At 35.6% G+C, this 72,089-nt stretch overlaps 1 long non-coding RNA gene across 1 annotated transcript; it reads left to right on the top strand.

Moving 5' to 3' along the window:
• Positions 1–25,592: 25,592 nt before the first annotated feature.
• On the top strand, positions 25,593–50,941 carry LOC109246288 (uncharacterized). The gene is made up of 2 exons (XR_002071289.2): positions 25,593–25,723; positions 50,723–50,941. It is a non-coding gene; the product is annotated as an uncharacterized LOC109246288 (long non-coding RNA).
• The last annotated feature ends 21,148 nt before the right edge of the window (positions 50,942–72,089 follow it).

Below are 72,089 nucleotides of genomic sequence, written 5' to 3'. Positions count from 1 at the left end.
GGAAATATAGAAATAGGAATTCATCTTCTTTTCTGCCCAGAGCAGTTCCTCCTGATATCGAGGTTTTTGTTAATGACTATCGCTTGCAGGCCACTCTCCCAATTAGGAGGTTATAAGAAGTGAGAGAAGTATGGTGCAGTGATTAAGAGCAAGGTTTATGGGGGAAGGCTGCCCAGGTCCAACCCAGCTCTGTCATTGGAATAATAAAGTGTCTTAACACCTTAGCCTCATGTTGCTGCTGTACAGATGAAATTTTATAGTTAATAATACTGTGTCGTATATTTGAAAGTGGCTAAGAGAGTGGATCTTAAAAGTCTCATTGCATACAAAAAATTAAGACCGTTTATGGTGATGGGTGTTATTACGATGCGCATTTTGCAACACATACAAATATTTAATCATTATGCTCTACACCTGAAACTATACGACGGTAACTGTCAAGTATATCTCAATAAAAATAAGAACATTTTATAACATGCGTAAGGTTCTTAGGATAGTGCGTGGCATATAGCTAGCACTGTAAAGGTAGTTTATATTGCAGCAAACGTTTTTATTTGCTGCTGTATAAGTATACACTCAGGATTTGTGCCAGGATGGAATTAGGCTCCTTTCCCCTGTGTTTCTGCCTGTCTGATCACCTGATAATCATGAAACTCTAATCATCATTCTCCAAAATCTACCAATCTGCTGACAACTATTTCTAATAGATAAGATAGATAAGGCTTTTTCTTCTTTACCCTTAACATATTTAATAATTTCTGTGCTTTCTGCTTCATAGTAACACTGTTTGTATGCTAATCTTATCCATTTTAATTAGTAAGATATTAAGATCAATAAACTCTTCTTTACCCAGTTTTGAATCATCAAAATATATATTTTTTGAATCTTCAGAACAAAAGATCCTTCACTGCAGGGATTGGATTGTAAAATTACTTTGAACTGAATGAAAAATATTACTCTACAAAATGTTAGAATGGAATCACATGTCACTAAGTTGTATACTGGATGTCCTGCAACTTCTTTCAGTTGTAGCTGCATAATTTATATGAAAAAAAAGCTATTTGGGATTTTACTGTGTTATTGTGAGCAAATTCCACTTACCTGAGAACGTATTGTGAATGGACACAATGAATAATTGAGGTAAAGTCCCAGGGCACTCATGTGGAGGAGTTGATGAATTACTTAACCCATCAATTTTACAGCCCTTCACCCCCCTCTCCCCCCCCAGAATAAGACTACTAATAACAACTGGTGACTGGACTTTATTGATTAAGGAATTTAAGTGCATATTTAGGAGAGAGATCTTAAGATGACTGATGTTCTTTGCTTGGTATGACCTTTATAATGTGAAGTTTTTTCTTCTTAAAAGTTAATACAGGATTGTTAGGGCAGGGGACATTGCAGGATATGTTCTGCACTCAGTGTAACATTAGGAAGGATGAGAGAGTCGCCGATAGGAGACAGAGACATGAACCCAAATCTGGCAGAGAAACAACTTTTCTGGGGTTGGGACATAGGATATGAGCTCTAAGCTTTCACTAACACTTCCACTTGGGCTTGTATGTCATAAGAGATCTTAGTAGGCAAATTGGGAGGAAAAAGCTACTGATTTTGTAGTCTTCTGAACTTCCTTCTCAGTTTCCAACCGTTCCTTATCCTATGTTGGAAGCATGTGGTGTTTTCTGCCTGGGGCCACAGCTAAGTTCTCCATTTATTATTTCACTAATTCCTTTTCCCAATATATTTTAAGCACCCACATCGTTCATACATAACAGTAGGTACTAGGGGTAGAATGATTAATGAGAAAGGGTCCCTGCCCTCACAGACTCAGAGACAGGATTAATTTTAATTAATTAATTAAAGACAAGATTAATTTCAATACTCTGAGATAGTCTCCCTCCTATTTCCAAAGTAATTATACTTTTCATTCATCCAGAAATGTGAAAACTGACAAGTCTTGCTTTATGAGTGAGATTCATGGTTCTGCAGATGTTGTGCTGGCCTTTAGCTCTAGACTTCACGAATATTGTTTAGTTTTGTTGGATTTTGGAAAATGTCTTATATCGTCTCATTTTCCATTAACGGTTTTTAAACCCGATAGCTTCTGCAAACCAATAATATCATGTCAGCATTCAAATATTTACTCAAAAACTCTATTTAATCACAAGAGCACTGAATCGTTTATTTTTCTTCTACTTTGGGTATATCTCGGGATCTACCTGTGAAAATGAGATATTGGTGAAAGCACTGGCAAATTTTGAAAGCATATTTAGTCTCAACTTTTGTGGAGATGCCCCTCCTTTGATAAGAGGCAGCTGTTTGGGTACAGGAACTGATTATTCTTGAAGTGGTTCTTAATAGCTTCCTAGTTATTTTGCTGACATTTGTCAAAGGCTATACAAATTTAGCTTTCTTGGAACAGGTATGGAAGAAATGTTATAATAGTAGATTTCCTGAAAGCCCCATGGAATTTATCTTGATGCTATCATGGACACTTGGTAGCCACAGATGTGGTCACACAAATCTTTTGTACCAATGATTCAATCTGTATCTTTGTTTGAGCAATAATATCCAGAAATCCAGAAGATGAAGCAGAGAAGTTATACTTCAACAAAATGGAAGAAGAAGAAAAAATCAAAAGTATAGTTGCTGAGCTGTTTAGAGGGAAGTTGAAAAAAACGCCTAGCCTTATTTACCACACCTTCAAAACAAACAGTTGAAAAAGACCATAATTTAGCCAAAATAGTCATGTCTGATACAGTATCTGCACAGTGTAATGTAAATAGTATAAAAATTAAAGTGGAACAGAATCAGGTTTAAATTCCTGTTTTGCCATAGCGCTACTTTTGTGGGACATTACTTACCAACCTTCACTTTCCTCAGCTGTAAAGTTAGAATATATAATACTTACTTGTTACAAGACTTAAGTAAAACTAAGTATGTAATATATGGATCATAGCATCAGATGCACTCGATAAACAAATGTAGTCTTCCCTCTCCCAACAAAGGAAAAAGAAAAAAAATAGAAACCAATTATAAAGAAAATTTTCCAAAATATTTTTTTTCTATTGAGATAAGTACAATTGTTGTTTGTGAGGAAATAGTTTTTAAAAACTCTGCCAAATAATTGAGGAGAATGGTCTTTCTAATTCATTTCTAACTCTGTTCACAATTGGATTTCTGAGCAGCAACATGACATTTATTCTATTTTCCTCCACATTGGAATAAGCACACTTTAAAATGTATCTTATTGATCAGGAATTGTCTTGACTCCCATGAGCAATCTTTTCACAGCTGTGTCTATGTAAGTAAACAACACAGAGAATTATGAAATTCCTTCAGTTATTAGAGTACATGCAAGAGTTCCCTGGCTTCCATTTTGAACTAATATGCATCAATGGTGGATACAAGAAGAGCATCCAGGTTAAATATGGCTGTCTGTTAAACAGCTCTCCTGAAGAATTGAACACTTGTGGTTAATGGTGACCCTCCTTGCACTTTGCTATTGGGTGTGAATTTCAGTGAAACTTCATATCCAATAAGATCTCCCTGGGGAAATCAGTTCTGAACATTGGAACTCTGCCCTCAGCTAGATGGGGCCATGTTTACAGATACACTCTATCAAGGCTCTCCCAATGGTAACCCCTATTTGATAAAGTTGAAGAGATATGCCCTTAGATTGCTCAGTCTAGAGAGCAAAAGAAGAAAATTATAGTCTGTATTTGTTATATTGGGGAAAAGTACACATATGTGCCTCATGTCATGCAATCTTGGCAAGAAATCTTTTACAAAGTCTTCACTAGAGATATATAAATATATGTCAATTCACATTTGTCATGTTAGAATAGTTTTGAAATTGCATCATGTACCTCTGGGTTGAAGAATCATTATTGGAATCTTCATGACGGTAAGTGTTTATATAGCCCTTACTATATGACAGACACTGAATATACAAAGCTCTTTACAAATGTTAATTCATTTAATTCTCTCTCCAGCTTTATGATCAGTTTCATCAATTATGAAGGAAATGTCAGCTGGGACCCAGAGGAGGAGCCATCTCAAGGTCATTGAACAAGTGTGGTTCCGCCTTGTCCTTGTTTTTCTACATCAAACCATCTTTTCAAAAAGTGACTTGATTCTAAAGTTGAAAATAAAAATGATAAATAAAACCTTCTCCTAATGTAGCAGAAAAATGTTGTACCCAGAAAGTTCCTTTTGTATTTATTCCACTATTTTATCGGACATGTTGAAAGACCAGACAGCTGGGTTTTTTAGCGGGGGAGAATTAGAGAAAGGGCATATTTGTCACCTTCCTACTTACATACAGTTTGCAGATTGGTTGCCAACATTTTAAATCTTCCCCAAATTACTTAAAAGTAAAGAAGGAATTTTATCGAATATTAGGACATGGCAGCATCTGTAGACACAGTGTTGTTGTTGTTGTTGTTTTCTGTTCAGGACATAGTGATTCAGTTTGTTTTCCATATATACATGAAATAACGGATCACATAGGTGGGAACTTAACCCAGAAGTGCTATAAGAAAATACACTGTCAACTAATAGAAAATATGTCTGCAATCCTTGAAGGAAGTGATGACAAACTGGAAGCATCTGTGGACATAGCAGTATCTATTTATTCTATTTTAATAATAGAACAGGGTCTTTTGGCTTAGAGTACACTTTAAGAGGTAAGGAGAGAATATATTTTGGAAGGAGAATGGATGTAAATGTTTTCAGAGAACACGAAGAAAGAGAAAATGACTCGCAATGTGACAAAGCAGGTATGGGAGAATTTTAGACAGTATCAACCAAAGGTTAGCGTCTCTCAAAGTCTTTCTACCGGGGCACAGATCCAAATACATGTTTTATGTTGTGATTTTGAGTTTGATGAAGGTCAGAGCTATGTTGTAGCCATGGTCTACAATGCTAAAATGACATCTCTATTATTTTCCTCCTCATGTTACCTTTGAAAAATATTCTTGCAAATACCTAAAAGTCATACACGTCATCTACATTTTTTTCATTGTTAAATACTTATTTCTCCCTAACATTTTAGGCATTCTGGTCTCCTGCTCCATATGCCATTCTGAGACTCCCCACACCAGAACCAATTTTTGGTTTTACTTTATTTCCTCTGATGGGAATATTTTTATGCATTTTTTATGTTGGAAATTGTAATTCATTTTCACTTCCATTAACGATTTTCAGAGAATTAATTTAGGGTCTGTTCCTAGGTGGGACTTTCAACTGGTCTTTGCAGTTAATTTGAGTTATTTTTTTTTCTTGCAAAATTGGGATTTCCCTTTAAAAAGATAAAATGTAGTAACAGAACTGGGGGAAAAGCGAGTTTCACCGAAGACGTGTTCCTGTTTGTGCATACCCTTCAGGACAGTATTTCAAATATTGCATTTCTAAGCATATTTCATATTTTTAAGGAATTGCTCTTTCTAATAAATAAAAGATTAATTCATTTAATTTTACTGTTGTATGTACATGTTTCAGAACCAGTTTTTTTGTCATTCTAAATCTTTCTGCTTTCCAACAAATTACATGCCATGGAGTATAATTTCTGCTGCTGCCGTATACCACATCATGCCACACTGACATATCACTGCAATGAAAGGTAAACCTTACAAACGCATGCTAATTTAAAGATGCAATGAATGTTTTATAGACTCTTAAGTGTTTTCTCTCTGGTTTTCATATAAAAATTATATAAATGAAGGAAATAATTTTTGAATACTTGGCTTACAATTTTCATCTTTATGTGTATAAATGTTCCCTTTTTATTTTTTTTTCTTTCAGTGGTTGGAGAATAACTTCTCCAAATGCACAACCTTATTATTATTATTTACTATTATTTACTTATTATTTACTATTATTATTATTTACTATTATTATAGTAAAAAAGATATGCTTAAAATACAACATGATTATTATGTAGTTTGATCTCCATGATAAATATGCAGCAGGTAATTAAGTATAATAAAAATAATTTTGGAGAATTTTAAAAGGCAATTTCCATACAAATTTGATGGTCCATTTAATTTAAGGAGCTGTGGGTTATGAGAAGTTCCATCATGTATGACACAGGGCCATAGAATATTGACCAGTTTGAACAATAATAATGGTAAAAGGTGAAAGAATTTGATTCCGATGAGAGTGTGGCCATAATAATAGTATCAGGATGAGTAAATTCAAACCAAGTTATTTTCTTAAATCTTACCTACAATTCATTTTTTTTTAAAGTTTATTTATTTAAGTAATCTCTGTGCTCACCATGGTACTTGAACTCATGACCCTGAGGTCAAAAGCTGCACGTTGTACTAACTGAGGCAGTCACGAGCCCCTACAATTCATTTTTAAATTCATTTATTTAACAATCATTATTGAACCCCTGCTAGGTTTTAAACACTGTGCTAAGAGACAAAGTGCTAACTAGAACAAACACATTATCTGCCCTCATAGAACTTATAACCTGGACTACTATAATTTCTGAGCCATGATATTTCTGGACTTCCTAAATACCTATAAATTCCCTGTGCTAGAGTGCATCAGGGAAATAAAAATGTTCCTGGGACAATTTAATTAAAGCTGGGAAAGTAGAGAGCCAAGATTTATGAGCAGAAACCCAATGTGCCAATGCATATTCTGGAAGACTCCGTAAGTCTAAAATCAGCCATCTCTGGGACAAGCAAACTCAGAGTAATTTCCACAGGACCTATGTGTTAGGAGCTTCTGATATTATCTTAAAACAACAGTCATAATTTGAAGAGGCAGCTGAAAGAAAAGAGAGTAGTTGAATAATCTGACATAAAAAAAAGGAAAGAACAACAAGAATAAAGCTCTAAAACTTGTAGACAACCAGTTCATAACTATCCATTTCACTCCTTTATGCATGTGCATGAGAAAGAGTATAACACTACTAGGTATTTACCCAAGGGATACAGGTGTGCTGTTTCGAAGGGGTACATGCACCCCAATGTTTATAGCAATGCTACTGACAGTAGCCAAAGTATGGAAAGAGCCCAAATGTCCATCGACGGATGAATGGATAAAGAAGATGTGGTATGTATACATAATGGAGTAATACTCAGCAATCAAAAAGAATGAAATCTTGCCATTTGCAACTATGTGGATGTAATTAGAAAGTATGACGCTAAGCAAAATTAGAGAAAATTAGATATCATATGATTTCACTCATGTGAGGAATTTAAGATATAAAACAGATGAGCATAAGGGAAGGGAAGCAAAAATAATATAAAAACTGGGAGGGGGACAAAACATAACAGACACTTAAATACAGAGAACAGAGGGTTGCTGGAGGGGTTGTGGGAGGGGGGATGGGCTAAGTGGGTAAGAGGAATAAAAGAATCTACTCCTGAAACCATCGTTGCACTATATGTGAATTAACTTGGATGTAAATTAAAAAAAAAATTAAATAAAAAAAAAAGAAGATGAACTTGGGAAAAAAAAAGAAAGAGTGTAACAGTTCAGAGATGCTCTTTTACAATGATTTAACTTTGTTGTTGTAATCGTTTAGAATGATGCTTTGGCCATAGTAGCCAAAATCACACACAAGTAATGTGACTGACTCAGAGTAGTGGTTCTTAACTGGATGTACAATTCCTTAGAGGTCCTTTGAGAAGTGTGTTAGGACATTTTGATGTTACGGTAAGTGGACAGACACTGCTATCACTTGGTAGGTAATTGTCAGGGATGCCAGATGCTCTGGATATGTATGGAAAAGTCCTGTAAAATGACTGGTTGAATGTCCCTGTCTGACTTTCTTTAATGCCCTCTGAGTATCCATGTAAGTGAAAGACCTGTTTATAAATAACCAAGCCTGGTAAAATCAAGTGTTTTTATGAATAGTTTTTGTCCCAGATTTTTCCAGTATTGCCAGCGTTGTTTAAATTGAGGAAAGATTGTACTTTGTTTTGCTAAGAATTATGCCAAGAGTGGTTCTCTGTTTCTCAAAATCACATCACTGATGGCATTGTGTTTCTCTGGTTTTTGAGGCAACAATACAACAAAACGAATCGATTTGTATTTTCATCTGTAGCATTTGAAGTGATGATACCTATAGGAAGGAGCATTTACCTATTCTATTGTGGTTGCTTGCATAGTCATGTCTAAAATTTACATATTGAATGTATATTTTGTTATAAATTAATTTACTTTTCTTCACTGATATACTTAATGATTGATGTTTTTGAATTGTGTGCTGATAGATTATATTAACTGTGAATTTTTTATTGGGAGAATTAAAGTGACATTATAAAAATATTTGTTATATAAAAGAAGTATTGAATTGATCAGATAGAGAACCAATGGCCTGTAGTCTTGCTAGTTCTGGATAATAGAATTTTCTAAGAACAATTCTGTCTGTAAATATTTTTTTTCTGCAGCATCATATGTTCCAGACTTTTCTTGTCTCTAATTTTCAGTTGTGTGTTTGTGTGTGTGTGTGTGTTTCCAATGATAAAAGTCAGTGAGGCAATGACTTGAAGATTTCAATAATTTAATTTATTGTATTCACTAGTTGTTTTGACTTTGTTGTCTTTAAAAATAAATGGATAAAAATACCAAAGTACATTAGATAAAATATAGAACATTTTATTGATTGATATATTCTTAATCTTTTAGATAATTTAAGAACACCATTAGATACCTAGGTTTGTTGACTAGTTCCATCAGGAAATGATGATGCCGGGAAAATCAGAAACCTGATTATTAACCAGAAATATGATCACTCAGGTCATTCAGTAAGTAGCCATTTAAAGTTTGCTTTATAAAAACAATACTCCATCCGAAAATCACCATCCTTTAACTCTCTGATTATATTGTCATGTTGTTATAAACAGCTCTGCAAAAATTCTAAATTTAAATGTTTGCAGTGATATGAAAAACTCTACACATGCATTTATGTTTTCAATTCCTGTAATAGTTTTACAAATGAAAACAGAGGCAATAAAACCAGCCATAGGTTGTTGTGAAGCAATCATTACAGAACTATGGAAAATTGATTATATAGAACATCAAAACATTTTAGAATTGACTTTATAAGAAAAATCTTATTAAAAACCACTATTGACAAAAAGGGAAATGTGAAAACAATGGAAATATATGTGACTACTAGTGAAATAGAAAATGGAATATAAATGTCATATTAAAATGTGAACAAATAAAATGCAATATTACTTGTTTATATTACTATGAGTGTCTTAATGGAGAGAAAAATCTTGAAATGGCAAGGAGATGAACTGGACGCCTCAGATTCATTTTCGGTGACTATTAATGAATAATTACGTTCCGTTTCAGAACCACGTCTTTCCCAATACTTGCACGTGATGTGCCCTTTCTCCAGTAAGTTATTTCCCAGCAACACTGTGTGTTCATCAAGCCTCAAGAAAAAATCTCAAGAATAACAGACTTCAAATCCATAGACATCAGTCTGACAAACCACAGAATCTAGCAAAAACCCAAATTGCTTGAAAAACCAGTCCTAAAGTCAAGAGAGAGCTCCTTTATTTTCAGACATCTTCAGTCTTTGCCCTTAGAGTGTTTTATTTGTCCTTATATGAATCTTTGTGTAATGTTCTTGACCATTTTTAATCAATAGTTGTTACCTTCAGTGTTTAACCAATATTATTGAAGCCCCTGTCTAGAATTTAGCCTTTAAGAAAAAAAGGAAATTCTGCAATATACAACCACATGGATGAATCTTGAGGACATAATGCTGAGTGAAACAAGCCAGTCACAAAAGGACAAATACAGAATGATTCCACTTACATGCTTTATCTGCAATAGTTAAACTCTTAGAAGCAAAGAATTGAAAGTGATTGCCAGGTGCTGGGGTAAGGGCAAACTGTGGAATCACTTTTATAATCTACGGTTATAAAATTTCAGTTATGCAAGATGAATAAGTTCTAAAGTTTTGCTATTCAACATGGTGTCTATAGATCACAATACTGTATCATACACTGAAAAATCTGTTAAAAGGGTAAATCTCATGTTAAGTGTTATTACTACAATAAAAAATAAAATTCCATTACCACTTACATTTCAATAGAAGCTCCTTAAAAATAAACATTCAAGCTTGTTCTTTGGTCAACCCAAGAGGAACGTATCAGCAGAAAATCCTGTTAATAAGTAACAATTGCTGTAATGCATCCTGAATAAGGTATCATCATCGACAACAATAATAAAATAATATATAGTAAAGAGAAAGCAAGCTTTCGGTCTTGAAATACTTTATAATCTAGTAGCTCCTGATTTTGTGCTTTTACATGACTAAAGTAAAATGATTCAAGCAATGATTCAAGCAATAATTCAAATAATATTCAAATATTATTGAAATAATTCAAATATTATTTGAACATTTTGTGTTCTGGTAAATATTTTTGTGTTTTGTACTAGCGTATGATAGAGAAATTTCCAAGTCAGTTAGGCTTAGTTTGTTGACTTGGAAAATATTAAAAATGCTTTGGAGATTAAAAACATAATTTACTAGGTTCTGTTGTTGTAGTTTCTCTATTGTATTGATTGTAGTAATTATGGATTCTAAGAAAAAATATTCATGGGAAAGTTTTTTCTATCTCCCCATGTAAATGCTCACCATCCCTCTCCCTTACCTGTTTTCCATCAACTCTAGTCATCCCTACCGCCACGTTCGTATACCCAGCCACGTATCTCAATTTAATCCTCAGAGAAATTAAAAAAAAAAAAAAAAAAAGTGGTGGCAGAAATACTAAAGTAAAAAGGACGGGATATTTCCAGAGCAGACCTCTCTTCCTGATGTTCTGCAACCTGAATTTAAGGTCACCATCCCAGCGGGAGTTCGGGGGACTCAAAAGCTCCTAACTGTGTTTGAGCAGTCGATGATGACCAAACAGCTGCTTTGTTTGCCCACATTTTCTCCTGCACTGGGACCCAATTGCTCTCTCCTTAGGTCGGAAGGGAAACTCTGATTGATCTCATTGGGAGGTTTGCCAGGGAAAGGACAATAGTATCGGGCTCCTGACATCAAACTAATTTTTTACAGAATAGCTGCGAATCAGATTACATCCTTAGCAGCATAGTGGAGACTAGAGAGAGAATAAAAACAAGGTGGGTACATATTTGAGAAGAATGATGTTCTATGCAATTAATTCATTGCTGTCAAAAGGAGATCATACTTTGCATTACCCAAAAATAAGTGTGTTAAGAAAGTGAAAAGTTCTGACAATTAAATAATACTTGAACTATTTCATATTTAAAAACTCATTAAGGTTTTTGAGACAATGTTATTTAGAGGAGTAAAGATGTGTATGTGCGTGTCCCAGACATGGTTAGAAAGTTGCACTTTTCACATTGGAACTGTGGATCTATGAACATCCCCTTCCTTAGTCTCTACCAGGAAAATGTTCCCCTCTCCCACTGCTGTTGGCCATTATTTGGTAGAGTTGATTCCACCCTGAAAAACCTCTTGTTTTTAGCCCATGATGCCTCATACCGTGCTGTTGCTCTTATGACGTGGTTGAGAGGAATAATGAGGAAGGAGGCTGCCAGGCCCCACAATTGCAATAATGCTTGACATTTATTTGGCCCCAATAAATGTATCAGGACTATTAATGGCTGTTCCGATATTTTCTTGTTCGGAAATTAACATGAAAGACTGCAGAAATAACTTTTTATTCTCCTAAGAATCAGTGTTTCAGACTACATGAGGTTCTTTAAATTTTGTCCTTGCAGATACATGCTCACATAATCTTATGCAAATACAACAATTATAGTGAATTATATACATGCTTGGAACTTTGGAAAAGGAGTGTTTTGTTTTGTTTTGTTTTCTATTTCATCTCTTGTCTCTTCTCCCCTTTTCTATATCACCTCTGACCCACTACCACAACTCATGTTCATAAGTTTATGTTCCTGCAGGCTTATAAAATAACAAAAGAGGTCTACCTAACATCTATCTATCTATCTATCATCTATCATAATCATAGTAATCATCTACGTGCAATCATGTAGAGGAGTTATTTTTGTCATTATTTTACAGAAACGAGATCTCATACAAACTTTTCAGTATCCTATTCTCTTCTCTCAATGCTAGTGTGAAATTTGCCATTTCAGACAACACCACAGGGGAGGAAGAGTAAGTATAAAGGCAGAGTAGCCCCGCAGAGGAAAGCACTCATCTACTCTTTTCCACTGGTGTCCTTGGCAGGAGATTCAGGGTCATTTGAGACTATTCTAATTAGGAAATTTGGCTCTAAGGTATCTACTACTCACAGTGCTATTTGGGGACTGAGCTCACTGTCTCATTTAAAAGTACAGAAACCAGTTAATCTTGTTTTTAGTATACTTTCCTCAAAATGCCCAGGTCCTGGTGGTTGGACTGCCCCTCATAGCAGAGCCCTTGTCCTCTCTTCCTGGGCTTGCACGCTATGCAGGACATTGGCAGACCTCTTTTGTAATAACCACTTTGGAGGAAGAGGTTTAATTAACATAATGCAGCCTGGCAGTAGTAGGTAGCATATGGAAAGCTGAAAATTCCCACGAAGCCCAGACCGTTACATGTCCTCAGCCTCACTCATGATCAGCGCAGGGGCCGGGAAAGATCCTTCTGTCTGAAACTGCAGGGTGCCCTGTCTTACGCCTGCTTTCAGTGCTGTGAGAACCATACTTCTGGCAATCTGGCCTCTCCCTGGGTTCTTTGCCCCCATCCTGTAATGGGTTTTCTTCTCTTTGATGCACTCTCAGCAGAATAATCCAATCCCTCAATTACCCTGAAGTTGGAAACACACATCACTGCTCTCCTTCCCTCTTTCATGTGTCTTTCTCAAGTGGAAAAACTGCAGTAACAACAAAAACCTTATTGGAAGACACCAGGAAGCCTTCTGCAGTTTTCATTTACTACACTTTTTTACTCCCTCTTAGCAATAGGACCAACAAGGTCTCTACAATGATCACTTTACAATGAAATATATTATATCCATCTCTTTTCTATTAAACAAATGGTTTGATCTTGTACAAATACGATGAAGATGGTATTAGAAGGGCTAAAAATAACCATTCTCCCAATGTTTTCAGACATCAGTAAAAGAAGACAATGCAAATTTAGAATGAGAACATAGAGATGCTATAATAGAGTGTCACTGAAAGATCAGAATTGATGGGGAGAATTAGGACCCATTTCCTTCAAAGGGAAGGTTGCATTTCAAGAGAGGTTAATAAAATCAGAAGACACTATTAAAATAATACCAAAAACATCCAAGCGTTGGTGGGAAAATGACTCGACTCTCTCAAGATTATTAAGCAGCGTTTTATTGCTAATTGTAACACAGGGACCTTGGTGCCTGCTCTAAGGACATGGGTAGCCCACAGTGAAAATGACAGCAACCCAGATTTTTCCCCTTCTTTCTTAGATTTAAAGATTTTGGTTTATGAAGTCTTTCTTTTTCTTCTTTATTTTATTATTTTTTATTTTTTAGGTTTATTTATTTATTTTTGAGAGAAAGAGACAGAGAGAGCAGGGGAGGGACAGAAAGAGAGGGAGAGAGAGAATCCCAAGCAGACTCCACACAGTCAGCACAGACCTTGATGTGAGGCTCAAACTCATAAATGGTGAGATCATGAACTGAGCCCAAACCAATAGACGCTTAACTGACTGAGCCACCCAGGCGCCCCTCTCTTTGTCATCTTTAAAGCAAACTAGTCCCTTTTCACTACAGGTCACACTACTGTGTGTTCACAGCCTGATCTATTTTGCACAATTGGAAGATAATTCTCATTTAAGCTATATGGTACTCCAGTGCTTTACATGGGGTTACACTAGACCTGGGGATTACATGGGTCTGTTTTGTTGAAATGTGATGGCTCCATACACACCCACTCAGATGCATTTGTACATAGTTTATCTGGCAGACGTCTCTACAAAGTCTAATAGTAATCCTTGATGATTCCTTAAAATCCCTTCTTTTCCTTCCAAATATATTTTTTTTCTTTTCAATCTATAGATATTTTAAATAATTTCATTTCCTTATTTATTTTCAACCTTCCCTCCTAGTTAATCAAATTCTGAAAATTAAGTGAACAAGGGTGGAAATAGCAGACTGCATCTGATTTTATTAAGTAATTTAATTAGAGTTTTTAAAGATTGATTATCTTTGTTGAAATGCTGAGAACAACTCGGTGATATAAGATGGTATAGAATTAAAATATCTCTTGTGGTAGATTGTAAAATATAATCGTGAATTCTCCCCATTCCAGTCCACCCCTCTGAGTATGCACTCATCTTAGGACTCGCCTTGACCTGTAGAGTCTGGTGGATGTGAACCATGTGACTTAAGATCCAGCACTCCAAGTCATTTTGTAGCTCCCTCTGTTGCCCTTTTCCATGGCTGGCTTCTTAGGGATGCAGCCTGTGCAGTCTCATGGGGGCCCTGATTAAAAGGACCCACACTTAGTTTAATACTCTGCTGCTCTCATCTTTAAACTCTTAATAATTTTTTAAAAAGGGGCCCCATATTTTCACTTTCTCTGGACCCAAGAAATTCTGTAGCCAGCCTAGCTTATGTGAGGCTCTAAGATGACCATAGTCTGAAGAAATCAATGGAGTCTCCTTGAAGGACCACCTGGAGAGAAAGACTCAACCAGCCACTGATTGACTCACAGTTGAATGTAAATGCAGGAGTGAGTCCAGGTGAGGCCAACAGAAAAATTGTTCAGGCAACCCGTTTGGTTATGAGAACTAATAAATTAAGGTTGTATTAAGCCAGTAAGTTTGGAGTGGTTTGTCACATAACTGAGTCTCAAATACTCAGAATAGGAACATCCATAAATTTAGAAAAATAAATTTGTATTACATACAGAGATAATTTTTTCACCGCATTAAATCCTTAGATTCTGTTTTGTTAATAAATATTAATGCATTAATTATGAAAGCATATTACACAGTAAGTGGTTGCTTTAAGTTTAGTTTTTAAATGGAGAACACGTAGAGACTAAGACTATGTAAACTTCTACTTGGGACCTATGGCCAATTATTTGCAATATGATTCAGACATATTATTATATTGAAATTTGCAGGTAACACCTACTTATAGTGTTGTTTATATAGATTTTTTAGATATAAAGTTTATGGAACTAGAGGTTCAAATAGTACCAGGAAAAAAATCTTTATAAAATATTATTTAATAGCTGTTATTATGAGAGAAATGGGATTGCTCTAAAATTGAGATAATTTTGATATGTGGGTGATCTGGCTGCGACATCTGTCACCCCACTGATCACCAGGATTGATTGGGTTGATCTGGCTGGCTAGGTGGTGTCACCTGTCTCCCTCAATGCTCCATGTACCTCCCTCCTAGAGCTGTGGGCCCAGCAGAAAAGGGCGACCTTTCCCCACAAAGGAGGGCCATTCTTCAGTCAAGGGTATACAAGTAGCTGTGCTCCCTGCCAGAACCTCCAAACAAGTTCTGAAGGTCTGTTTGTAGGAGACTGTAGGGTAGTCAAGCTTCCAAGACTCCAGCCACATCCAAATGGGGCAGTGAACATGGCAGTCTGCTTTTCCTTAGAAAAAACAAAACAAAAAACAAAAAACCCAAAAAACTAAATAAAATTGTGATAATATAAAAAGAACAAAAATCAAAAATGAAACATTTGGACATAGCTCTGAAACTGAGTCAAGGCAGAGTGTAGCAAGTTGACACAATTAAGCGTTATTCAAGTAGTGTAAAATCTAAATATGTATAAACCATTTTTATCAAAAAGGGAATACATCGGTGTTGTTTTTTAAACGTTTTCTAAGGAAATTCTTGATAATTAATGCAAACGGTTCTTATGAATCCTCAAGTCTTAATTTTTTTTAATGTCTATTTTTGAGAGACAGAATGCAAGTGGGGGATGGGCAGAGAGAGAGGGAGACACAGAATCCGAAGCAGGCTCCAGGCTCTGAGCTGGCAGCACAGAGCCTGACGTGGGGCTCGAACTCGTGAACTGTGAGATCGTGACCTCAGCCAAAGTTGGACGCTTAACTGGTCATCCAGGCACTCCTGAATCCTCAAGTCTTAAAAATGATATTGCAGTGATGTAAATAACTGTTGCTACAATTAAAAATAAGGATGGTTAAATTAGATCAGTCTTTGGTCTGTTAAAAAAATAATTATGAGTCTGAATCCTTTCCAATAGTGTTAATTTGAGACAAAAGAGGTAATCTATACAATTCATTAATATAGTCCTGTTTAGACATTTTAGATTTTCGCACGTTTGAAAAATCAAACTCCTCTTAATCGTGAGTGAAATGGAGTGCAAATATTTTCAATGTAAGTATTTTGGTATTAAGATAAGTCAACAATTTGCAGCACAGGCATTATCAGGAGCACAGGTCAAAAAATTTCATTTGAATATATTGCCTTTAATGTTCCTGAGTTTATTGGAATAACCGCCTTCCTCAGTGCACATGAATTGCTTTGTAAAAATAACATATTTGTTTCTACTTAGGAGAAGAATCTCTTAGAATCACTAAGAGATATTTTGAATAATAAAATAAATCTTTAATGTAGTTTTATTTATAGTTCTTTACTACTATCCATTTAAGAGGCCTTTGTTACATACACTTAAAAATCTCAATAATGCCTTCTTAGTACCGGATGTTAACTAATCTCACATAAATACTTCCCCATATTCTAATACGTACCTAGAGCCATAATCCCAGGCCAAGATGAAAAAGTGAAATGCTAAGGAGTTTGTTTTGATTCTTCTAAATTGTGAGCAAATAATGCAAATTGCTTTTCAGGATTGATAGCTCATTGAATAAGTCTATACAAAATAGTTATATATTATTTAAAAACATTTCTTAATGCTCCTGGTGTTTGAAACCAATCTATGTTTATATGAACTTTGCTAGTTTTGCAGAGTTGTGAAGTATGGAATATGTCAACATAAATAGTATTACATTTGGTGTTTGTTAGCTGAATACATGAGACAAATTCTGAAGCGTGAATAAAATATATGCTGGTGTAAGGACTTTTCATTGCTTTAGTAACTCAGAACTGTAGGATATAAAATTTAAAACGAAATTCCTATATCTGGCCAGTATACAAAATGGTGTCCAATGGCCTAAAATGATAACATAATATCCATAGAGAGGAAAATGCTTTAATAAATCGTAGCATAGCCGCATAAAGTAATGCGAGGCAATAGTGAAAATGATTGAAATGGAGCAATGTGTTTTAAAATGGTAAAAACTAAAAATAAATAATGCTGAGTATAAAAAAACATTGTAGATGATAAAGAATGTTATCATCACATAAAAATTTTTAAAATGGAAAACACTGCTACATTTTGTTTACAGAAAAATACTTTTATAGTAGAATTATGAAAATGCATAAGGATAATAAAAAATGAGGTTGTTGTCTCTGGAGTATAGCAAAGAAGGAATTTGATGGTAAGTTACACACAGAGGCTTCAAAGGTATTTGGAATGTTTATTTCTTATTTGGAGAGATATACAGCTCTTAATTTTAAGATACCCAATACTTTTATGAAATATTTTATAAAATGTTTTAAAGATAATGTATCAAATATCTACTGCCTAAAACACTAAATAACAACTCTAGATCCCCATGTCTTAAAACAATAAGCATTGACTAAATGTACAAATGCAGGACATCATTACTATTTGGCTCATCTACGCAATTTTCAGATCCTAGCTGGTCACATTAAGTGTTTGGGGATGAGCTTGGTATTAACCGGTATAGGCTGGTCTCAGTTTGTAAGACTAGAGGGACTTAACTATCCTCCATGTATCTTTGATCTTACTGAGCAGGTCATCAGGGTGATGACAGAAGTTCAGGAGAGAGAGAAAACAGAAGCCCACTAGGTCTCTTGAGTTTTGGGCTCACAATTTTGTTGGTCAAAATAGGTCACATGGATGAGCCAAGAGTCAGAGAGAAAGATGACGACAAATGTATGTGCCAGAGTGTGAATCCAGAGAGATGAAGAATTTGAGCCATTATTCAAGGTCCCAGTCTGCTCTTAATGCCACAATTATTCATATTTGTCCCTGATACAAAATATACTTGCCCCTCACCAATCCCACATAAGCTTCAACTCCAGGATCCTGTGGTCTATATCAATTTGAATGCAGTTATTTTTTTTTAAACATTTATTTATTTTTGAGAATAGGGCACATTCAGGGGAGGGGCAGAGGGAGAAGGAGACACAGAATCTGAAGCAGGCTCCAGGTTCCTAGCTGTCAGCACAGAGCCTGATGTGGGGCTCGAACTCAGGAACCATGAGACCAAGACCTGAACTGAAGTTGGACACTTAACCGACTGAGCCACCCAGGTACCCCTGAATGTAATTACTTTAAATTTGGAGTCCTATGAAACAAAGAAGACAAGTTTTCTTTTTCACTAGCATCCAACATACAGTGATCAAACAGAAGCAGGGTGATAACAATAAATACTACTATTTGAAAAGACCAAGAATCTGAGGCTCTTTAGAAGTCACTCATCTGGACTTTTAATGACAGAGAACAAACTGAGGGTTGATAGAAGGGAGGTGGGACATTGCTGTGTTGAGCACTTGGTGTTATATGTAACTGATGAATCACTAAGTTCTACTCCTGAAACCAACATTACACTATATGTTAACTAACCAGAATGTAAATTAAAAATTTGAGGGGAAAAAAAAGAAGTCACTCATCTCAAAATCCAGATATTGCAGTTTGTGATGATAGCCAGGTCCTCTATCCTGAGGCTGGAGAATTTTCTTTGGTCCAATTCTGATATCTAAGAAAAGTTTTTCATTCTGTTATTCTCTACAGCTTTTAGTTCTGCTCTCTGGAGTATCTTTCATTTCCCCCGAGGTCCTTTGGTACTTCTAAAGACATCATTGGAAAGTTTGCTCTATGAAGATTATTCAAAACTCGTTTTCTAATTATATAAATTTAGGGCTTTAAAGATCTATCTACATTTTGCAAAATCTCAGTCCAGTTTTGACCAGCTGGGTTATTCTTTTGCCAATACATCTCTCTCAAAAATGTTGAATGCGTTTTAAATATTTGATCCAGTACACCTTAGGATTCAAAGCCACATTCCCTATTCTGTTGTAGACTTGTATCTCTTTCTAGACTCAATTATCTGGCCTTTCTAGCTTCCCTCTACTTGTACACCTCCAGTACCACTCTGAGCTCGTCTCTTGATGATTGGACATTTTCATATATACAGCAGCTATTGTTTTCAACTTTTTGACTGGAAATCTCTGTGTTTGAGGTTAAATATTTATCAGCTACACTTCTAATCTTGTAAGTTAATGCAGGTAAGAGGTTACCAAGTTTTGCAACTACATAATACGTCACCGTATTTTAGCTTTCCTTGGCAGCTCCCTTTCCATTTTTCCAACCTCCTTTTAAAGTCTCTTTGTTGTACTTACAGCCCCCACCTGCCACTCTGTCCCTAAACCCGTGTCACATATTTTAGATTTTTGCTGTAGTGTCACCCTGCTCTTTGTATCAATTTCCATGTCAGTTACTTCTTACTACAATAACACTCCATGGGCAAACATTCCAAAAGTAAGTGACAGATAAGAATCTTACTATTTAGCTGAATAGGCTGTGTGCCAGCAATTTAGATTTGACTCAGCTTGGGGTTCTTTGGATTTCAGACTCATTACCATGTCCAAGGGTGTGCTGACGACTGTGGGCTAATCTAGGCTGGCTCTAGCTGGAATGACTTGGGCAATTCAGCTATGTTCCACATGTCATTCTCCAGCAAGCTAATCTGAGCATGTTTTTTATGGCAGTGACAGAAGTACAAATGTTCAAAGACTCATGCGACCCAGAAAGAACTGACACACTGTCATTTCCAATTTTATTGGCCAAGACCAAGTAATTATAAAGTAGCTATGAAGTTACTTGGCAAAAGCAAGGACTTGGGAAAGGTAAATTTTGGTGATGTTTGTGCATTCCATCACACATAACAGAATCTTATCATCAAAACCAGTTTATAGATTTACCGTGACAGTGCTTATGTGCATTACTTTTGTAGTGGGGAAAACTTTCCCAGGTTTAATTTTAAACAGAGTCATTACACTCACTCCTACCTAACATTTTATCTTCCAAAAGAATTATCTGTACTTCAGAACAGAACCATAAGTGTACACACTTGAAACATTTAGATAGTTATTATTTTAAACATGCATTTGTAGACTAGTTACTTTACAATTCAAAAAACTTCCTCATGAAAAGCAATGATATGAATCTTCAACACAACAAAATTATTTCTTGGAGAATTAACTGCTGGTTTCAAAGCAGCCTTCACATAAAAGACACCCAAAAGCCCATATCAAAATATGCTTTTTATGAAAGTGGTTCTGTGTTGTAGAAATGTGTGGTACATTATAAATGGCTGCCAAGCCATTTACTACTCCTCTCATTAAAAGATGGAGTGTGGTTTTCATCACCTTAAATCTAGTTTTTAGTGACTTCTTGGACCAATCGAAAGAAATAAAAGCGACATTTGGGGATTTTTAAGACTGTGCTATTGGAAGCCTTCAATTTCCATACAAATCTTCTATAACCTGAAGCCCTAAGACACTATGCAAAATGTCCTTCTGTACTAAACTAGATAGACCACTTGCAGGCACTTCAGTGGATAGTCCCAGCAGAGGTCAACCTTCTAAACATCCCTGTGAAGTCTTCGGACATGTGTTTATCCATATTTGACAATCTATATCATGCTCTGCCAGCTGAATACCACCACATAAACTCAGGCAATGTAAGAAGAATTTTCTGGGTCCTGATCTAATTCCTGACCCACAAAACCATGAGACATAATAAAGTGATTATTGTTTTAATCTGCTAATTTGGTGTTATTTGTTTTGCAGGAATAGCTAACTAGAACACAATTTGACAGTAGGAAGTAGGAAACTGAGCACAGGTAAGAGGTGGAAGCTGGAAAAAATCTGAGGAAATTTTCTGAAAGTTGGAAGAGCCTTGAAAAGACTATTAGTGAGGGATTGAAGAACCATAAGTAAAACATTTAGAGGTTAAAGCAAAAATCACACCTTTTATATAGTGGCAAAAGTTTAGCAGCTCTGTTATCTACAGTATGATGGAAAATAGGAAGGTCACCAAATGAAGTCATCGATCTCACTGGAGAGATTTCCAGGCAGAATATAGAAAGTGCCAATTGACTCTTTACAGATCCTTAAGATAAAATATGAAAAGAGAAATAAACTATAGATAAAATATTTCAGTCTTCCAGCAGAATTTAGAGGAAACATAAAGGAGACAGGACATGCTAGGAGTGAAATTAAAACTGTTTCTGGGCACCTGGATGGCTCAGTTGGTTAAGCCTCCGACTTTGGCCCAGGTCATGACCTCACGGCTGCTGGTGGGTTCGAGCCCTGCATAGGGCTCTGTGCTGACAGCTCAGAGCCTGGAGCCTGCCTCCCCTGCATACACTCTGTCTCTCTCTCTCTCTCTGTCTCTCTAAGATAAATAAACATTTAAAAAATTAAAAATAAAATTGTTTCTCATCCTCTCTTTCTTTTAGTAAAATATTCTCAAAGTATAATGTGGTCTTGGACAAAGAAAAACATGAGAATTTGGACAAGAACCTCTTTATAAGTCCTCACAATATTTAAGTTTATGATTTTTAGAGCCTCTCTTCTAGACAAAAGGATTTCTAGTAAATTTAAAGATGTTATTTCACGATGGTCTCCCAGGTAGCCAGTGATGGAGAGGGATTGGTCTCAAGGCAATATGTGGGTTTATTTTTATTTTTTGATTGAGTTCCAATAAAGCATGTAGAAAACACACAAAATTTTTAAGAGCATTATATGACCAGCTTAGACTAAAAGAGAAACTGATAGTACAATAAGAAAAGTGGCTTTAGGACTCCAAACTTCTACAAAAACAAAGCAGGATGAAAAGGCTACATAAGTGTGAAATACTGGCCATTTCTTATAGAAAAGGAAGGGTGAATCGAGGGCTTGACAAATAACCCAGAGAGCAGAACCAAAGAATCACTTCTAAGTTCTAGTAGGAGGTCCCTAACAGATGAATTGTCAACATGTGCCCAAATGTATTTCAGAATTTCTATGAACCATATGACCGGTGGGGGTTCCTGTTCTCCCTCTGCCCCCAAGAAAGGGGGTGTCTATTTTAAGCAACCTACAATAGCATAGGATGTGCTATCTCATCAATGTTTGGTGGACGTGTGTGTGAGTGTTAGATAACTTATCTCATTATTTCATAAGGCTTCAGAATGAATGGAAGCCTATGAGGCCATGTAGTAGGGAAAGCACACCCAGGGAGCCTCATCCACAACTGAGGCTCATTTAGATGACAGCATCCTTGAACCTGAGCATGTTACCCTAATTTGATAACACTTTAGGAAGTCTTTGGAGGGCATGAGTGCGTTTTGGTATTTAAAGAAATGTAAATGATTTGTAATTAGAGCTGGGACTATGGCAAATTATTGGACACTTCCCTCGCGGGTGTACAGTGTATTTCCTTTCCACGGAATCTGGGCAGCTTCTGAATGATAGATTATGGTGGAAGTGACATTGTGCCAGTTTCAGTTCTGAGTCTTAGAAGACTGGCATCTTCTACTCTCTGTCTCTTGTAATGCTCTCTCTGTGGAATGTCAATCATTACATAAGATGTCCAATTACTCTACCATGAGAACACCCAGGTAAGCCATTTTAAGAGGCTGTATTGGAAAATATGGATTATCATAACCCAGTTTTTCAAAGACTCCCAGCCCAGGCACCAAAAAGTGAATAAAGAAGTCTTTAGGTAAGTCTTTTCCTAGGTCCTGTCTGAGTGTCATAGCATGACAGATATTGAATGAGAAACACATGACTGGGGCTAGTAAATCTATAGAGTCATGAGAACTAATAATTTTATCTCTATCTATCTATCTATGTATCTATCATCTATCTATCTCTATATTTCTATCTCTATGCTTATAAACTTTAATTTTTTTAATGTTTATTTATTTTTGAGAGAGAGAGAGAGACATAGTGTGAGCAGAGGAGAGGCAATGAGAAAAGAAGACACAGAATTCAAAGCAAGTTCTAAGCTCTGAGCTGTCAGCACAGAGTCCGAAAAAGGGACCCTGAGATCATGACCTGAGCCTAAGTTGGAAGCTTAACTGACGGAGCCACCCAGGCATCACATGTTTCCCTGCCTTTTTCTTTTCTTTTCTTTTCTTTTTTTTTTTTTTTTTTTTTTTTGAGAGAGAGAGCAAGCAGCGGAGGGGCAGGGAGAAAGGGAGACAGAATCCTAAGCAGGCTCTGTGCTGTCAGCCCAAAGCCAGATGCAGAGCTCAAACTCATCAATCTTGGAATCATGACCTGAGCTGAAATCAAGAGTCAAATGCTTAACCAACTGAGCCACCGAGGTGCCCTTCAAAATAAATAAACTTAAAAAAAAAGTTATTCAAAAAACCGACGTGGAGCAGAAAAATCATTCAGTTAAGCCTTGTTCAAATTGCTGAATCATCAAAAATATAATACAATCAATTATGTTTGTCAACCTTTAAATGAGGTAATTTTTAAGTAATAGGTAACTGATACAGAATGTAAATTATACAAAAGAATAAGTCAATTCAAACCAGAATATATGTTTCAAGATGAAATAAGAAAATGAAACCAACTCCAGGAAATTATAAATTTTTCCAACAGATCCTTGTAGATATCACTATGTGATGAAAAAATAGAGGAAGATAGAATCACATGTTATTTAGTGAAGTTTCTCCTCTTCAAAAAAAAAAAAAAAAAAGAAATATTGCATTATATTTCACAGCCATTTTGGCCTGAAGCTCTTAACTCTACAAGTTTTCTTTAACATAAATCTTAAATTCCCTGGGCACAGGCTGTCCACAGGACCACTGAATTATAAAATTAGCGCATTCAAAACCCTAATACACATTCCATTACATTAAATCTTCATGTCCAGTATAACCAAGAGCAAGAATATCCTGCTCAAAGTCCTCCACAATTAAACAGATACCTCTCTGAAATTATAGTCACTTTTTAAATGATTTTGAACTCTTTGGGTTCTTTACTTTCTAATTCATATATTGAAGAGTTACAAAATCTTATACAGAAGAGTACATAGGAATATTACGTGCTTTCAGGATGGTATCACTTGTAAATTTCCCTAGGAGAAATTACTTGCTCTCTCCTCTGTGCTCTCCTGGAGATACCAACATTGCAAGTCTCTACCATCAAAGTACTTATTACATAGTACTTACTTATTACATAGTATCACAGTCATTGGCTTCTGTGCTCTTCCTAAAATATATGTTACAGAAGTACATGTACTGATGCTTGCAATAAAAGGGAAGGTGATTACATAAACTGAGCATATTTTTTTCTTTCCCAATATTAAAAAATCTTTAAAATTTGGAGAGCATCTTATTTATTATAGGTACCTTAGAATGCTAGAATTTGGGCACATATAAAGCAAAGAAAATGCATTGGAAGGAGGAAATACTTAATGGGCATCAAGAGGAAACAGAAAAGAATAATAAGAAAAATAATAAGTAAAGAATTTTGGGTTTCTTGAGTTACCTAAAATGGAGGAAAGGGGACGAAGGAGATCTGGAATGAGACTAGAGGGAGCTTCTTTAAGTTCCTGCATAGAACTGGTTGTTGGCCACCTCTGAGAGTGCTCCAGGGATCACAAAAAGTTTTATTTGCAAGTAAGCCCTACAGACATTCATTTTCTATCCTAAGTCACCAAGCAACAATAGAGTACCCAAATATATCTTCTGAATTGCTGTTTCCAAGTAGACAGGCTTGTTCTAACACTATGTTTACAACCACCCTCATCCCAGCCCCTTCCCAGCCACCTTTTAAGGAATATTCATTCTATTGTTAAACAAACTAAATAGAAAACCAACTTCTATATTCTATCCTGAAAAGAAGCAATGAGGGGTTTGCCTTCAGTCACTCAGAATGGGGATATATCAAGTATTCTATGGTATTATGGTTGAAACTCCTAATGGTGATTTGGAATGATGCTTTCCTCTAATAGAATGTGCAAGGATAAATACATAATAAACTTGAGGCATTAAATATTCAAAGAAGAATCAAAACAATGCTTAATATAATTTCTGTAGTCAAGACTGGATTATGAAGAACAACTTCTGGAATACATATGAAGTTAAACTCAGGTCTCTGCCATCCAATTGCTGCTGTGCAGCTGGAATACTGCTGAGTTTAGTTAAATAGTTTGTGTTAATTATTATTTCCTTTTTATGCCTTCTGAACTTCAGCCCTAAGTAAAAGCAATGTGATATTGTGCAATTCTACATTTTTATTTTGTTTGAAAACTGAAAGCATGTGGATTCAACTACTATATCTTCAAAGTCTGTGGCACATGACATTTCATGCTAAAAAGGCGATAACAGTGACTTGAAATTCAAAGTAGTTCGCTCTGCATTCTCTATTAGCCCTGGTTTTGAATGGAATGCTAGTATAACCCCTTAACTCCAGTGTCCTGGGGAAGCTAACTCATTAATCAGTAGACATTAAGAGATGACCCATTAAGATCATGCTCACAGATACTTAAGTGAACTCTGGAGAAATAGCAGCCCCTTTGAAGCAGTCTGCTTGCAAAATCAAAAAGAGCCATTTAGAAAATGCTCTATAAAACTTAAGTTTCAAAACCACTATCTGGACATTGTTGGCTGCCATTTGGTGTTCCAAGATTCTGAGTGGGTATAAATTTTTCTTCTATCTTTATCCAGATGTGAAATTATTCATGAAATCACCATATCAGCATGTTTATGGACTAAATATATCTATTTGTCATAGTAATATGTTCAACTTCTGTTATGAAAATAAGAATGCATTCCATAGAAAACAAGTTATTCAACAGAATTTGATAGTTTAACTTGTTAATTTCTTTTGGCAGTGGAAATGTTGGCGGTGATTTTACCCAATAACAGATTCTGACATTTAGAACTTGTAGCTATTACCTACAGCAGATCGTGTTTCCTCTATAGCGACTAGCTATTCCCTCCCTTCATCATCTTTTACTCTTTCAGGGATGTCTTTTAGATGAGCTCTAATTTAGGATTTTTATAAGTGAAAGCATCATATTAATGGTACCTAAGGTGACAGAGTGTCTTGATTTTTGTATGTATGAGTATATATTTGGAATAAAAATATTCTTGGGAAAGGGGACTGTTAATATATATTATAAAAAGAAAATTTGCTCTTATTTGGATTCCTGGGTACTTGAAAGGAAAGGTCACTTGAAAAAAGAGCCAAGATAACTTAATGAGTGAACTATTCATTTAGAAGAACTGATTATTTTACAAATTTACTGAAATCGAGTTGGACGAGGGACATTTTCCCCTTCAATTTGTAGGAGTTCAGACTCTAAGATATAGCTTTTAAATTTAATTATTAGATATTTCCTTTCCAATTATTTGTCATGTGTAGTATATTGAAATATTCCATCCTGAGAATTCACCTTGATTTAAGCAAAGCGGGTATAAAACTCTGGACAATTCTTTGGTAAGGGATTCATAATTTCCCCTTAATAAAAAGCATTTAGTACATGATTTGATTAGACAAATTCAATTTGCGTAAAACTTTCCAGGACACATCTATTGCATAAAAGGAAGGCAAGCTTTATTTTATTAATAAAACTGTTCTAAACCCTTGATAATAGTTTGGTATGCGATTTGTGTTTTTGTTCAGATTTTAATTATTTGGAGAATCTAAGCATTCCAGAAATATAATCTCCTACTTTGACATTGCTACTATTTTACTCTTCAGTTGTGCAGTTTGGTACTTGATTCTCTTTATTTTTTGATGGCCTATTATTATCTGGCACACCTGACTAATCAATGAAGTCTAGTAATTTAAAATGAGTTTTTCCATTTCACAGGAGATAAAGTAGCATTCTGATAATTTACAATCATGGCCCAAACAATGGAAAAATAGGAGATGTTTTCCTGAATTCCAAAGCAAACTGTGTATATATGAACAGGAAATAGAAATGCTTTAATTCAGTCTTAAAATTATAACATCATGGTAGTTCTTAAGACAACTATATGCATGATAGCGATTCTCAAAAATTTGTTGAAGAAGTGGATAACCAGCAGATTTTAAACTTATCCCAATTAAAGTTCTGTTGCTTTATATTCTAACAGCCACAAACAAGGACTACTCTTTATTGTTAGGTTGGGTTCTCCAGGAAGCAGACACCAAGGTGGAATTAAATGTAAGAGAAATTTGGGGGTGGGGTGGGAATGGCTATAAAGGATATAGGGGAGGAAAAACGGAAGTAGGCAAAGACAGCCTATAATGTGGGTGTGATATCTGTGAAGGAGTGAGGTCAATGAGAAAGAATGGATAGGAAGAGCCTCAAATTACAAAAAGCTTTGAGAAAATCTTGACTAGACTACTGGGGTGTCTCAGAGTAATGATTTCTCATTAGAGTTTAGCTGCACTGGGCAGGAATGCCTTAGCTCTGGTACCCCCACCATGGTCAATTTATGGGAGTGACCCAACACGAATGTGCCTCACTTTGAACATTGCAGTAGATCCCAAAGGTATGGTAGGTAGAGACTGTCAACTGACTATATTTCTCATTACTGGTTCTCCCTTCAAGGGAGACTGAGAGACTCCTATGACAGCCACAGTCTGTGTTCTCCAAAATATTTAATTACTCAACATAAGGTTTCTGATCCCTTGAATTTCCTGAATTTGTGTTCATTTTGTTCTCTGATATCTTGAAGATGATATCTATCTGTTATATTCTGTGTTCATTCTCTTTTCTCCCATTGGGAGAACATTCAATCATACACTCTTATTTCTGTAACTCTTGGAATATACTGGTTGTAACAATGGTAAAGACAGTGAGGTGTCTCAGCAAAAATACAGGATAGAAGGCAAGGAGAATATTTATAGGTGAAAGAAATGACCCATTGAGACCAGAACATGTATCAGAGTTGAAAATAATATGCCTTACCTTTATGGTATTAATAGAAACACAAATGATGATTGAAGATCTTTAAAAACACAGTGAATAGAGTAAAGGCCAGAAAGAGATGGTATGTTTATTAGTGAGTGGTATTTTTATATAGGGTACTCCAGCCAGGGGACTCAAGTGGCAGAAATAAATGTACAGTTGTGCATGAAGGAGTCATCTAAGCATAGGCAATAGGAAATCAAAGGTCCTGAGCTAAGCACATGTTTGGTGGAGTCAGAGAAAAGTGAGGAAGCTACTATAAGCTGGATGGAATGAGCAAGGGGGCAGGGGTAAGCGATGAGCTCAGTGGGGCAACCTTGTCAGGATAAGCAGGGAGATTCTACTGTAAAACCTTGATTTCTATTCTCTCTCTCTCTCTGTTTTTTTTTTTTTTCTAAGTTCATTTATTTATTTTGAGAGAAAGTGCGAGTGGCGTGTCGGGGGAGAGAGGTAGAGAAAAATCTGAGATGACAGTGCAGAGCCCGACCCAGGGCTCAATCTCACCAATCTCGAGATCATGACCTGAGCCAAAATCGAGACTCAGAAGCTTAATCGACTGAGCCACCCAGGCGCCCCATCTTGAATTTGATTTTGAGTCAAAGGACAAGCATCACAATTTTCACCAGATGAGCAACATGCTCTGATTTGTTTTAAAAGGATCACTCTGGCTGGTATCTGGCAAACGGGCTGAGGAACTATTATTAAGGATAGAACATCATAAGCATTGGGGAGGGTCCCTATATAAGAACAGAATGTCCAGTTCACCAAAAAATATAAAAATTCTAAACATGTATACAATCAATAAAAAGGGCTTGTAAAATATGAAACAAAAGTGCCAGGAGATTTAGAAAAATTAGCATAAACATAGGGAATTTCAATACATTTTTTTTAACTTCAAAGGAACAGACAAAAACTCAGGACAACAAAGTTTATCCAAGAGATATAACAAAAATTCTGCATCTAACAACTAGGAAAGTTTTCTCAGACTTACATGGAACATTTATAAATACTGATCATGTAAATAGGCCAAAAAGCAGGTCTCAGAAAACTCTGCGGTAAGATAGGTATGGGATAGGTATATGAAGGTCTTCTTTTCTGGTCACAAAATGATTAAATTAGAAGTACATAGCAAAAGAGATATGAAAATTTCCTGAATAATTAGAAATTAAGTAATTATACACTGATATTTAAATAAATCATAATTGAAGAAGAAATCCTAATAAGAATTTAAAACTGCCCAGAACTGAGTAATAAAGAACACACTACATATCAAAATTTACACCTTGAGGTAGGCAGACTTTTAAAATCAAAACAATTACGTGTGGCTGTGAAAAAAATATATATTTTACTATGTTAAAATGAGTTTTTCCCTTTTTTTTAGTTAAAAATACTAAAGAAACTAAAACTGACAAGTTAAAACCAGAATGCCTACAAATAAAAAATAATTATTAATACCAGTGATGCACAAAGAACTTCTTAGGATTTGAAGTTCAAGAACTAATTAAAAAATGGTGGAAAAGAAATGAGTCAGCGTATTATTAAAAAAATATATGAGTATGAAAAATATATCAAGATCATAATGAAATGCTAGTTTATATTTATTCTATGGAAAAATTTTCTAAAAATCTGACAATACTAGGCCATGAAGATGTGGATCCCCTGGAGAACTTGCGTATTCTAGTGGGAATGTAAATTAACACACCCCCTTTGAAAAACAAAAGCTGTCTTGCAAAATTATGCTTTTTTATACCCTACAACCCTAGGTTTGTTTTGGGCCAAATTCCCTCAAAAAGGAGACAGGGGTTCTTGGGCAATGCTCTGTTAAGGTTGTGCACACAGGAGAAGCGTGTAAGGGAGCGGGTATGCAGAATAAGGAGAGCGGGGAGCCAAGCAACGCCGTAATAGGGGTGATCTCTCCACATCTTCCCTGCCTTGAGGCAGGGTGGCAGGCATTTGTACACTTTCATTGACTCCCAGCCACCCCAGGATGATAAGAAGATGAGGAAGAAATGCAATCCAGGCAACTCAGGTGATGCTGCACCTATTTCCCAAGAACAATTCTCCAGGGAAGGTTGCAGGTCTAAGAATTTAGTGGCAGCACCACAGCAACTGGTAAACGGAATCTGGGGAAATCTGGGTAAGGCAGTACCAGCATCTCCCACAGCCTGAGAGAAACATTCTACATATGCGAGATTGTTCATAGATGCATTGCTCACAGTGGCCCCAAACTAGAAGCAACCTTTGTTTGTTTTTTGTTTGTTTGTTTGTTTTGTTTTTTGAAGTTCATTTATTCATTTTGAGAGAGAGAGAAAGTGCGAGTGGCAGAGTGCCAGAGAGATTGAGAGAGAATCCAAAGCAGGCTACACACTGTCAATGCAGAGCCTGATGCGGGGCTTGAACTCACAAATTGTGAGATCATGACCTCAGCCAAAGTTGGATGCTTAACCGACTTAGCCACCCAGGCGCCCTGTAACCTTTGGGTTTATTGATATGACAGTTCATATATCAACCGTGGGATATTCACATAATGGATTTTTATTCAGTCAGAATGAATTAACCTCAGCCTCATGCAACAATCTGGTTAAATTTCAGCAACATAAATATGAAACAATAAATAAATTTTGATATTCCATAAAAGCCTTTTTATGGAGTTAAAAAGTAATTAAAACATATAGGAATACATATTGATGAGTTTTAAAATATACAAAACTATGGAAAAGAAGTGATGAACAACAGATCGTGATGGTTGCTACTTTGGCTTATGACTGGTAGGAGGATGGGATGGGGGTTGGGGAACACATATAAAATATTCACAGGGTGCCAGTTTTTATATTGAATGATAAATTTAGAAGCTTATTACATTATCAAAAACAAAAAAAATGAATAAAATATAAACACATTTCAAAAAGACTCTGGATGAATGAGTGTGTAATGAATCAATAAATAGGATTAATAAAAATTCTGGGCATCTATAATATTAAAGAAATAAGATTTTCTAATTATAAAATAAAGTTTCTGTTTAAAAGATGAGTTAGAGATGGTCTTAAAATTTTGTTTTGCACCACTGGAAGAATGATTGTCTTTTACTTAAGTGGGAAGATTAGAAGGAAAGAAAATATGGAAGCAGATGGATGGTAGGAATTGAGATACTGGTTTCGTATGAGGTTAAGTCTAAAATGCTTATTCAATACTCAAATAAATACAATAGGTAGGCTGTTGAATTTTGACATTGTAGTTAAAGGGATAGTTCCGGACTAACAATACTATTGTAAGTTGCTACCATATAGTTAAAGCCATACACCTGGACAAGATCACGCAGGAGGTGAGTGTAGATGAAGTGTTAAGGTCTGAGAATGGATGCTTGCCAAGCACTGCAGCCATTAAAGGTCCAGAAAAAGAGAATCAAGCAAAAGTATGTGAGCATTAGCGCATTGAGGTAGGAAGAGGTTTAAGACCGAATAACCTTCCAGGAAGCAGTCGTAGAAAGCAGGTAATTCATTGTGTCAAATGTAGCTGAAAGGCATAGTAAGATAAGGACAAAAGATCATTGGATTGTCAATATGAAAGTCATCGATGTCCTTAACAGGTGGTTTTGGGGGAGTACATGTAAGGACGACTGGAAGGAGAGGTTGAGGGTGGGGGACGGCAACCACAGAAACATCTGATTTAATGTGTGTCTAGTGGAAACAGGTTTAAGAATTGGTGCTCTGGCCCATTTTCTTTCCCTGAGACAGTCAGCTTCAGTGTTAGAAGTAATTACAGATATACGGATTTTAAAATCCAGAAAACACCCCTAGAATGAATTAATGCAATTCCATCATTTTTCACATGAAATACTTGGAAAATTAATACCCAGAAAAATAATGCTAGTTGCCTGAGAACATAAAGCTTATGAGTTAATGAGAGAGCCAGACCGAAATCGAAATTTTCTGAATCTTAATTCAAGAGTATTTATATCTCACTGAAAAAGTCAGCTAGGTTATAATTTTAATTTTTTTATGCAAGCAGGAATAAAATGTATTTGATTTAGCTATCAATATAATAGAAAGCTTTGCTGTTGGACATTATACAAGATTTATTCAACTACTTCATTTCCAGGATGTACCAAGTGTCTCCACTTTAACCTGTCCAAGTCCAACTCATCATTCTGGTTGCAGCTTACATGTCAAGAAGGTAAAGCCTCTGACCCCAAATTATGGAGCACAAAGCCAAATATAATACAATTTGTTATTATTCATGCTTTTGAATTATGCATGAAGTTACCTCTTCTATTTGCAGGAATAATTGAGACGTTATAAGTATATGAGAGCAAATGACTTCTAGCTTCTTTGAGAACCAGGAAGAGCCCTTTTCTCATCCTAGTAGTTTTTTCTTTAGTTATCAAAATGCAAATATAAGTTGAAAAACTTAGAACTGTATTGTCGATTACTTATACATTTAACCTGACAACCAATTCAGTGCTCATCAAGGGGCTTTTACAGTGAAAAATATAATATCCCAAACAAATGACAGATAAGATATACACATTTTGTGAAAAACTGACTTATATGTACGTTCAGGTCAGGATACATATCCACTTACGAGGAATTATAAGATAATTTCTCAGTCATGTCAATTGAAGGTAAAAGGAAAAGCTTCTTTGAAGAAATAACATGTCACGCTCTTTGGGTGCTTTCATTCAGAAGAACCATAATACCCTAGTAATATTAAAATCCCCTAGAGTGTGTGATATGGCTAATGTCATCTTTTTCTCTTTCTCCCTCTCTCTCTCTCTCTCTCTGACTGCTTTGGAAGTCATCCAATGAGAAAAGTAAGGATTTGTTCCTTTCAGTGCAAGGAAGAGACAACTAAAGCGTATCCATTATTGGAACTGGAAGTTAATGCAGTGCTCCTTAATAATACTCAGGACTAGAAATCAGTACAGGTCCTACATTAGACTTCCCTTTGAAGGATGAGTATATTGATTTCACTGGCATAATGTTCAAAAGGGTGACTATTTGCTAACTCTCTTCATCTTCTTCTTTGGTATAAAATCAAGGCTTTAGCATGTATTTTGAAAATCTCCTTTGTCTTTAATATTTCTCATTAACTCTAAATGTTGGGTACATTTTAAAGAAAGTTTAATATGCTAATTTCTGATTCATTTATACTGAAATCTTAAAACTGTTAAGTTTTGATATTTAATAAGACTGAAGAGACCTATTAAATCCTTCAGTAAGTGAAAAAAAACATATTCTGAAGAAAATACTGTTAGAATACTTAAAATTTAAGTGTTCTTAATGTAAAAAAAAATCCATAAATAAAGATGTGCTTTTCATTACAGAAATTTCAGTCCCTTTTGAAGATAGCCTGGTAAGAAAGGGGAAAAGATGGAGTAAATTAATATTTGGGGGGCAGCTCTCTGCACTTTGGTGCCAGGTACCTTTTGCATATTTCCTATTTAATTCTCACCTTAAAATTTGACAGTAATATTGTTGAACCCACTTACCAGGTGAAAAGACCAAATTTTAGAAAATCTAAGTAGTTTTCCCAACAATACTCCCAAGTAAACTAATTTTCCCACAAAAGATCTCTGAATCTAAATATTGGCCTTGTTACTAGAGCTATATTAATGAATAAATTAATGAATAAGTAAATAAATTAGCAAAAAAAATGTTCCCATAATTTCATTTAGTATAGGTCTTATTGTTTTTGTATTATTATCTAATTAATTCTTTCTTCCCCACAAGAATGTAAGCTTTTTGGGAACTTGTTAGATACCTATTTTTGTGTTTTTATAGGATTTAGCCTAGAGAAGGGATCTATCTATCTATCCTTCTATCTATCTGTCTACATCCAACCATCCATCCATCCATCCATCCATCCGTCCATCCATCCATCCATTTACCTATATGAATGATTGACCAATAATCTATGTTTACTCTTTTGCCTCTTGTGTGGAACTCAATCAAGCTTCAGGTATTATGTGTTTTTCTTTCAAAGTGTTACAAATTTGAACTTTCAGGTATGGCTGACCAATCTATCAATTTACTTCAAAGCTATCATTAAACACTACATTTTCCAATAATTTACATATAAATCATTGAAAATAAAAACTCCGTGTGTATATTGTAATACTTATGATGAACACCTATAGTGTTTTTATATCTCAATATTTGTTTAACTGTGTTCCATGCTGCCACATAGTCTATTCTAGCTTATATCTGTTATAAAATATTCCACTGAATGAATGTGTCATGCTTTATTTAAATATTCTCTTATTCCTAGGTAAAAATGTTGCAATATAACTATTTCCTATAGGTATTTTCTTCAGGATATATTTGTATAAATGAATACCTAAGTCCAAAGCCCGTGAACACTTTGTAAAACTTTTGATAAATATCACCAAATTTGTTTTCCAATTTGATTTTCTAAATTATTTTGCCCTTAGAAGTATTTAATATGTCTGCTTTTTTTGAAAGCTTGTTCAAAGTATTACTGACACTTAAAAAATGAAGTAATAATTTTTAAATGGCACTTAATGTTTAAGTATTTATTTAAATTAGTGAGGTATAAGACCTTCACATCCTTTTTACTCATTTTATTTCTTTTAGAACATAACTTTTGAACAAAAATAGATGATTAATTTGTTATCTCAGTGTACACAACTAAATTTCTTTTGTTATAGAGAGGATTTTGAATAAGTTCAGTAATAGTGCCACTCCAAGAATTTAGATTGGAGCAAATTATTTGATAGCCAACATATTATCAGAGTTCATGTACCTGTAATCAGAAATTCTGCTAAATGGCTATTTAATTTATCCTTAAAAGTCTTTTCTGAAATAACACACTGCAATTTATTTCAACATGTAAATTGCCATTTTTTGGTGGTGGGGGGGGAAGAATCTTTAGGTTTGATAAATGACTGTACTATTTTTTAGAAAAAGGAGGAGATATTTTTAAGGTTTTTAAAATATAAGACATTTCCATTGTTACTTGATATTTGTTAATTAATGCTAAACTAGAACCTAATTAATTCATTAATGGTATCTGTGTATCACCAGGGATCTAGGGGACTCAGTTTAATATTTGTAACAAACCAATATTGAAACGAGGGAAGAAAGAACCTGCGACAGGACAGAGATGAACTAATTTATGATCCTGGCAATGCCACTAACTAGGCATAAAGTATTAAGTCTTCTTGCCCAAATTTTGAGAAGTTTCTTCCCTTTCATAATTCACAAAAATGTAGAGAATCTAGAGTGTGAGACTGCTTGTCAAAACTCTTTGTAACATTGTCATGGCTAAATTATTATTACTGAAAGACTTAAAATTATAAATTTCAAAGCTTTGTACTAGTAAAATTCCAGATAGCAGGGTGTCCATAGTTGGATATAAATTGGTTTTGCTGCTAAATCATCCTTATTAACAAAATGAACTCCTCTAAAGTCAGTGTTAATATAGAGTTAGATACTCTTAGAACCTGAGCTGCAGACTCCATCAACATGTAGGGAAAAAAATAAACTTATACACAGATAACAAAGTTTGTTCATTTAGATTATTCATTCATGCACAGAATCTGTTCAAATACTATGAGAACACCTAGTATGTGCTAGTCACACACGAGCTATCTCACACACTGAGATATAATGACAAGCAGAACATGATTTTCTTTTCACATTCCACTGACATGGAAAAGTATGAAAATAAGTACAGCACTAAAAATGGTTCTGTTTGATTTTATAGGAATATATCGGATTTACTTACTAGAAGATTTAATAAGTTTAGCCAATTTGAAGTATTTTGTAACTAACTTTAATTGGTAGCTGGGTAATTCCATTTGGGGTCCAGTCATGCAACATTGCCCTCTCTCAGGTAGATAGTGGTTCTGATGCAATCAGTTGGGGGCTGAGGATTTCCATTTCTGTCAACATATACCACACAAAAAGGGTAGAATATACCCTCAAAAGCGTTTGATAGGTACTAAAAAGAAAATTAAAAGTACATAGATTTAGGATTAAAGGAAGGTTGAACCCAGCTGGACACGTTGAGCACTGAAGCTAGCGTTAGCCTTGAGGGGATTTGCTAACCTGATGACCTCAAACTTTGATTCTCATGGATTTGAGGGACACAAGAGATAGGAGACAAAGCTCAGGAACTAATCACAACAGGGTATCTGTTAGGAAAACCTTACTATAAATTAATTATCCTAAGAGCTACACTGTCATCCTCAGTGTACCAGTGGATAAGAAATACCCATTTCCTTAGTATCATCTCACCCAAAAGATGAATTACTACTTGAATCTTAGTATTGAGCAGGAGAAGTATCTGAAAAGTTGTAACAGTAAGGGGGACCTCATAGATTTGTAGCCTATATTTATAATATCTGAAATACCCAGAACATATCTGAAGAGACTAGGCAATTACGCTAAAGTGATCTCAAAATGGTAGTGCCTTGAGTCACCTGACAGAAGAAAATGTAAATCTTTTCTAAGGGAACTCACTTTTACCATGTGTCTCATGGAAAATGTGCAATCTGCAATCAACACTCAGTAAGTACATCTCAAAACAAGGCTAATTTATTCATTAATTTGTTCAATAAATAGTTATTGAACATCCACTATATATCAAGCACTCAACAGTGAAGAAAATAGTTGAAAATCCTTATTGTCATGGTGCTTATTTTCAAGTGGGGAGAGAAAGAATAAACTAACGAAATAATTAAAATAGAAAACATTTAGATGGTAGTAAGTGATAAGGAGAGTGTATATTATTGGTTTTAAGGATGGAGGATGGGGCCACAAGCCAAGGAATTCAACTAGCCTTGACACCTATCTATCTATATCTACATCTATATAAACGCAGAATAAATCTTCAATGGAATGCCATTCCCAGCAAACTGGCCAAGACAAACCAGAGTACTGGTAAGGATAAAGTACAGCAGAGATGTTTGCTCATTGTATTCATTTTATTTTGTTGCTGTGAAAAAGTCTTACAAACTTAAAAGGATGTAAATTTATTATTTTACAATTGTGTGGGTTAGCAGTCTACCAGTCTCCCTTTTGGACACTCTGGGGAAGAATCTGCTTCCTTGCCTTTTCCAGCTTCTAGGAGCTAGTTAAATTCCTTGGCTCAAGGCTATGTGTGTTCTTCAAATCTGGCAAAAGTAGGCGAAATCCTTCCCATGTTGAGTCACTCAGCCTCTTCTGCCTCCCTCTTCTACTTTTTATGGGCCCTTGTTTATTGAGTCCACAGCAGGATAACCCAGGGTAATCTCCCAATCTTAAGGTTCTTATTTTTACATTTGCAAATTCTTTTTGCCATATAAGGTAACACATTTACAAGTTCTAGTGATTAGGACATGGACATGTTTGAGGTGTGAGGGGCATTATTACGCCTACTACTAATGGGAACAGTAATTAACGCAATTATGAAAAAACCATTTACATTACCTAGAGCAGTTCAACAGGCACATAGTCTAAGACTTAGACACTTTACTCCTAGGTATACAAGCTAAGAAATTTTTCCACATATTCACAGGGAGACATGCATAAAATGTTTTTAGCAGAATTGTTTTTAATAGCCCCAGAGTAGAAAAAATCCAAATGCCTATCAATGGTAGAATGGATAAATATATCGTGAAATGTTCTAAAACAATATTATAGGGGTGCCTGGGTGGCTTAGTCGGTTAAGCGTCCGACTTCAGCTCAGGTCACGATCTCGCGGTCGGTGAGTTCGAGGCTCGCGTCGGGCTCTGGGCTGACAGCTCGGAGCCTGGAGCCTGCTTCCGATTCTGTGTCTCCCTCTCTCTCTGCCCCTCCCCCGTTCATGCTCTGTCTCTCTCTGTCTCAAAAATAAATAAACGTTAAAAAAATAAAAAAAATAAAAAACAATATTATAGAGCAGTGTCAATTAATGGTTTAACAATTATAGGCATCAACATTAATGAATCTCCAAAATGAGACATTGAGGTAGAGGAACAAGTCATAGAAGAATGCATAAGGCGTGATACCATTATATAGAGTTCAACACATTCAAAATTAAATAGTATATTCTTTAGGGATGGATAATTGTTATGAATTTTAAATAACAGGAGAGTTTTCAGCCTGAGTGATGGGTCCACATACACAAATGATTTCTTGACTATTCTTTTTTTGTTTCATTTACTTGATTTTAAATCTTTTCTGTAAATTATATTTTTTTACATTTTTTTTATCATGTAAGGTATATTTTACAATAACTTAAAAAAGATTTGTTGGGATGATCTTAGCTTTATTACATGCATGCCTGTGTTTTGGGGCCAATTATTTCACTGAGTTTCATGGTTAATCATTTGCAAAATGGAGGTAATTATATTTACCAATGTAAGAACAAAATTAAATAATGCATATAAATGGCTGAAAAAATAACCCATAATATGAAAGATTTATATATTTAAGATTGATATAGTCAGTAATCATAAAAGAAAATTTGTAATTCTATATCTGGAAATCCATCAACTGAGGCTATTAAACCGTTAAGACTTTTTTTATAAAATGATGAGCTGACATGATGGCAGACCAGGGGATGCTTAATTTTGAGAAAATTAAAAAAAATGATCACATCATAAAAATTTGATAATTGTTTTTATCCTCAGCCTTTTTGTGCATTCTAAACAATAGGTCACAGCCTTCTGTTAGTCTGAATTGCCTTTCTTCTAAAACGTATCACAAGTGTGATTTTTTATTTTCCTCCCAAATATTCTAAGCCTCATTATAATGAATTCCATTATCCAAAATAATTCAAATATTCCTTCAATTTGTTCAACAAGTATTTATGGAGTTAGCCATTGTTTCAGATACTAGAGATACAGCAGTGAACAGACCATACAGAGTCTTTGTCCTGATGGAGTTTAGAGTCATTCTTGTGGAAGGAGACAGAGCATTAACATATCCATTATTGATTCATTTATCTGTCTGTCCATATGCCTGTCTGTTTGTCCATCTATCCATCAATCTCCATGTATACAATGAATTTAGATAGATACATATGACCATGAAGGTAGAGAATGAACTGGCTACTAAGACAAAGAGTAAGAATAGTGGATCAAGTGTTGGCTAATGGCAACAGGGCACTGAGGAAGGCTTTCCTAAATAAGTGAAGAATGATGAGTTGACTGCTGTGAGGCAAGATGGACTTAGGAAACCATGGCAGAAGGTGTGCTATTCTTCTCTGCCCTGTGTTCATCTTTTTCCACCTGATGGGAGACTGATTGGCATAGACTGCATCAAGAGGCATTCTGACCTCTGACTTCCAGTTGAGTTTAGCCAATGGGGAGTATGAGCAGGAAATCAGAGTAGAGTGGGAGACTGAGGTGTAGGGGATTTATTTTTTCCTAATGGGTATATGTGAGGTGACTTTATACTACTAAAAAAAGTCAAAAGTCCCATCAGCTGGCCCTAAACACTTAGCTTTCTCTCTCTTCTTACTCTTTCAGGCCTCAAATGGCAAAGTATCCCACTGTCACTATCACTGGCCATTCTCCCATTCCTTGTAACTTTTCCTAAACCCTTTCCACCCCTTTGTAAATAGTATCCCCAATAAGCTTGAGGATGCCATCTCTTTTTTGCTTAGGTCCTGACTGATGCAGAGGCTGTTGAAGTAGACCATGTGAACAAAGCCAGAGAGAGGGGAATAGAAGTGGCTATGGGGAGAGGTCATTTTCTTCATATATTCTGGAGATACAACCAACTTGATGATGAATTGAAAGTTCTATCTAAAGTAAAAAAAGAGAAAGAAAGACTCCCATGTTGGGTTGTTGTGGAACATGTAGAAAGTGGTACCATTAAAAGAGATAAAGAGCATTGGAGAGCTGGTGAGGAGGAGGATGGAAAGCAGGCTGTACTTTCTGAGTATGTTACATTTGGGATTTTTTTGGATTTCTCCTTTCTGCTCTTGTCCTCCACGTGCAAAGGTTTAAAGGAGAAGAAACAGGTAGGAGGAAGCCAGGCTCATGAAGATGTATACTGGGTCATGAGGTTAAGGTTAAGGTCAATATTTTTTTAAGCGAGGTATGGTGGTCAGGGGAGAGGTCTTTTCTGTGGATATAAATTTGGTCATTGTCAGCATGCAGTTGATATTTAAAGCCAAAAGTCTTGATAAGATTCCCTATGAGGAGTGCATGTGTCTGTTCCCTAAAACCTACAAGTTCTTAATAAACACATCTACTTTCTTGGTCCACTACCATTGAAAAAAATCTCTTCTGTACTCTATATAGTTTGGGGACTACACAACTGTAGGTCTCTATTAACAGTGACTGAGTGCCAAATTATTTCTATTTTTCTATATCTTTCCCTCCTTTCCTGAAATAATTATGGACAGCCTTTCTTCCTACTCACTTGCTTACCTTAGCTCTCAAATGTTATGGGAGTTACTATATTTCTTCTCACTTTTCCTTGTATATTTTTCACCTTCCCTCCTTTCTATTTATTGTTAAAAAACTTTCATCTTTCAGTCAGCAAAAATCCTCAGTCACAGCATAATGCACAATGTTTCTTTAGCTGCCTTCTCTAAGTGAATTCAATTTTTGTGCTTTTAATTTTTTCCTCTATTTTTATGCTTTATTTTTTTAAGCTTTAGTTTTCAGAGCTAACAAACTGCATCATAATGGATAGGTTGGCTCTAGGTTTCCCTTAATTCTCTGCATAGAAAAAAGCAGTAGTTATTTTCCTTCAAAAAAAAAGCCATCATTATGAAAGGATAATTATTATTTTTTTAACTGGAGTACTACCAGGGACACCATCCCCTAAAAACAAAACAAAACAAACACTTTCCCTAGGTTAGTTCCCATATTTTTAAAAATTGTTAATCGTTATTCTATTTCATCTATGAGATAAGACAGAAAATGATCAATTCTTAGGCTTTTAGGTAATGGAATCATGTCTTCCTTTTCTTCCACTGACATATATGGGTTATATTTAGAGATTTCTTGGTAATTGTTGATCCACTGGGGTAATCAACAGTCCTAGTTTGCCCAAGAGAGTCCCAATGTCAACACTTCAAGTTCTGTGTCCAGTGAAATCCATTGGCTCCTGCCGACCAGGACTGTTAGTCACCTTACAATATGTTGGACTTTTTGAATCATTTGAAAGTGCACAGATGTAATGTAGAGATAAAGAACTTGCTGGAATGATACCTAAAGTAACAATTAGGTATGGAGCTGATAGGTTTCTCATTTATGAGGATGCAGTTCTTAGAAAATAAACTATTTTTATAAAAATAAAATTAATGGCATCCTTTTCTCATATTTTCATTCTGATAAAAGGGAGTGTAATGTATTCCTTATCTGGTCTAGGGTGTGTGATTTATATGTGCCAATATTTAGTATTTGGGGTACATAGCCAAGCAAAAACAAAACAGAGATAAATATTATATAGCATATATTCTTGGAGTTTTATAAGAACACCAAGGTGATGAGAATTAAAACAAAACAAAACAAAACAGAACAAAACACCACATCCTTCTTGCCTACTATGTCAAAGGCAAGTGTATTCATTTTCTATTCAGGGCTCTAGAAAACCAGCTTTTGTGTGCAGTCTCATGTCCTTGGCACCCTGTACACTTTATTTTTTACCTATCATTGTCCTATTATTTTCTTTTCTACAACTTTATCAAAATAAATTGTTTCCATGTTTTATACTGCATCATCCTCTTGCAAGAAAGGAAAACTTGGGGCACCTGGGTGGTTCAGCTGGTAAGCATCAGACTCTTGATTTCAGCTCAGGTCATGATCTCCGGGTTCGTGGTAGAGGGCCCATGTTCAGCTCTGCACTGATAGTGTGGAGCCTGCTTGGGTCTCTCTCTCTTTTTGCCTCTCTCCCATTCGTATGTGTGCACATGCACACATGCACATGCCCACTCTCTCTCTCTCAAAATAAATTACGATTTAAAAAAAAAAAGAAAGGAAAACCTTCATTTTCTTATCTCTATTAAACAATTATAATTACACAATTGTAATTAAACGATTACAAATGTTTTAAGATTGTGAATGAAAATGGCAAGGTTTGAGAGAATTAGCTTCTTTCTATTACCCAATACAAGCCAAAAAATACAAGTTCTCTTAGAAGTATGTAATTTGCTTACAAGCCATAATCATCAAGACAGTATGGTATTGGCACAAAAACAGACATATAAGCCAATGGAATAGAATAGAGAACCCAGAAGTCGACCTACAAATATATGACCAACTAATCTTGGACAAGGTAGGAAAGAGTATCCAATGGAAAAAAGACAGTCTCTTTAGCAAATGGTTCTGGGAGAACTGGACAGCAACATGCAGAAGAATGAAACTGGATCATTTTCATACACCATACACAAAAATAAACTCAAAATGGATGAAAAGCCTAAATTTGAGACAGGAAACCTTCAAAATCCTACAGGAGAAAACAGGCAGAAACCTCTTTGACTTCAGTCTCAACAACTTCTTGTTTAACATGTCTCCAAAGGCAAGAGAAATAAAAGCCAAAATGAACTATTGGGAACTCATCAAAATAAAAAGCTGCACAGCAAAGGAAACAATCAACAAAACTAAAGGCAGACTACAGAATGGGAGAAGATATTGGAAAATGACATATCGGATGAAGGCTTAATATCAAAAATCTATGAAGAATGTACCAAACTCAACACCCACAAAACAAACAATCCCATGAAGAAATGGGCAGAAGACATGAAGAGACATTTTTCCAAAGAAGGCATGAAGATGGCACACAGACATATGAAAAGATGTTCAACATCCCTTATCATCAAGGAAATACAAATCAAAACCACAATGAGACACCATCTCACACTAGTCAGAGTGACTAAAAGTAACAACTCAGGAAACAACAGATGTTGGCAAGGATATGGAGAAAGGGGAACCGTCTTGCACGGTTAGTGAGAATGCAAACTGGTGCAGCTACTCTGGAAAACAGTGTGGAGATCCCTCAAAAAAATTAAAAATAGAATTACCCTATTACCCAGCAATAGCACTAGTAGGTATTTACCCAAAGGATCCTGGAGTGCTGATTTGTGGGGCACATGTACCCCAAAGTTCATAGCAGCACTATCAACAATAGCCAAATTATGGAAAAGCCCAAATGCCCATCAACTGATAAATGGGTAAAGAACATGTGCCATATATATATATAAATATATATATAATATATATTATTGTAGTATTTCATTGTAGTATTCCATTATATATATATTAATTATATATTATTATATTATATATATAATGGAATACTACTCGGTGATGAAAAGAATGAAATCTTGCTAATTGCAACAACATGTATGGAACTGGAGGGTATTATGCTAAGCGAAATAAGTCCATCAGAGAAAGACAAATCATATGATTCACTCATATGTGGAATTTGAGAAAGTTACTAGAAGAAGGTAAGGGCAAATCAGTTATAAACATAGAGGGAGACAAACCATAAGAAACTCTTAAATACAGAGAACAAACTGAGGGTTGATGCTGGTGGGGGGGTTGAGAGGGTAGAGGAGTTGGGTGATGGGCATTGAGGAGAGCACTTATTGGGATGAGCACTGGATGTTGTACGTAAGTGACAAATCATAGGTATCTACTCCTGAAGCCAAGACTACCCTGTATGTTAGCTAACGTGACAATTAAAAAAAATATATGTAACATACCTACTTTTTTTCTCAAAATTTTATCTAAATTCTCATTAGTTAACATACAGTGCAATATTGCAGGAATAGAATTCAGTGATTCATCACTTACATATAACACCCAGAGCTCATCATAACAATGATGCCTATCACCCATCTAGCCCAACTCCCACCCACCTTCATCCATTAACCCGCAGTTTGTTCTCTATCTTTGAGTCTCTTATGGTTTGTTTCATGCTCTCTCTCCTCCCCCTCCATATGTGCATCTGTTTTGTTTCTGAAATTCCACATAGGAGTGAAATAATATGGCATTTGTCTTTCTCGGACTGATTTATTTTGCTTAGCATAATATACTCTAACTCCACCCATGTTGCTGTAATGGCAAGATTTCATTCTTTTTGATGGCTAATATTCCATCTTCTTTATATATATATAACATCTTCTTTATCCTTCATCAGTAATAGTTTGGCTATTGTTGATAATGCTGCTATAAATATTGGGTTGCATGTACCCCTTTGAATCTGTATTTTTGTATCCTTTGGGTAAATGCCTAGTAGTGCTATTGCTGGGTGACAGGGTAGTTCTATTTTTAACTTTTTGAGGAACTTCCACACTGTTCTCCAGAGTGGTTGCACCAGTTTGCCTTCCCACCAACAGTGCAAGAGGGTTCCCCTTTCTCCATATCCTTGCCCACACCTGTTGTTTCCTGAATTGTTAATTTTAGCCATTCTGACAGTTATGAGATGGTATCTCATTGTGGTTTTGATTTGTATTTCCCTGATGATGAGTGAGGTTGAGCATCTTTTTGTTTGTTAGCCATCTGGATGTCTTCTCTGGAAAAGCGTCTTCATGTCTTCTGCCCATTTCTCATCTGCATTATTTGTTTTTTGGGTGTTGAGTTTGATAAGTTCTTTAAAATTTTGGATACTAACCCTTTATCTGATATGTCCTTTGCAAATATCTTTTCCCGTTCTGTAGTCTGCTTTTTAGTTTTGTTGATTGTTTCCTTTGCTGTGCAGTGTAATATACCTACTTATTAATTACTGAAGCTTAACAGAGAAATAGGTAGGCTTTAACCTGTCCTCTACTTACTATCTCCTTCCCCGTAACTCAAAGTGGAGACAACATTTTTTATGACAAATGCATCAGAGTGTGCTCTTTTTTTCTTAAGATAACACATATTTGTCTATGAAAAGCTGCAAAATACATCAGTTGGTAAAATTTTTAGTTACTTTGTCTACATTATTCAAATAATCAGAATTCTGAGTCAGAAGAACTGAGGTTTGGCTTCTCTGTTTAATTTACATTAAAATGACATGGTTGTGCTAAATTCTAAATTCCTGTCCTTTAAGTGATCCATTAGTTATCTTTATTATTAATGACTACACTGAGAGAACATCAGTATTCAAAGATAGAAATATAGTCATGAGGGCCAAGTTGTCCTTGAGGTAACTGGAGTTAAAAAAAAAAAAAAAGTAAAAGACACCTTTGTCTGTTCTTTTGCACAGACCCACGATGTAATGATGCATGACTATTGGAGTCTGTATGCATTGTTTTCTCCTTTTAAAATTCCCTCTCCCCCTCACAAATCAATTTACTGCTTGGCAAATAAGCACATAGTATATAAAGGCAATTTACAGGTTGATACAATTGAAAGGAGACCATGAATTTTTTGGCAAGGGACCACATTTCGCCTATATGACAGTTCTGGTGATGGAAAGCTGTTTACAATGTTTGATATATGATCTATTAAACCTGCTGTATTGTGAGGGAATGAAGATATGGTTAAATGGGACCAAGTAAAAGTTTAGGAATCCAAATTCTCATACATCTTTCTCCACTTGTGTATGATTCTTTTTCACAGTCTTGTCAAAACTGGGAATTGGTTTGTTCTGATAAAAGTAATTTCAGTATCTAAAGACATTGCAATTATTTTACCAAAATGCTATTAAGGTTCATATTTGTTAACAGTTTTCATTATGGTATTTATATAAACAATGGAAGTAATTGGTTACACTTCAATGTCAAAATGACATTTCACATACTTATATGAATTATAAGGGTCTCTTTTGTGAGTTATTTTGTTGTGCCTGTACCCTTGGAGGTCCTGTCTGTGAAGTCAAGGCAAGATAGATGTTGGCTTAATAAGAGAAATTCTTTCTATGACAGGAGATTCTAATATAGAATTTTAATATAGAATTTTCCCTGTGAAGTTATAAATTTCCTATAAAAGTAAATGTTTGAGCAAATGCTGGAAGACCCTCTGACAGGAGTACCATTACAAAATTTCCATGTTGCTTCTGGGATCAAACTGGGTTTCCTCAAAAATCCCTTTTAAGTTTTTGTTAATGTTTATTTATTTTTGAGAGAGAGAGACACACACACAGAGTGCGAGTCGGGGAGTGGCAGAGAGAGAGAGAGAGAGGGAGAGAGAGAGAGAGAGGCACAAAATCCAAAGCAGGCTCCAGGCTCTGAGTTGTCAGCACAGAGCCTGATGCAGGGCTCAAATCCACAAACTGCGAGGTCATGACCTGAGCCGAAGTCGGATGCTTAACTGACTGAGCCACACAGGCGCCCCTCAAAAGTCCCTTTTAAATCTAACGTGCTAACATTCTCAATAATAATTCTATAACTGATATTTACCACAGCTGTATATGACATATAACAAATCCGCCACGAACACAACTTTAAAATTTGAAAATGATTTTGGCTGTTTCTGTGGAAGTAGATGTGAGGATGTTAACCTCTCTTAAAGGTAGTGAGTCCTATGCTTTTTCTTGAACATTGTCTTTTCCATTGTACTGTATGATTCTAATATATATATATATATATATATATATATATACATATATATACACATATATATATACACATATATATATACACCCACATACATATATATGTGTATATATATATATATGTGTATATATATATATGTGTGTGTATATATATATGTGTGTGTGTGTGTGTGTATATATATATATATATATATATACACACATATATATATATAAAGAAAACATGTCTGGAGCTTTTTAATAATTCATGCTCTTTTTCATTACAAAACCAAAAATCAACTTAAAAACTTAGTAAAATTTTTATGAAAGCTGGAGCCTATAATAACTGACTTTTTTAAGGAGTGGAGACAACAACATTGCTTCCTTATATACCTCTTTTCAATAAAAACCAATTTAAAAATTTACATTTTTCAAGGAGGGCTGATTCTCACAAACAAAACATAAGTATGCATCACACTGCGCCAGGGTGGACGCCTGTCACTCAAATCACTGTCATGCCGCAAGCTACCCTGATACAATCAGAAAGGAAAATAGAGTTAGTTAGATGGGTTTACAGAACGATGTCTGCATGAGTGGCAGATGTTTGCGCTATAACAACGTTTTGTGCACTCAATTTTTATTATAGAACAATTGTTCTAATAACTTTTAGGTTCATGATCAATGTGTCATAAGTTCACCTGAATTTCAAAAATGATCTAAGAAATCCAAAGAATTGCTCTTCTGTTGTTTTCTCCCAATATATTCAATAATAACAATAAAAAAATAACTTATGTGAGCAGGTATTGAACTGTGGATTCCGACAATCTGTGAGATCTCAATATGTGGCCCAAGTCTTCCTGGTTCATGGAAGACCTGCCATTATATCCAAGATGATTATCAATCATCGCCTGCACAATATTGTCTGCTGTAAGTGGGTCGTGTGACTAATAGCAGCAATTCAAGCATGATCTGGAAAGCTGTGATCTTTATTGGGTAAGTGAACTGGTGACTCTCTCTTTTCATGTTGTTTGTACTCAATTTGTGCTGCTTTCAGTTATTGATATAGTCTATTACTATTTCGGTTACGATATCATTCCACATTATATGAAATCAATAGTAAGTGGCACGTGAAGCAAGAAACATGTTCATTTATCCTGTAGAAATATTTTAGCCTATAGCTGTCATCCTCAATTTCATTCTGCAATAAGTTGATGGAAATAATCTAGGCTTGATTATCAATTTATTTACATACATAACAGAATTTTACTTTCACATTTGTAAATATTTCTTCCATCTTTACCGCAGACTCTACTGATTCCTCAACATTAACACTGATAGTGACCACATTTTCAGCTGAATGAAAGCAGAAAACAGGCACAATATTATTTCAGGGAAGTATACATTTGTTTACTGTCTTGGAAATCAACTTCTACCTAACTTTTGTCCTGAGCATATATTTGTATAATCTTTAAGTACAGGTAGTATATTTACATATACACACACATTCATATTGCATTGGTTTCTACTAGAAACAAATCTGATTTAAATTAAATGTCTTCCTGTATTTAGTCTGAAATGCCAGCTGTTAATTAGCCAAAAGAAACACAGTGTAGTCAGTAAGAGCATAGGCAGGTGGAACCAGACTGTTTAGGGGTAAATTTGGTTAAATAACTTATTAGCTATATAATATTAAAAACTCAATTAAGCACTCTGTGTTCAACTTCATCATCTGTAAAATTAGTTGTTGGGAAATAAAATGTATCAATTCATGTTCTAATTGTTTTTAGAACAGTTTCCGGCTCATAAAAGTACTCAATTACTGCTACGCTCTTATTAATTGTTATCCTAGTGAAGTATCAAAACTAGGCACTTGGCTACATGGATTTGGGCTCCGCAACATACAAATGGCATTTAGACATGAAACTGAAGCTCCCGAAGAGAAGCAGGCTAAGAGAAGTAAGCCAAGACTGCGTGTCAGTGGCCAGACCAGTATTTAGAGGTTTAGCCAGAAAGTGAGACTAAAGAATGGCTGACAAGATTTGAGGAAACAAGGACACTATTCTGAAAACCCAGTGCAGAAAGTATATCAAAAAAGGAAAGAGTGATCAGCTCTTTCCACTGTGAAGATGAGGTGATGGTAGGATTAAGAATTGTCCATTTGTGGGGCACCTGGGTGGTTCGGTCGGTTGAGCATCCAACTTCAGCTCATGTCATGATCTCACAGTTTGTGAGTTCGAGCCCCGTGTGGGGCTCTGCTGATGGCTCAGAGCCTGGAGCCTGCTTCGGATTCTGTGTCTCCTCCTCTCTCTGACCCTCCCCTTCTCATGCTCTGTCTCTCTGTCTCTCAATAATAAATAAACGTTAAACATTTTTTAAAAATTAGAATTGGCCATTTGTGTTGGCAACTGGATAATAGCAGTTTCATAATGTGATGGAGTGAGAAAGAAGCAAGGTCATGGGAAAGGATGGTATAGAGTACAGACAACAGATTCTAGTAGCAGAAAAATCATGCCAATAGACGGGAACAACAAAAGTATATGAGTTTTTTTCCTGTTGGGATGTATTGTAGCATGTTTATTTGCTGATAGAAATGAATCAGTGGAAATTGAAGCTGATGATGCAAGAGATGAGGGGAGTGGTTATAGGAGCGATATCCTTCAAAACATGCAAAGGACTGGGCGCCTAGGTGGCTCAGTCAGTCAAGTGTCCGACTTATGCTCAGGTCTTGATCTCACAGTTCATGAGTTCGATCTCCATATCTGCACTGACATGCTGAGCCTGCTTGGGATTCCCTCTCCCATTTGTGCCCGCTCACTCTCTCTCTCTCAAAATAAATAATAAACTTAAACCTGTAAAGGACTGGAGTTACCATGTTTCAATTTACCATCAAGGGTAATTTGTTGTAGTTGTTTTTATTGTCTTCTTGGCCCCGCAAGTAAGACTGTTTGTTGTTGTCCCACCTACAAGAGAGTTAGGAAACAGGCATATAATAAATATTTGTTAAATAAACATATGCACAAATACATGAATGAAAACATAAGTAAACAAATGAAGCAGTGGTATGACCTTAGCTGGGAGGACAGACAATTCTTTAATTGTACCCAGAGGGAAGAGAAGCATATAGGAGTAGATAGATATACATTAGTGGGGTTGTTGATCTAACACATAGGTGTTTCTATCAGACTACTTCTATCATATTACTGAAATATAATATGCAAGATTTATTTTAAGGTGGAATAATGAGATACAAAGTTAAGAAAATCTTATAGAGAATAACAAAAAAAGATAATGAGACAATGGGAGAAAACCATATTTTTTTAATGGTTAGAGATGTGACACAGGAGATAAAACATCTGACTAATGAATTTTAGAAAGAGAAAATAGAAAAAAGAGATGGAAGAAAATTATCAAATAAGTACTACAATAGCTATGTTAAAATAATGTGGAAATACATAATCATCATTAAATTTTCATAATCAAAAATATTAAGTGAAGAGCTCAAAGTTTGCAGAGAGAAGAGGAATAAGACAGTTCTTATATAGAGTTTTCATACAAAGTCAGGAGATTCTCAACAGCAACATTGTCAGTCAGAAAACAAAAAAGAGTAGTGATTTTAAAATTCTGAGGAAATCTTGGTTTTATCATAGAACTCAGTACGGGGACAATTATGAATCCAATGTGAAGATACAAAAATACACTATCAGATATGCAATTTCTCAAAAATTATCATCTTTGCAAACGTATTCAGGAATTTACTAAATTGAGAAAGTTAAATAAGAAATGACAAGAACATGAGATCAAAGAAACTGGAAATCTAAACAAAAAGATAGGCATAAGATGACTGGGACACTATTTTGATTTCTATATACATAGTTATGCCTGATTTTGAATGTCATATGAATGGAATCGTAGAGTATATCCGGTTTTGTGTCTAATTTCATTTACTCAAAAATGAGGTTCAGAATAATCCATGTGTGTTGAGGTTCAGAATAATCCAGAATTCTGTTCTGATTCCCCCACTGAGAAAGAACTCACTGTCCAGCTGCAAGAATTCTGGTTAGCTGATAGCCTCTACCTGAAGCTCCTTCAGGATCCACCTCAGGTTTCAGTCCAGTTTACACTTTCCTTGAGGGCAAATCAAGGCAGAAATAGGTTGAGGTCATGCTGTTATTCAGATGGCCTCTGCCAATGATAGTAAAGCCTTATGCAGAGCCCCTCTAATGGGAAGTCCTTGCTCATGAGCTCTCCATTGAGCTGACACAGACTTTCAGGAATGAAAAGGCATGAGACGTCTTGACCAATCAAGTTTTCTCTTCTCTCCTCAGGTGTTACTTTCCAATACTGTCCTGCAGTCAGTCCTACCTCTTCAGTGGCTGCTTCCTGCCAGATGTAACCTGTGATCATGGATACGTTGTTCATGTAATTTTTTTGATGACTAGTATTCTATTGCAAGAGCATATCACAATTTCTTTATCCACTCTCTTGGAATTTGGAGTTGTTTGTGGGTTTGGTTTATTATGAATAAAGCTGCTCTAAACATTCTAGTTCATGTCTTTGTTTATGGACTTACATTTTAGGAGCAGAATGGCCTAACTAGAGGGGAGGTATAAATTCATAAGAGATTTCCTAAAGTAGTTGAATCATTTTACATTCCCACCAGCAACATGGAAAAGTACAAATTGCACCATATTTTCATCAACATTTGTTGGTGAGAGTCTAAATTTTAGCTATTCTAGCAGGCATAAAGTAATACTTTGTGATTTTGGTTTGCCTTTCCCTAATGATGCTAACATTTCCATGTGGCTATTAACCATTTGTTTATATTCTTTTGTTAAATATCTGCTCAAATCTTTTGTCTGTATATTCGATTGGCTTATCTTTGTTTTTGCTTGTGTTTTAGTATTGACTTGTAAGCTTTCTTCAGCATTCTTTATAAAACCCTTTGCAGGTACAGGTAGTGTGAATAGTTTCTTCTGGTATGTAGCTTGCCTTTTCACATTTTTTACTAGTGTTTAGGCTAACTGATGCTTTAAAATTTTTCATGAAAATATTTTATCATTGCTTTCTTTCATGATTAGTACTTTTGGTGTTCCATTTAAGAAATTTTTGCTGACCAACCAGTTGCAAAAATATTCTCTATTTTCTTCTAAAAGAAGTTTTATGGTTTTAGCATTTACCTTGAATTTTATGATCCTGATCTCAAATTAATTTTTGTTAACAAGGATATATTTTGGTTCATGTTTTTCCTATTATTTATCTACTTGATCCAGCAACATTTGTTGAAAATATTTTTTTCTCTAATAATTTGTTTTGGCATCTTTGCCAAAAATCAGTTGTGTTTGTTTTATTTCCAGACTCAGAATACCGTTTCTCTGACCTATTTGCCTATCCTTAAGCTCATATCAAGCTGGTGTATTATTGTAGCATTACAGGGAGTCTTGGAATCAGGCAGTGTTGGCACCCCAAAGATGTTTTTCTTTTTAAATATATTATGGCTATTCTTGGTCATTTGCATGTCCGTATGAATTTTAGAATCAACTTCTCAATTCCTATAAAGAAATGGATATTAATCAGGGTTGCATTAAAAGTATGGACTAAATTGGGAAAAATTGACATCTTAATCATTTCCAATTCATGGCTATGGCATATCTTTCCATTTATTTAGGTTTTTAATTTCTCTAAACAGCATTTTGTAATTTTAAGTGCAGATATCTTCTCTGTGTCTTGTTACATATATCCCTAAATATTTTATGATTCTGATGTTATTGTAAGTGGTATTTCTTAAATTACATTTTCTAAATTTATGCTGGAAGTATATGGAAATACAATTATTCTTGGAATATTGCCTTGCTAAATCTACTCTTTATTTCTGGCAGCTTTGTTGTAGATTCCTTACAATTTTATATGAAAAACAGTATCATGTTGTCTGTGAATAAAAAGAGTTTATTTCTAGTGCATTGTTGAATAGAAGTGTGGCAGTGGGCATCCTGATCTTAGAGGAAAACTTTCAATATTGCAATATTAGATATGTAATTATGGTGTTAGCTGAAGTTTATTCAAGAATGTGTTTCAGATAGAGGAAATTTTTAATTTGTTGAGAGCTTTTCAAAATAAAAAAAAATGAGATGTTGAATTTTGTCAAATGCATTTCTTTGTTTTTAATAATAGTTTTGTAGAGATATAATCTACATATAATAAAAATTATGCTGTTGAAATGCATAGTTTTGTGGTATTTAGTATACCCACAGTGTTGTGCAATCATCTTCACTATCGAATTTCAGAACACTTCATCACCCCAAATAGAAAACCCATATCCATTAGAAGTCACTCCCCAGATTTTTGTCCAGCTAGGACCTACAGTACAATGTAAACAGAGGACACTGGGTATCGTCTTGTTCTTGATATCAAGGGGAAAGAATCCAGTCATCACTGTCTAACATAATGTTAGTGTGGGTTTTTTGGTAGATGTCCTTTAACAGGATGACACAGGGCCTTTCTTTTTTTTTTTTTTTTTTTTTTTTCAACGTTTTTTTATTTATTTTTGGGACAGAGAGAGACAGAGCATGAACCGGGGAGGGGCAGAGAGAGAGGGAGACACAGAATCGGAAACAGGCTCCAGGCTCCGAGCCATCAGCCCAGAGCCTGACGCGGGGCTCGAACTTACGGACCGCGAGATCGTGACCTGGCTGAAGTCGGACGCTTAACCGACTGCGCCACCCAGGCGCCCCGACACAGGGCCTTTCTATTGCAAGTTTGTTAAGGACGTTTATCCTGAAAAATGTTCGATTTTGTTAAATGTTTTCCCTGCGTCTATTGAAGTGATCACATGGTTTTTGTTCTTTCTATTAACATCATGTATTACGTTGATTGATTTTCTGATGTTAAGCCAATCTTGCATTCCTGCGATACATCCCACTTTTTTATAGTCTATATTCCTTATTATGTGTTGCTGGGTTTGCTTTTTAATATTTTGTTGAGGACTTTTGTGTAATAGCCATAGGGGATATTATAGTTTCCTTTCCTGGGGATTTAAGTATCATGGTAAAATTGACCTCATTGAATGAATCGAGAAGGGTTCCTTCCTCTATTATTTTTTTGAAAGATTTTATAAAAGTTGGCATTAATTATTATTTAAATATTTGGCAGAATTTGCCAATGAAGTCATCTACACTTGAACTTTTCTTTATGGGAAGTCTCATGGTTACTAATTCAATCTCTTTACCTGTTACACATTTATTCAGATTTTCAGAAGATGGTTTAAAGGCAAGGACCTGTATGAGAGTAGTTTATTATGAGGAGACCCCAGAATTCACTCATCAGGGCTGAGGAAGGGAGATATAGGTATTTTAATGAGTTGGTCAAAACTGGGGGGTGCTATTGAGGCTCAGTTCCTCCAGGAATTTAGGGAGATGGAATAGAAAATCCCTCAGGATTATCACACCCAGGGCATGAGGATGCTTGAAATTTTAATATATCTTGGCTGAGGGCAGCTCCTAGCAGCATTAACCCTTGGATATTACCAAAGGGCTATGCCAAAGTTCTCAGGCAGAGTGGACACCATTTGCAAGTCTGGAAAGGTGAGCACCCAGAAGATATGGGTACCAACAGTAATGTACCAACAGTGTCTGTTATATGCCCCCAGGCACAGTATCTGTTACAGTGTTATAACTCTATTACACTCTGCTGCGTTAGAAATTCTTATATACAAGTCTGTCACCACCAAATTGTATGCTTCTTTAGAGTTTTATCTCTTAAACATTTCTCATGTGTAACACCTCCTTTCCATTTCTAGCGCTTCTGTCCCAGGTAAGGCTCACAATAATCTTGACTGGGTGATTTCTTTAGCCTACCAACTTTTATCTCCCCTTCTCTTCTCAGATTAAAGGGATAATGAATAAACTCAACTTCTTTTATCTATCTATCTATCTATCTATCTATCTATCTATCTATCATCTATATATCTATCTATCCATCCATTTGTCATTAATATATAATGTTATATTAGTTTCAGGTATACAGGATAATGATTCAACAATTCTATACATTTGTCAGTGCTCATCAAGATTAAGTGTACTTTTAATTTCTTTTATCTGTTTCATCCATCCCCTCCCCCAACCTCCTTTCTCTCAACTACCAGTTTGTTCTCAAATTTTTTTCTTTTAATTTATTTTGAGAGAGACAGAGAGAGAGGGAAAGAGCAAGCACATGAATGGGGGAGGGGTGGAGAGAGACAGGGAGAGAAAGAATCCCAAGGAGGCTCCTTTTTTGTCAGCTGAGAGCCTCACGTGGGGCTGGATCTCAAGAACAGTGAGATCATGACCTGAGCTGAAATCAAGAGTCCTGAGCCACCCAGGCACCCCAAGAGACTCAAATTCTTGATTAGAAGAGTAACAAAGAATTTTGCATCATGTCTTTTCAACTGCCCTATGGGGCAGAGCCCAGCTATAGTAGATCACACGCCTTCAAAGCCAGCCTCCACATTGCCAAAATATTATTTTTAGTATCCAAATTCTATCATTGTCTCCCCATGCTATGCTGAAAATATTTCAAGCCTTCTCATCCATAGTGTGTATATAGGGCTCTGAATGATGTGGCCACTGCTTATCTATCTAGCTTATCACTTTCCTTTATGTACCTACACTCCAACGATATGGAGGTACTTATAATTCTTATAATGCTAGCAACATTTACACATATTTTTTGTCTTTTAATACAAACCTCTTTTTACTCCAATTAACACCCACACTCACCCACCCCCACAAACACACACACACACACACACACACACACACACACAGAGCTCTCCTTCCTCTCTTCTCCCACCATGGAACTGGTACCACATTTCTTTTTATGTCAATAAATATAATTAATACATAATTTTAGTCTGAATATTTGTCTCTGCACTAGATTCAGCTACTTGAGGATATAAAGGATGATATATTTTAATATTTATATTCTTAATCCTAATCATAGGCCTAACACATAGTAAATTATTAATAAAATACATGAAATGAGTGAATGGATGCACTTAGCATTGTTGTATTTGCTACAACAACAGTGCCTAGTTTTTCTGCAAACCTGGGGGGGTACAAGAGAAGAGAGGAGGATGTAATTTAAAGAACACAGTCTTTCAGACTGACAAAAATGTATCTTCTGTTCTACTTTTAGTTCTGCTCTTTTCTATCTATGTGACTCAGGGCAAGTTACTTAAACCCTCCAATCGGTTTTCCTCTTCTTAAAGAAAGGGATGATCCTATTTCCTAAAAGTAGGATTGTAAGCAAGTGAGTGCACATGCAAAAGGTGCAATGCTTAGTGAGACATTTAGAATTGGGAAATAATCAATATTTCCTCATTTGGGTATGTTACTCCAGCCCTTTCATTGGTAGACCTAAAGAGCTTCTGATTTTACGGGGCGCCTGGGTGGCTCAGTCAGTTGAGCGACCAACTCCCCCTCAGGAGTTGTGAGTTGAGCCCCTTGTAGGGCTCTGTGCTGACAGCTCGGAAGGAGCCTGGAGCCCACTCGGATTTTGTGTCTCCCTCTCTCTCTCTGCCCCTCCCCCACTCATGTTCTGTCTCTCTGTGTCTCAGAAATAAATAAACATTAAAAAAAAATAGAGCTGCTGGTTTTGAGTGAGGCTCAGAATGAGAGAAAGCTCTGCAGAAGGTCCAGGCTACCTTGCTGGCTACTCCACTAGGGCCACATGATCCAGCAAATCCAAAAGGGCTTAACTTGTCAGTGGCAGGCAAGAATGCTGTTTGGGGCCTTTGGGAGGTCCTTTTAGGTGAATTACAGCACAGGACCTTAGGATTTTGAAGCAAAGCTTTGCTCTCCTCTGCAGATAACTACTCCCCTGGTGAGAAACAGTTCTTGGCCTGTTACAAAGCTCTGTAGACTTAAGAATCTTGATAACAGATCTAAAATTGAATGAAACATGAGTTAAATGTTTTTTTGTATTGTAGATTGGAGTATTTCTGTTACAAAGAAATAAATCTGATGAGTATGCTAGTGAAGTTCTTCTAATTGTCAGAAATTTTATAGCTTAAAACAACAATGAATTAAATCCTAAATCAGAATTATTTTCCTATGGCTCTCAAAAATTATTTATGTGAAATGTGTTATATATTATAGGAAAAGCTATGTGATATTGGTGATGAATAATTTAGTCAGAGATTAGAATCTGTAATTTGAAAATGGTTGAGTCATTATGAAATGAAAGGAAGTCAAAATCCATCTGGATATGGATGTGAAATGTCTTATTTGTTCCCTGAGATACAAGGAACACTGGGCAATATTTTATTTTACTAGGAAATTTCTTTTCTTCTACATTTAGATGATATTATTCCCCATCCAAGATTTGCTTTTTACTTCCTATATTTTTAATAGGGAGGACATTTTCTAGAGTAGGACTATAAAATGGGATATTTCTTGGAGTATACTTTTGGTAAAATAACCTGGCAGTCTTTGGAAGCGAAATCTAATGTTTGCAAGGTCAATGAACTGTGTCAAAAAGGTTTTTGGTGATTTTCAAGATGCTATTTCATTGAAAAAGTAAATTCCCTTAGGGAATGATTATCTATTACACTCACCTCAGTGTCCCCTTTGAAATGTAAGATATAGAAGATACACTTCAAACAAATACTGAGAATTACTTTATTCTTACTAACTTTTGATTATCAACTATTTGGGAAAACTATATACAATTTCTCTTAGTTATTACTATTTGGGCAGCGTTTATGTTACAAGTAGGAAGAAGAAAAGAAACAACAAGTATATATTTTAATTATTTGTGGTTGCTTTCCCATGAGTATGTGGTTAATACTTCAATGAAACTTTATAAAAGAGATAATTACAGAAATATTGTATGTAAGGCAATTTTCTTAATATTTGAATGTCTTTGTATATTAAAATAATCAAAACATACCTCAGACTTTTTTCTGAAGTTTCAAAAGCAGCAACAATAATGAAGCCTTTCTTTTCCTATTGTCCCCCCCTTCCTCCCCCGCCCCCGACCCCAAGAAACCAGAGCACTGTGTAGAGACTTCTCCGTAGATGTTGAACAGATCTATAAGTGAGCTTTTTATACTGTTCCTTTTCCGTAACATGCTGCCACTGCTGACATGTTATCTTCTATTAGCTATATCCAGTGAGCTTTGGTTACAAAAATGTGGGCGATAGCAGAAAAGAAATTTCTATAGTTAAAATGTTTAAATAAATGCCTCAGTTTGTATGCTGCCTGTTCTCTCTTGAATATGTTTTTCCATTGCTGCCTAAGTGGGAGTCGAACAAGTTCTAAAGTTATTATTATGTATGCATTGATGTATACATGAAGCTATTAACACAGAAATCTTTGACAGGGCAAACTTGTAATGACTTCCCTGAAGCTGTTATCTTGAACTGTCTCTAAATTTTCCTTTCCTTTTTGTTGAACGGATCTTGTTAGGAAAAGGGCATAACATACATAGAGTCAGAAAACATTTAGATTTTGCCTTTTTGTAGGTTCATAGCAGCCAAACTATTTCATTTAAAAAGTGTGAAAAAACTAATGCTTCTGGGCGAAGGATATATGCCAAGTCTACGGCAGCATCGCATTTTTTATGGCTGATTTATAAACCTCTCAAAAAGGATGGAAATGCTGACACATTAATAACTCTGGCAGAATAAGTCCTGCATACTTCAAGAAAAAAAATAGAGAAAAGAAATAAAATGGACAATGGCAGTCTAAAGAAAGGAAGTTTCTTAAAAAGAATAAGAGATATTTTATGTTTTGCACAAAGAATTTCACTTTTTATACTTGCCTTGATAAGAAGGAATTATAGATTATTTTATCTTAACAATAAGTATTTACTATCATTTTACCTATTCCTTTATAATAATCCACTATTAGAATGATGTTCAAAAAAATAAGTGATAGTTTTAATGCCACTGAACATTTTTTTTCTTTTGAAATAGCATGTTAAATATGAACACTGTAAATCTTAAATTATAATAAAGGAAGGCGAAAGTCTTAAATATAGGCATGGTAGTTACTATTTTTAAATTAATCTAGTAAAATATCAAATATATTTAAAAATTATAATACCCAATGTTCCTACTGGTACAGAAAAAAAAAGGTACTACCTTACTACTTACTGCAAGGTAATTTGATACTATATAATCATAATCCTAAAATTCATGCACATAGACTCAATCATTACATTTCCAAGAGTCTGTCCTTAGTTTTTAATCAGAGATTTGGCTAAATATTTATAAGTCAATATTGTTTTATATTATCTTAAAGATTGTAAACAACTTTATGAACAATAGAGACATTAATTACAATGCATAAGCAAATGTAATGTTTAGTAAATTCAAAGAATAATCCTTGAAAGATAATTAATAAGCTGAGGAAACTGGTATAAGGTAAAAAAATAGCTATATAAATATAATGATGTAGATATAGCAGGATGTAAAAAATTAAAATTTGTAGCAGTTACTGACATAAAACATGCTAAAATGTTTGCCTTATCACCAAATGCCTGTTTACATGTTAATTCTATAGAATCTGGCCTAGAATTTTGAGGTTTCTCGGCCACTTTGAGATTTCATGAGGGTGAATGAGGGATACTTCTTATGAGGACATAATATTTGTGAAGACTGTGTTTTGAGTTTCATTCCCTCCCTCACCCAAGTAGCGAGAGAATTTCTTTCCCTCTTTCGTCAAACCCAGGGTGGAGATCTTCTATGGAGATCCACAAAGAGCTTACCTGTGACCCTCCACCATTAGAAGGCAGGACAAATGATGGTCTAACTCCCACCTACAAACATGCAGGATAATTGTGGCCTGACTCACTGCCTTGGTGGCTGAGCTGATCCAAGCACTGTTCAATGGGGAAGGGCTTAGATGCCTGGACTGGGGTGAAGCAAGAATGAATGAGTGGTTGTCAGTTAGATGAGGACCAGCAGGAGTAGACCATGTGCATGACCTTTGTGGGTCTTGTCTCATTGGGCTGCCCAGAGGGGAGGCTCCAGTAAGAAGAAATCAGACGTTAACCACCTAGGGGCTGAGGAATGAGAGTACCAAGTGATCAACTGCATCACTTACCTGAGAAAGGAGAACTGCTGGAGAGAAAAGTCAGCAGCTGCCTTTTTCAGGGTTCATAAAAACAAGTTCAATAAAGTCAAGCAACTTGGGCTTGCTACAGTTTTTGAGGTAATTTTTGAAAATTAATTCTCTAAAAAACTGCAGTTAGTACAATGATCAACTTGGAGAATGGTCAGTAAACTTTGCATTGAGAGGCCTTATCCAGCTTTACTGTCAGAGAAGTCTGCCTTTGAGTCTGGCCACACTAATGATTAGAATGAATAATCTCAGACAAATTAATTAACCTCTTCAAACGACAGCTTCAACATCCATTTTGCAAAGGGGATAATAATGCTACCTAGCTCCCAGAGTTAGAGTGAGGATTAAGTGAGATAATGAATGCAAAACATTTAATCCAGTGTCTTGTAAGTAGTAAATGCTCAGTAAATCTTAATTACGTTATTATCATTATATTGCTTGTCATGCAGAGCAAACCACCTGGGACAATTAGGGGGCTGTGAGAAGGCCGTGCAAGTGTTGATCGGGATCCTTCCACATTTATGTTGGGGAGACACAGACGAACCCACCACGCTTAAAGAAGCCTTGTAAACCAAGGCCACGTGAATGCTGAACTTCCAATGTTTTGAAAGTGCTAAAATGCATTTTTAAATTAAAACTCTTAAGCTTCCTGCAAATTGCCAACTAGGAAAAAAAGAAACAAACAAACTGCCGCTTCTTGGAATGCCAGCAATAAATGGAAATTCCACAAAAATATCTATGTCCCCACTGGGAGTGTGGCACCAAACACAACATCCGTTATTTATTCTCGGGACACTTTGTACCTTGCTAGAAAATGACACAGGGGCTCCCTGGCCCTCTTCTGTATTATTTAACTAGGAGGGACGTAAAGTTCATCACCTCTCCATTTGAACTCTGTTCCTGTCGGTGTCACAAATGGTGTCATCAGCGGGAAGCTCACAAATGTTTGTAATTAAAAAACAACATTACTCCCAGGCCCACGTGCAGTCTGTATATAGGAAGATACGTTTTTCACCATATGAACACTCAGGCTATCGCAGAAAATGTGAAAGATTAAATTAGAATATGTGTCTTGTTTTTGTGAAGGCCAGTTAGCGGCTTGAAGTGAGTCTGCATGACTGTGGTTGAGGACACATGGCTTTGGATCCCCGATCTATAACTTACCAAACATTCACGCTCCTTTCATGTATAAATATTCGGCTTGGCAAATCTGATTTCTTTTACCACCAATCCCTGTGATTCATTTTCTACAACTATGTGGTGTGGGCCCCCTGCGGAAAGCCCGATATCATTTTCCTGCTGCTCTGTCCACCTGTTTAGAATTTACATCCAAAATTCATCTAAAACATACCCCTTTTCCCCTGGAGAATAGCAAGTTAATATATTTACAAATTCCAGATGAACTAGATATGTTCCGAGGGCTTTGCAATTTCATATTTTGAAAACTACACTTTGATGGAGTTGGCAATGTGTACTTTTCGGAGAAAAATCAAAACAGACCCCCCTCCTTAAATAAAGCCCAAACGAAACAACAGACAAAAAAGAATTCCTCCCATGCACGGTTCATGAAATGTCTTTCCCTCCTTTAACCATGGCGTTCAACATGCCAGAACCAGACACAAATGATTATATGCATTTTAGGCTAGATTTTTCTTAATAAAAACAGACAGAATTAATTTTCATGGGAATTATGCAATTTTTCTGAAGTTCTGGGCTACCTGGCCCCTCAGGCAAGTCTCCACATATCACAGCTCCAAGCCCCACTTCCTTCTTCCTAGTAAATTGCATTAGCATAGATTGCTTTGGAGTGAACATTGTATGGACTTATTTAATCAACGTCAGGAGAGTCTTCATGCTTGTAAGCTTATTCATAAGTTTCTCTGTTCTGTTTCTTAAAATATTTTTGATGGAGGGACACAAGTAGGGGGCAAGATGGCAGAGCTCCTTTAATTTAATATGCTCCTGCTAGACAGCTCCAGCTTCTGGAGAGAATTCTGAAAAACAGATGTCTGCCTTCCAAAGTGAAAAATATTCATCTGGTTCTTAAATGTCAAAACAATAATAGTAAAGTTACAGCATACACGCCTAAAGGTTTGAGTGGGTGTTCTAAAATCCTGTCGCTGGGCCTTATTTTTAGACAGCTGAGAAATCCCCCCCAAGAAAGCACACACGTTATCTTCTCTGGGCACACACATGCAGGGAGAAGGCAAGAAAAAGGCAACTGAGAATGAGGCGGGCAGGCAGAGATGACAATTTATGGAACGGGGTTTTAGTTGTTGGCTGGGATGATACAGCTTTGCTGTGCAATTATGACTGTCTCTTTAAATACCCCTCCAGGGTTTCTTTCCATCACTCTGTTTTAGACTTTACCTGAACTCATTTAGTCACACGTTCCCTATCTCTCCATCATTACAGAGTTTGGTTTCTGTTACCTGTGTACCGGTTTGTTTTCTTCCAGATGCCTGCCTTTATGGAATGTGGTCAGGAACTGATAGGGTCCAGGATAAACTAGGTTGATTATTTCTTCCTGTGCAGTACACGAGCTGGCAGGAAGGAAATCCCACCTTTTTTTTTTTTTTTTGCCTTCTTCGAAAATAGTGTTTTCGCTGTTACATAAGAGAGAACAGATAAAAAGGAGGTTAGCTAGAGTGTCAATATTTCCTATACTGAATGATAAACATTTTAATGTAATTAAGTGCTAGGATTAATTTGTTAATCCTTATATTTTCCGTTGTCCATTCAAGAGATGTATCTCTAATTAAATTTCCCTTTGGCCACGCTAATGAAAAGAATCTCATCTAGAACTCTAGCCATAGTCAGCATGTGTGGGCAGTGGCGATAAGGCTGGGTAATTGCAGGATTAATAATTGGCTTTTTATTGGGGCTGAAAGCTATGCACTGTCTAGAAACTCCCTGAATTACTTGAAATCACATCTGTAGACTCTTTGCTTTGTGCTGTTTGCTTTGTACTGCTTCTTCTAATAACTCCCTTTTCCCGTTTTTGTGTTTCTCTGATTTTTGCAAGCAGGTTAACAATCATGCTACGGTTACTCAATTGTTTCCAGGTCATTTTCTTATTATTGGTTTTACATAATCCCCATAAGCAAGAAGTGCAATTTAAACTGCAGCAGTTCTGTGATTAAGAATACTGCCTTTTAGTATCTCCAACTCAGTTTCCTTATTTAGTGAGTAGACCACAGAGTAATTGCTAATGTGGCAGGTAGACAGGCATCCCTTTCAAATCTTTCAAGGATGAGAAATAATCTTACAATGGTGCTCAGAGCTTGTTAGATATACCGCTAATATATAACAGTAACGTAATTTTGTATCTTTTCTTTGATGGAACTGAGATGGGGTTTGGGAGGGGTGGTGTTACGAGGAACCCTCATCTCTCTTCCGCTTCTTTAATATGGAAACAAAACCTTTACTACGGCTTGGTACAAATTATTTCTGAGAAAATCCTACTGACCCGGGCATCAGTCAGGTCACTTTATAGCAATATCGGAGTGTATTGGAAACAACCCTGATTCTGGGCAGTGGAGAGAATGCCCTCTGGAATTGAAGCTATTTGTTATGGCTTGCCCAGGATATTCTTCAAATACTGGAAACAATAAAAACTAAATGTAGGATGCTGTCTTGCACTAGAAAATTCAGGAACTTGCCACTCATTTCATCTTTTGCTCTGTGAACCTGCAAACATACAAGGTGAGCATAGAATGTTTCCTGGTAGACTTCACTCCTGCTTTGTGTGACAAAGCCTTCTACATTCTGCTTAACACGGTCTATTCCCTTGACTTCAGTATTCATTATCCAACCAAAAATGGGTAATATGGTTAGGATAGAAGCAAAATTTCCAGAAACTCCCAAACCCTACAAAATACTTTTAAAAAAAGAAAGAAAGAAAAAGACTGGTATATGGTAATTTCTATAGAAAAACCCTGATAAAATAGTCTTAATTATCAGCTGTAGCCAACTGAGTCAATTCACCTGGTTAATTACCTCCACTGTCCATTTTTCTTATGGTGACTCAAGTCATAAAGCTTTTAGGATCTACAATTCTCTTCAGGCTCTGCTTTTGTTAATATTTGTAGAGCCCTAAAATACTGAATGGCTTCCCTGAGAACTTTAGGTATATTATTATTCTTATTTGGGGCAGCTTAATCATTTAATATTCCTTTGCTATCTTCACATATTAATATTTATTAGCATTATCTAGTTAGAGCTTTATTTCATACTTGGGGGATACATTTCCTCACATCATTTACATAGTGCTCGTGATTTCCAATGCACTTAGCAAAAGAGAAGATTAATCTCTGTAAGTAAAATGTAAACTAAGTACAGTTAAAAATGAGGTGCTGAAATTCAAGGGCAAGTGAAGTGCATGCATGAGCTTCTTTCAAACCACAGATTAATAAAGTATGTTTTTACGCATCATACTTTGACTACAGATTTACTTTAAAAAATCTTGTTTGGACCCTTCCTATGAGTGCAACACAGAAGTTTCTTTTGTTTTTAGATTCTTTGCTCATGGTTTTACCGTGATGAAAAGAAATGGTCTTCAAAGATTATTTGCTACAAATTTCCATAGAGAATGTGATTTATCCTGCACTATATGTCCATTAACTATTACTGTCTTCAATCTGTCAGCTCTTCAACAATCTTTTCCTTAAATCTGTATGCAAAGCTTGTAAAAAACATCTTATTGACTCTTTTATGATTCAGCATGTTAATTTAATATTTTTTTGAAAGCTAATAAAATCTAAATGCCGAAGGAAAATGGAACTGTTTGCAATTCAGTGAGACTGAGATATATCAAATTTAAAAAAAAATTTGAAGAGCATAGGAGATCATTTATTAATAAAAATGTTTAAAGATGATTCATGTAGGGGAAAGGAGAAGAACATTTTGCAATCACTACGATTGCACTTTTTGTGACGGCAGGAAGTAACTTAAAAAACAGTAAGTGATTAAAGGAGAGAACTGAAAAACCAAGTGGACTGGTGCGTTGTAGATGCCTAGATCATATCCAGAGCTATGCGTTATTCTAAGACAGGAGTAGGAAGTCTGCTTTGGTAGAGCCTTCCATCCTTTATATCTAATTGTAGGCCAAACATGCATGTGCATGCACACACACACACACACACACACACGCATGCATGTGCGCAATAAATAAATAAACAAACACAACCAAACAACAGCAAAACAACAAACATAAACACAAGACAGCCGGGGCGCCTGGGTGGCTCAGTCGGTTAAGCGTCCAGCTTCGGCTCAGGTCATGATCTCACGGTCCGTGTGTTCGAGCCCCGCGTCGGGCTCTGTGCTGACAGCTCAGAGCCTGGAGCCTGTTTCAGATTCTGTGTTTCTCTCTTTCTCTGACCCTCCCCTGTTCATGCTCTCTCTCTGTCTCAAAAATAAATAAATGTTAAAAAAAAATTAAAAAAAAACAAAAACACAAAAACACAAGACAGCCAATGGGTCAACATATTGTTTATTGGCCAGAATTTGGTTAATGGTGTTAATAACAGTAAAGTCATGATGACTATTATTGTACTGACCCTTCTGCGTGGCATGGAGGAAAAACTCTGTTTCACAAATCATGTAGTTTTACCAGTAATTCCAATCATCTATGGCTAGAGTAGTGTAATCCACTGCCATTGCTGGAAAAAAAATTTCTAAGTCAAGAGCTGTCTGTGATTCAGTGAGATGAACAGCTTTGTTAAAAAATGCTGAACAGAGAAAGGAACTCATAAAACAACGGTGCCCAGAAAGGAGTTTTTTGAGTTGTCTTCCCAGAATAAATAAATCAAATATAAATTGAGAGGAACAGAAAAGATAGATTTCAATAGGACTTTAGTTGATTTGGAGCAAATGTTCAGTTAACTGGCTCAGAAGAATGTTGTTATATTTGGAGATGCAATAAGTTGTGGAGGGGTGATCCATAACTAGAGGTACTGTTAAAGACAGGAGCAGATGAGTGGTTATTTAGAGAGCAATTTAATTCCAGCCTTAAAAAAGTGGTTTCAGTTTTATTTTGGAGGTGATTGTCAATAGTACAGACTCCTGAAACAAATGTAAGATAAGTGCAATTCTGAGTAGCATACAATAAAGGATAAGGGACACATATTGTAAAAAGTTCTAGACGCAGAAAAACCATTAATTTTAACCTATGCTGATTATTCTATAGCCATGCTTTTTATAGAGAGGGAGAACATTGAAGAATACAGATGTTAAGAAGGTTATTATAGGTCCAGAGATGATGTAGTTAGAGCATGAGTTGTGACTTCTGGCAGACCACAAAACATAGATTATTCCAAGAATCTTTTAAGTTTTCTAGGCTTCCATTTTTGGTAATATTGGGAGACTAAAAATAATTTCTAAGAGTTTTTAGATTTAAAATTTTTATGATACATGAACCAGTAATATTGCAAATAATCTGTGTATATTTCTCCATGTCAGGTTACTTTTGTGGAGTGTTAGGTATGTCAGTGTTTTGGGACCCCTTGGATCAAAGAACTTGGTAGCTCCATTGATCAAGGAGGGAGATGTGGACTTCTTCATTATAGTAGATTTTCCCTTCTCCTTGTTTTTGCTGGTGTGTGTGTGTGTGTGTGTGTGTGTGTGTGTGTGTGTTTATTGAGTTGTTTGTTTTACTATCTGTACTTTTTTTAAATGAATCTTCTGGCTTCCACACAGCATATTCATTTTAGAAAGGAAGGAAAGTGGTGAAATTTGAAAAAATTATAAATCACTTCGCTTTAGACGTTTTTGTGGTATTTTTATGAATGAAATGGGAAGTAGTAGATTTTGTTGATATGATATCCAGATGTTTGAAGTGGACCTGATGGAACTTATCTAGAATCCTTCTTATAGTTTCTAAAGGGAAATTGCAGTAAAACTTTTGGTCATGATAACCAACTAAACTAGAAAGCCTGAGGCAAAGAAAATCCACTGCCAACTGAAGTAGGTAAGTCCTAAAGTATGGAACTGTTACAGAAACAATATTCCTTACTATCTTTTAAAAAAGAGACTTTACTTCTTTAACATCAATGACAAAGTTTATCTTAATGAAGTTTGTAGGCGTTTTATTTTCCATTGATAACACCTGTGCTTACCTAACTGTTTTGTATATCTGTAGCATCTCAAAGAAATAGAGATACTGAATTAATAGCCACTGTTCTGGATATCAGCTTGATGCCTTGGCAAACAGGAATGTGTGTGCGTGCATGCATGTGCACACACACATGTGGTTTTCTCTGTGTTCTCTCTCATTTTACCCTAGAACAAAACTGGCCCCTCTGATTCAGGGTAATTGTTACCTGGAAGCCTTTCCCCAGACATGTATTGTAAAGACACAGAGAGAACCCCAAATCTAGTATCTATCAACTATATATCCACTGTCAAACTTTGCATATATTTTCTGTCCCTGCTTTGTTTTTCTGCTATGTTTGTTAGCATAGAGACTAAGCATCAAATCTGTGACAACCTTCGCTCCAGGAACATTTTCTGTCTTTATCTTTTTGTACCTTGCTCCCAACACCCATAATCCTTTCTAGCTTAGTTTGGTGTCTAATCCTTTCTATGTGCTTTCTTTACCATTTAGCACCTGTATTGTAATTATGGGCTTAGTTTTCTGGCTTTACACTAGAGTAAAATGCTCTTGTATTTGCTAACTACTTTGATTGCAATTAACAGAAAGCAATAAACTGGATTAAGGAAAACAGAGGATTCTAATGTAAAGATTTAGAAATGTTTAATGGAACCAAGGAGCTGAAGTACAGAAAGTCATCAAAAAAGAATCTGAAAATTTGACCAAGGTCAACAGAGGTTTTTCTCTCCATTGTCGTTGTTTCTTTGTCTCCATTCTACGTCATTATTTTCTCTCCTTGTAAACCAGCTGTCTATGATTCTATCCTCATGACAAAATACAATATGGCTGACCTGGAGCTCAAGAGTCTACTATAGACTTTATAGTTCTAGCTACATGAAGAATGTCTCTGAACTCCCTTTCCACATTTGCTGGGGAGAGAATGTGAAAATTCCAGCTTGGACTGAGAACTCTCCACCTTTTTCATCAGCAAAAGTAAGGGAGCAGAGGCAAAACATAAACATGACTGCTGAATGACCACTTTTCCAGTAAAAGTTGGACCAAATCTTTTTGTTAAGTTCCGGAGACAGTATTTTATCTCTGAACCCCAACTTCCACAATCTTGGTATATACCTTTCCAATATTTTTGAATGAATGAATGAAGAGAAAAATCAAGTTTCTCTTACATTCACTAGTATTTATATTCCGAATTCGAATTTCTAAGGTTTTAATTTCTTTGCCATGACCGGAAAGGGCAATTGGCTTATTGTCACAATGATAACATTTTGAAAAAATTGTTTAACATTTTTTGCTTGATTAAATAATTTTTTAAAACCACATTAAAAAAATAACATTTTTCAATGGAGGGAAAACATGTGATTATCGCCATGTGTTCATTTTAGGATTGTGATAAATGTGTTATTACCTCTTTGTATCTAGACAGAATAATGGCCTAATTGTTCCTCTCAGACTTGCACCCTCTTTTGCATTCTGTTGTTTCAAATATGTTTATCTGAAGATGTAAGTGACATTCCAGTGTTTTCTACTTTGAAGTTCCAGCTGTCCCTGGAAGGTCTTCAGCCGTCATTTTAGTGGTTTGAGCAATTTTTTTTTTGTTTCTTTATTTTTTTCCCAAGAAGAAGCAACAACATTACTGCCACAGACAATGATCCATCAAAATTACCAACGCTTTCTTAGAAAATTCACCCTCTAGTTTAGACGTTCTTACATTTTTATCATGTAGTCCTTGCAACTAATATATGTATATATCAAATTCATAAATTTAGAATATAATGGTGAGATCTAGTAATGTGAGAGAGCTTCTAAGAAAACCATTAAGAAGATTCTGGCAACCATGTAAAGATAAAGAATAATTAGAAATAATATTGCAAAAAGCCACACTATAAGCATATTATATTAAATTTGGGCACCCATCTAGATGACTAGGTTGTAATTACATTTAAATAGTCTTTACAATTCTAAGCTTTACAATATTTGCATAAATTCTGTGAATTTGAGGCAATTCCTGTTGCTAAGACTAATAACTTGAAAATTTCTGTTTTATTTACTAATACCAGCAAAGATGCATATTCCTAATATTAAAGGGCAGTACACCTCCCAGAACTTTTCATCTGAAGCTTAATATCATAGGAATGTATTTAAAGGTCACATTAGCTTGTATTCCCTTGGCTTCCACCCTATTGAATCATGTAGGAAATTAGGGCAGAGTTGATTTCCTGTAGCTTATGAGCAGTCAAAATACATAGTCTGTGCAGATGGTGTTAGCTTGCTATTTAAAAAATATGCTACTTACTTAAACTGAGTAATCAACTCAGGAACCACACCCAGATCCCAGCACCCACTGTAGAAAGACACATTCAAGGACATTAACAATCCATCTATTGTTTTACAGAAGCATTTTTTTTTAATCCTAGGAGTAAGGCATCATAATTAACAAGGGCAGTGGAAAGTATGTTTCAATATTAATATCTCATGCACTAGGGAATTAAGGTTGTGACTTCTCGCTTAAAAAGAAATGGCCAGACTTTTCCCCACACATGTACCCACATGTAAAAAGGGAAATAGAAATTTGAGATAATTGTAACTTTTGTGTATTCTCTAACTCCAAACTTTGTTTTATCCTCTGAGAAAAATCAGCTGTCAGTCTTTATGTTTTCTATTCAAATTGCCTGAAATACTTAGATTTTTGAGTTATCTGGGTTCTTCTTGCAGAGCTCTAGAAATCTAAGAGATGATATAATTGGACAAAGAAACAACTTTACGAATTTCATATTATTTGGTGGAAAATGAATTCTGATCTGCTCCTCCCTTTGTCTGGATGTCCCTATAATGCCTGTACTAAGGAGTGTCTAAAGACAAAACAGAGGGATTAGTAAGTACAAAGGCCCTAAAGTAGGAGTAGGCAAGATCAGAGCATAGATAGAAATGAAAGCATGAAGGGGCTTGACCGCCATGGTGAGACATTGGTTCTTCACTAACAATGGACAGTACTAGAGGTATTAGGACAAGGGAGGGATATAATCTGATGTTTACGTGTTAAAATGATCTTTGGGGGTAAGTCAAGAAATTGAGGGCAGTGGGAAGTGGCAGCAGAGTAATTGGTATAATAAAGTTGAGAAAGGATGGTGATTTAGACCAGGGTAGTACCAATAGACATGAAAGGAAGCAAATACATCGAAAATATACTTTGGAGGCAGAGTGAATATGATCTCTATTATTAAGTCAGGTCTTGAGGTAAGTGGCAATTACCCTTTATCTTTACATAATAGATAATTAATATTAACATACATTTGATAAAAAACTTTTTTATTGGTTAATTACACTTGAGGTAAAATAAAAAATCCTTATCAAATCTCACTAAGTCTCTGAACCTAAGTCAAGTTCATTGGGCTCACCTTCTGGTGGTATCTTTTCATTCTTCCTAATCTAGCTGTGCTGGACTTCTCATAATTACTGAATCTACCATTCTATTAACCTCAGCGTCTTTGCACATGATGTATTTCTGTCTGGAAAATCTTCACTTCTCTTCAGCTAAGTAACTCATTTTTCTACTGATTTTATTTCAAAAACCTTAAATGTCATTTCCTACCAAAACTTCCCTGAGATTACTTTTTATATCTTTAAACTACACCTTGTATTTCTTCTTGGCCCTTATTATTCATGACTTCTCAAGGAGACATATATATACATGTCATTTTTGCTTCCTTAGTTCCTAGCCCAGTACCTAGAATATAGTGGTAATTCAGTAAATATTTTGGCTAAATAATTGTCCACACCCTTTCTTGTTCATGAATTGCAATATACATTAGCCTATTAAAGACTAAAATCTTCATGCATATACATACAAACACACACACATGAATGCACACACACACACACACACACATATGACACACACACAGCTATCTTTGTATAAACCAACATCTCTTGGTGTTTTGTGGGCATGGAGTTCTTTTTCCTACATTGCTTATTATATTGTAATGGGAAAGGAAAACATACTTGGAGAAATGCCATGTTAGGTTATGAGTTTTGAGGGAAATCTTATTTTCTACACAATTTTAACCAGTTAATATTAAAGAATGTTATTTCAATTTTCTATGACCTTGGAGAGATTATTTTAACTTCCCTATGCCGTAGTTCCTCTGGCAAAATGAGGATGATATCAATAATTCTTTCATTGAACTGTGAATGTGTGCTCACATATATGAACAGAGTTCAGAATGGTGCCCTGCACATAGGAAGTGCTCATTAGATATAAAGTATTTTTATAATAAGTAATTTGCTACAATCTAATTGTATCTTTGGGAGGATGAGATCTTAAATTATAAATAAACCTATATATAATCCAGTTTTCCTTGAAATGTGTTTTCTATAAAACAGTTTCATAACAAAATGTAGAAAACCTTGAATACTGTTTAAATTCCAATTCTCTCTCTTTTCACCTCAAATATTTTAATCAAACACTTTTTGATTTACTTCAATTTCTGTATAACCTAAGATAAATATATAACAATGTGCTAAAATACATATTTTGGTTGCCTATGTTATAAGTATATAAATTATGGGACTAATATAATATTTGATGTAGAAAAATATCAGAAAATTTATCTGTAACAAAAGAACCTACTAGTATGGGTTTTAATAACATAAAACTGCTGAGGTTTTCATAAAATGAACTTGGAAGTTTTACTTATTCATTTACTCTGGTAACACTTTGCCTAGTTTAATTAAGCATTACAATTACCATCTATTTTCTAAGTTTGCAGTGATTCATAAATTAATAACATTAATGATAGCAAGAGAAAAGTAATAATGAAAACATATTCACATTTATTAAATGCCTATATTGTGTTGTATAAAATATAGCCTCTATTCTGCTTTGACTACTATTTATTCCTGCAACCTCCCTGAGGTTCGTTTTTGTTTTTCTATAACTTACTTTCCTATGGTTTAACATGTTTCGTTGTTATCTCTTTTATCACTTATTTGTCTTATTAAGTCTCCATCCTACCTCGAAACTTTGCAATTCCAATGGGTACAGTTGACAGTATGGAGATGTAGCTCTTGTCTGAAAAGGAAATATAATTTAAAATCCTAAATTATCAAATTATCTCTGGAAAACAAATACACCTCCTCTTCTCATTTTGTACACAGAATTATATAATAAGCATTGAAAATCTTTCTTTTTCGCTTATGTCTACAATTTTCACAAGGGACATGACCTTGTGCACCTTTCTTTAATCTTATCACACTAACCCACTACAACTGAAGATGCATTCAACCCTTTTCCAGTAAGAGACAACCCAGCCACTACAATAAATTCTCTGCGAACCAAACAATTTTTGTGCTTCTTTCATTTTGAAGTGAATGTTTTGCTCAGAGGAAATTTTGTTTTGATTCGGTTGATCCACAGAAGGGGATGCTAGCAGAGATCTGACATGTAAAGAAACCTGTATTAGTTTGCTAAGCTGCCATAACAAAGT

The sequence above is a fragment of the Panthera pardus genome, unplaced genomic scaffold, assembly GCF_024362965.1.
Source record: "Panthera pardus isolate Hobbes unplaced genomic scaffold, ASM2436296v1 HiC_scaffold_11, whole genome shotgun sequence".
NCBI lineage: Eukaryota > Metazoa > Chordata > Mammalia > Carnivora > Felidae > Panthera > Panthera pardus.
Note: the sequence above shows the minus strand (reverse complement) of the source record. Positions and strands in the feature narration are given on the sequence as shown.